Source organism: Fundulus heteroclitus, chromosome 6 (genome assembly GCF_011125445.2).
Source record: "Fundulus heteroclitus isolate FHET01 chromosome 6, MU-UCD_Fhet_4.1, whole genome shotgun sequence".
Lineage (NCBI taxonomy): Eukaryota > Metazoa > Chordata > Actinopteri > Cyprinodontiformes > Fundulidae > Fundulus > Fundulus heteroclitus.
In genome coordinates this window covers 27,282,667-27,344,592 of record NC_046366.1, presented here as the reverse complement: position 1 = coordinate 27,344,592, position 61,926 = coordinate 27,282,667, and the positions used below count along the sequence as shown (strand labels likewise).

The window sequence follows — 61,926 nt, the reverse complement described above, 5'->3', positions numbered from 1 at the left end:
TGCAGTCGCAGCGGTAGATGCTTTTCCTCTTCTCTCATGCACGTGCACAACACTGGTGTCATTGCAACTTGTCGCCAGAGGGGTCAGACGTCTGCAAAAACTCTGGAACTTACGCTACACTCCTTTAACAGTTGCCGTAGTATTGCTATGTTTTTCTTAAAGGCGTCATCTTGACTCTTCCAAATATATATAGTTTTTGCTGCCATCTCCCAGTAGCTTAATGTTTGTTTTTTTTCTCTTTGGAACACTTTTTAAAGTAATTTTGTTCGTTAAAGGACGTTCATGTGAATTTTAGTCTGTTCGTGTCAAACACTGTAAATGACGACAGACGTGTTCCGGCAGCTTCCAGTTCATAATAAGCTTGAGCTTTGCTGGTTTCTTGGTTATTTTTTTAACTTTCTAACCAGTTTACGTCAAGGGTTACACGGTTGGAATTTGGACACAATCTTGTGTCCCAATAGAACAATGACCCCAAAGACACACCAAAAATAGTTTTTGAAGTCTGATATTGATTTACTGAATGTCCTCAGCAAAACCCCAATCTCAAGCTTACTGGAAATTACTGTGCCAATCTTAAAGGAGCAATAAGCGCAATTCATTATTTTAGATATAAAAAGAACTAAAAAAATGTTTTCTGAAGAACTAAATGTATCTTTTTAGATGGACTATGGTTAAACGTCATACACTATCTCTCTGTGTTATTCTCCAATCTCTTGTTTACATGGCCGCACATACGTTCACATGAACAGCTGCCCCCTCCCTGCCCATAAAATGCCACCGCCAGGCATAAAATGGCAGAGAGCACGCCCATCGGATCAAAAATTTCTCTTGCTAACAGCATTATAAAGTTATTAGTTATTTACTTCTTCACTAGACATGTTCCTCTGGAAGGTGATGCTGTACTGCTGTTTTTATCCTATGAGCAAATAAGCTCATAGGAGCCAATGGGTGAGCAGGGGAAGTGCTGGAGTGTAGATAGAGAGAGGCGTGGCTTGATACACATCTTGTTTTGATGTACACACAATGCTCAAGCTGCAACTAGTGGTGAAAAATCGCTTATTGCTCCTTTAAAAACTAGGTAAGTGTCAGCAAACCAACCATACAAACATTATGGAGGAGTATATAAAAAAAAAAAGTGAGCCTCGATCTTCATCTTGTGTGGATTAGGGAAAATCCAAGATAAATCCAAACCTGTGAAACCTGTTGGTATTTAAAAGTACTGATGCATTATATGCTGTGAATTCTGGCAAAAAATAAATAAATAAATACAAAGCTCCACAGGCTTGGTCCCATAGGAATGAAACAACATATGGAGGCACATATTTTTCTCCACGCTCTTTTTATTCAGCACGTCGTTCTAAAAACTGCACTAAATGCCCACCGGAGCTGCATTCTGCCTTGGGACCCATTCGAGGTTAGGTCCTCGATGCTCAGCTGGTCACTTTTCTTTGATTCCAAGTCTTAAAAGGTGTTGCACATGTCTTCGGTGCAGCACTTGACTTTTATGTAGGCGTTCATTTCGAGCAATTTGCAGTCAGAGAGAGCTATGCACCTCTGGAAACGGCCAACTAGGGAGAGAAACAAAAAATGAAGAATTGTTTTAGTATAAAAGGAGAACATTCGGCAGTTTAGCAGGTGACGTTTGATAGTTTCGTGTTTTTAACAACGGACAAAAAAAATGAACAAAGCAAAACATTTTTTCTTAATTTAACACCCCTGCTTCTTTGCACAACTGGACACATGTAGAAAATTCAAATAATCTAAAAGATCTTCTCTCTATAACTGCTTGGGTGCTGTTTACTATAAGCAGAAGTTCAAACTACTGGACTTTTTGCTGTTATTTTACTTTGAGAAACTCACATGGTTCTCGGGTGAACTTGGCCGCAATGCAAGCATTCTTATTTGGTGCGCAGGTCTCCACTGTGTTCTGACAGGTACCTCCGGCCCGTTGTGGGACGCAGCGACGACAGTCCAGCGTCTCGCCTGAAATCAGAAGATAATATTGGACACTTCAGGCAACTTTTTTTAGGTGTCTAATTATATATTGATGATGGGTTGTTTTTTTTCTTCCGAAATACATCCTGGGAACAAAACATTATGATTGTAGTAATATGAGGTAAGTTTAAATGAAACACATTTGCGGTGACCAACTAAACTTTCTCGCATATTGTTACAACCATACAACCACAGGTATTGTATGCAATAGACCTGGATTTTTTTCTGACAAAAATCTGAAAACTGTGGCGTGCATATACAGTTATCCCCCGACACAACACTTTGTAGACCCCCCTTTGGTGCAATTAAAGCTGCAAATCTTTTGGGGTATGTCTCTAGCATCTCTTCCACTCGAGACAGGGATATTTTTAAATGTTCTTCTTTGTAAAAAATAATCTTTTCATTTTCACATGGTGGATTGAAGTGTTTTGTCAGATTTTCAAAGCTTGGGAAGTTGTTTCATGACCTAAAAGCACTTTAAATCTCTTTACATATTTAACCCTAGCATGTCTAATGGGTTTCTTGGTCTTCATGATGCTGTTTATTCACTAATGTTTTTTTAACAACATTAGCCTTTGCAGAACAATGGTCCACATAGGCCGACTATTAATAAAAAGGTGGGTTATGGAGGCAACTGATTGAACCGAGTTCTTGTGTAGGGGTTTCAAAGTAAAGAAGGCAGATCAAATATGTATGCCTCACTTTTTAGAATTTCTTCTTTTTTTTTTGGTAAGAAAAATTAGAAAACTTATCATTTTCCTTCCACTTTCCAAATACGCACAACTTTTTTGTGTGTCTATCGCTTTAAATCCCAACAAAATTCATTGGTGTTTTTGTAAAAACATGAAGAACGTGGCAAAGTTCAAGGAGGGGAAATCCTTGTGCAAGGCCGTGTATGCTGATGTTGTAATTTATTGCAGATAGATAGGTCCTCCTGTTGCACCGCAGCAGAAGTTTGTGTTTGTCCAGTGGAGAATTAGTGACAGACTCACCAGCTATAAACAGCAGGGCGAGGGTTAAAGCCAGGACCAACAACTTCATTGTTCTGCTCTGCAACGACGCCTGTTCCAGACAAACAACACATAATATAAACAGCAATTCAAAATTACAGATTTGATGGCAAAATGATGACAATAACAACAATAATCAAGAAAAATCAAACAATATGACGAGTTGCTGTCAGAAGTGAGTAGATTGTTTCAGAAGTGAGTAGATTCCTGTTTCACACGGTTCAAAGTACTCCAAGTAATAAATTGATGTTTGAAAGCAGTTTTACATTCAGATTAAAATGCTTGTATTAATCCAAATTGATCCACATACCTCACTGGTTTGTCTGCCTCGGTTTCTGTCAACGACTGAGGTGCGTTCAGTGACCTTTCCTCTTTTTATACTTCTCCATACTTGGTCCTGCCATGGCAACGCCCCATTAGGCGCAGCATCTCTGTTAAGTCTGTGTGCTTAGCTCCTCACTGACCCTGGGTACACCGTGTCCAGGGTTTTCCAGATGCTTTACGCAAGAGCAGTCGGCTCCTGGTTCAGTGTGAGGTTGCCGCAGATAACAATGTGTGCATTCATCTCAGACGCAAATAAAGGTGTAATAAGATTAATGCGATGTATGTCAAAGGCACAACGTATTTGCTTTGGGTGGATTATGGCAGACCTAGAGGAGCTGGCTCACCATTAGAGGAAATATCACTGCATGCATGGGGTGCGCCTGTGTGAAAATGTGACAAGAGGCTCATGCTCAGGGGTTTAAGTGATAGCTTTACTAAATGCCAAACTTTGTTTTCACTTGCTAAACTAAAAAAAAAAAAAGTCAACCCAAGAGCAATTAGAGAATGTAAAATAATTTGGCAATATGCTGCAAAATCCATCTAAAATGGAGGAAAAAGAAAAGAAACTTAAAGCAGACCTGATAAACATCTGGTTGCTTCCTCCAAACCAGCAGGGGGCCCTCAAGAGAAGTAAAATTCACACAAGTCAATTTATAAATACGAACGTATATGTTTAGTAAGGTTAGTAAAATTAATGGAACTTGTGATCTTTGGTACTTAGATGTCATCAGTGGAGTCGTGCTCCAAAGAGTTCAAATATTTTCTTGTTCTTAACAGCGTAATCTACGAGAGCTTAGGAGTAAACTGCTAAAAACTGTAGTAACGTCGGGAAAAAATATAGGCCTAAAACCTAGATTATGTAGCAGAATTTCTAAAGAATAAGATACAAATTAGGGTCCATTCTGTGAATTATAAAGATTTGCCTCCCTTTCTCAACCACTATTGATTAACTTTAAATGACTGACTCCAAAAGATACAACAAAACCCGCTAAAATATGTGTTTTTGAACATGTTCACTTTACCGAAAGTAGTATCAAAATGTAAATAATGTGTCATGTCCTGGAAAGCTGTGCTCACTTTTATATAGTGGGTGTAGCCGATCTGCTGGCAGGCCTCCACACCTGAGCTTCATCTCCTCAGACTAGTGGCATTATGACAGGATCTGGCAGATGCCCCTTCCTGGTCTGATGGTCAGCTCTGTTTGTGGTAGCCTGTTTTCCAATGGATGCTCAGAACTCGTTCGGGAAACTTAAAGACAAACTTTCAGTACATACCTTGATGCCTGGTTTCCTCCACGGACTTCGTAGCCTCACCCCTGCCTGCCCACCAGCACAACCCCCAGACTGGAGCATACAAACCTGGAAAAACACAAACCACCCACCTTGCTCCATCATTCATTGCCAGCATCTCTCTCTTCTGTCGGCAAACCAAGAAATGAATAAGATTTCAACTCAATCATTCAACTCATACTGCATTTGCACCTACACTAACGCCTCTCTCTTTCTCCTCCTGGAGAAATTCCTGGCCCAATAACCTTCCCTCGGGATCCTCAGGAAAAAAAAAAAAACATTATTATTTGTCCAATAAACTTGCACAATCCATGAAATTATGACATGTAACTGAAAAAACAACACATTGGTTGTTCAATCAATGTTAACGACTGTGCAATGCTGCTAATGTTACTTTCTAGTTGTAAAGTCTAAATCATAAACATTTAGATGCTATCCAGCTGTGTGTGCGTGCGTGTGTGCGTCATTTTCAAGTTTTTGTTTCTTTTATATAAAAAAAAATCTATTCTGACAAACACAGCTGGGTAAAGAATGGATTTCCACTGAAGGTCCTCAAAAGTTGGATTTTAAAAAGCTGTTTCATCGTCACCAGAACAATTGCTTGATCAGCTAACAATTAATAAAAAACCTTGGGACGCGAGCAGACCGGTTTGACAGCAGCCTGTGCATTAGTAAACTAAAACATTCGAGTTTACTCGTTTACAGGCACAACAGGCTGCATCTGCGTCACGCAGCAAGGACGACAAGCTGCGACAACTAAAAAGTCCCAGGGACAACAAGTGGGTAAGGAAAAAGAAAAGCGCACTTAATAGCAAATCAACGCGTGCCTCTAACTGGAGGCTTTGCTTTTTCCCTGTATGCCTGCAATATATGTGGAGTAACATTCATGTCTGCATGTTCCTTTAAGGATGTGGGAGGCAGAGAGTGTCTGGACTAAAGGTTTATAGGTGGTTGCAGATGCAGTGGCGGAGAGCCCTCCAACAGGACCATAACCACTGATGACACAGCAAGTGGAAATGGGACTAAGGTTCAGCAAGCAATACACCAACCCCACAGTAAGCACACAATGCCGTCCCGCCAAACCAACCACTCCCCTCAGCTATAGCCGAATAAAGGGCCCCGACATCACAGCCAACAGACTCAGCGTCCACCTAGAAAGCCCGCATAGCCAAGAAACAACCCAAGCAGGAACCTGGACAGCCTGTTCCCTGCAGGAGTCTATTGCCTCTTTTCCATGTCGACACATCGGTTCGGTACAGGTCGGCTTGGTTCGGTTCTAAACGGGTGGTTGTCCATCACAACTGAGCACCAGGCCAATGTGGGCACGTGTCAGACACGTCTTTTATCGGCCGCCAAGCACAAAAATGTGTACCCCTCCGCGTTGTACCACGGTGCCAGACGATATTCCCGGTAGCTGCTTTGGCTGCTGTGTATTTTTTTTAAATATGGTGGGTCTGATTGTAGCGAATCAGCGACCGACAGTCTTCTGATGTTGCGTCTTCGGGCAGACTCACTGTGCTTGGGACCACATCGAAGCTGGTACTAAAAATAGTAACAGTTCCAACTGTAACTGATGGAAAAGCCGAAAAAGACCTGCAGCGAACCATCCAAGCCCCCACAAACACCCCCCCCCACACAATGGCCCCCTCCCCCTTCTGGACAGGTCATAAGTGGAACCTAAGAACCTAAGCCAGACCACGAGACGGCAGCCACAGCACCCCCTGAATTGACACAGACTGAAAGCACCCAAGTATGGCTCCCAACAACACACACATATAGCCCTACAACCTCCAAACCACACCAGACCTAACCCACAGAGAGAATGAATTCCTTCCAAGAGAGAGGATGCAGGTGAACACAGCAGCACAGAGTTGCCTAGTCAGGCCTGAGCTCAACCTCGACCATCACCCTCGCTCCCCGTACCCCTCGCCTTAACCCTGGTATAGTGTTTCATGTTGTGACTATGAGGCTTTATCCCAGATTTTTAACGGGTCAAGGTCTAAATTTATCCGGAATCCTCTGTGGATCGGTGGAAGAGAAACATCAACACAGAGGGATCCCCAGAAAACAGCCGGTGGGCTATCCGGTTTCAGGGGAGACGTTCAGGCTGCCAAATAAATAGAGCGAGGCTGCCTCGGGAGCAGTCGTTGTGCTGCTTGTCAGACGATGGTTTATTGTTAGTTATCCCTGGCCTCTCACCTCTGCTCCCCTGGGTTGTTTTCCTTTTTCCTGCCCCCCTCGTTTTGGTCGTGTCCCAAATATTACTCTGCAATCCCCCCCCCGACAAAGTCCCACATCACTCCCAAAGCCCAATCAAAGCAGAATCTCGCCCGGTCTATTGTTTTGCCCTCCTCTGGGGGCAAACTCCAATATCAGCAGTGACACATGTAAGAGAAACTGTCCATTTGGCAAAACGTCCAAAGCCCTCCATTGTTGTGCTTTTGTCGCGTCTGCCTCGCAATACCGGCGCTCTCTCCGTCCGCCGTATATATCTGAGAGTCCAAATTTTTCCCCCTCTTGAATTGTGTGAATAGTTTGGAGGACTTTTAACAGTGGAAATGTCTCAGTACTCAGGAAAGGTGAGTACCGCGACCACGATGCAGTCCACCTTTCCAAAACAAACCGCGATCGTCCTTGTCGATCGGCACGTCAAACACATGTTGTGCAAGACATAAAAAAAAAAAAAGACGGAAAAAGTTAAATGTTTGCAGAATGTTTACTTCCCTTGTTAAATGTGGTGAATACAGATTTTGCTCTACGAGGGCAAATGCTTCACGGGCAGGAAGCTGGAGCTCCGCAGCGACTGTGACAACTTTCAGGACCGCGGCTTCATGAACAGGGTCAACTCTGTCCGCGTGGAGAGCGGGGCCTTCGTCTGCTTTGACCACCCTGACTTCAAGGGCCAGCAGTACATTCTGGAGCACGGAGAGTACCCTGAATTCCAGCGCTGGAATGCTCACAACGATCACATGGGCTCCTGCCGGCCAATCCGGATGGTGAGTTTGTGTATGTGTGTGAAGGAGACCCCAGGGAAATATTCGGATGCTTACACCGGCATAAATGCTGCCTCTTTAATTGGACTTTTGTTTCACGCGGAAATCAAAGTCCAATTAAATAAGAGAATGTCACACATGAAAGATGCCAAAAAAAAAAAAAAAGAAAAACATTGATGGAAGGAGCTCAAGAGCACTCCAGCACTTCAGAACCGGAGTTTTTCATATCATCCTACACATCTATAGGTGCACATATAATGTAGGTTCTGTCACGAAACAGGCTCTGTAATTTGCAGAAAGAAAAAAGTCTAACCTTGCTGATGTATGACTCAGCGAGTGTGCACTTATGCCGGTTACCTCCCCAGCACGGAGAGCACTACAGACTGGAGCTGTTCGAGGGAGACAACTTTGCCGGCCAGTGTGTGGAGCTGTGTGACGACTGTCCGTTTCTGCAGGCGCGAGGTCTGACCAAGAACTGTGTCAACTCCATCAAGGTTTATGGAGACGGAGCGTATGTATCTTTGACCCTTTCTTCCCGCCATAAGTCACGCATTATGTTTCACTCCTATGTGTTTGCACTCATCTCTCTCTCTATATATATATATATATATATATATATATATATATATATATATATATATATACATATATATATCCCGTGACCCCATTAGGGATAAAGCGGTTTGGAAAATGGATGGATGGATGGATATGGATATATATATATATATATATATATATATATATATATATATATATATATATATATATATATATATATATATATGTATGTGTAATATATTTGAACTTCTTTTTCAAAAGTTACCTTTCAAAAGAGTTGTTTTCACAATTACTCAGAGAAATGTGCTCTGAGTGAAAACTATAAAATGTTGTAAGCAAATTTCTGTTGATTCAATATCACTGCTGTCCAGAATTTAAACGCTTTCATGAAACTAACATGACCCTGTTCCTCTTGGCTCTTTGCTCTCAGCTCCTTAGGTCCTGTATTTACAAAATGTAAATACAGATACAATACAATGCAATGCAATGATTCCCCCCCCCTCCTTTTAGTGTGACTTTTGGTAATATGAAAATGAATCCCTTTGGAGGATACACAAGTTGAAGCTTTCAAGCACTGGCCGAGACATTAATGACGCTCTCATTCAAATCCGAGAGGTTTAATGCGAACCATTTTGCATTTTTGATGCATTTTATTGTGCACCATAACTATACTACAAGTATTCCCACTAATAATTGAAGAAAACACCATTAGAAGATTTTTACTTTTCCTCTGCAACCTTACATCGTCTGAAAATGACCTGACTTGTGCTATATTTGGCAGAATTAAACATGTTAATTTGCTCTCCTTTACTCCCCGAACAGCTGGGTGTTGTATGAGGAGCCAAACTATCGCGGCCGCATGTACGTCGTGGAGAGGGGAAGCTTCTGCAGCCACAAGGAGTGGCAGGCAGAGAATCCCACTATCCAGTCTGTTCGCAGGGTGGCAAACTACTTCTAAAGCCAACCTCACAGGCAGAACAAGCAACCGCTGAGGAAGTAAACATGCCACGCTGTCAGGCCATGTCTGACCAACTCTGTGGAGCTGTGGAATAATAAAACAGGTGGAAAATGTTTAATGCTGTTGTTGTATCTTTGTCATGGGTTATTCGGAAGCTGAAATAAAACAGTAATCTCGCATCATTTTCACTCGTGCAATTTCTTTTCACCATTTGCCGTGCTCCTTTGCGCGCCGCCCATAGCAAACCGTAACATTTCATTGTGGAAAATGACTTTAGGCCTATGATTCAGGTAATTGCTTCCCATTATAAACCATAAGTAGAAAACCTTAAAGTGCCTGGCTATTCCTGATCCTAATGGATCCATTACCAAGTTATGTGAGATATTCCAAACAGCGCTGGACACAGATTAATAGAGCTATATGGATTTCAGTTTTTCAGAAAGACAATTAAAAAAAAAAAAAACAACATGCTCAATATACAGAAAGTAAAATGTCTCAATTAAAACATAAAGCCTTTTGACACCCACGCAGACAAACGTTTGGCAGTCACCAGGCAACAACAGGGAAATGTGCATTAACTCCACATGCAAGGCATAAATCAAAAGTGAAAGTGGGATATTGCCCAGGTCAACAGTGTCGGTGCACCCGCCCAGGGGAGCTCTGCTACCACCTAGTGTCATTTATCTATTTTAATGCTCCCCTCACCTCGGGGCTCTCGAAGGGGACTGACACAAACTCACAAACAGGTACACTGTGGCATGAAATTCCAAGCCAGAAAGCAAACCATAGGTTGCAACCCAACAATTTTCTGTACAGGTTGTATGTTTTTTTTAACTGTATTATGAAACAAAAAGTTCTGGTACTCTGCAAATTTTTTTCAGTTTTATTATTATTAATAATAATAATAATAAGGTTAAGCAAAGATGTCAAGCTTTGGTTACAAAAAGCAGATGTGACGCTTTTTCTTCGGGTTCTTGCTTGTGCAGTTATGGATTTGACCAATCAATACAGCCATAATCAAGAACTTAGAATATGTGTTCAGATGAGGCTTATTTGCCAGATTTTAAGTACCTTTTAATGAAAACAAACCGTTAAGCAGGTATTAAACAGACTTTTCATTAAGCCCACATTTCTGTATTCTACTAAAATATTATAATCATGATTGTTGAGTTTCTAATGCCTATCATCATAATTGACATAAATAAAGACTTGAAAACCTTATTATTTGTGTTAGTAATCTATATGATGTGTATAATTTTGTGAATAGAGTTACTGAAATAAATAAACTTTTCAATAAAAGTCTAATTTATTAAATGTGGCTATTTCTGTGATGTGCATTACACCATGAAACCTAAGAGCACTATAGCAGCTGTAAAGCACAATGCTGTTGCATCATGACATGGAGCTGTTTAGCTGACAGCGGGGCATTGGAAGAACTGGATGGAATAATTAAGAGAGAGGGTTACCCAAACCACCAAAAATTCACCTTAAAACTAGTTTTGGAAAGCAGAACACAGACCAACAAAAAGCTTCTCGAATGAGCCGGACATCAGTCCTAATGAAAGCTTGTGGAACGTGTTTAGATGCAAAGTCTATGTCATCAAACCAACCAATTTAAATAAGCTCAGAAACTTCTGATAAGATGATGAGTAAAATATACATTCAAAATCCTACCAGACCTTTGTTTAATGCCACAACAAGCAAACCACGGATATGCATCTTGTTAAAGGACATTTAATCAAATATAAATTAAGGTTGGATGTTTAGATTTGGGCCCGTGACAACACATTGGAGCACATGTCTTAGTCGTGTTTTCATCAGCATTTTACCAGCATTTTGATGTATCGTATTATAAAGGTTGATGGAAACAGCAAAATTTGAAATAAAGTCCTCAGTTTCCCAAAATGGTTTTTAAGCTCAGTTGAGGTGTTTTTTGGAAAAAGAGTTAATGTGCAAAACGGGAGATAGAAACACATTTGTGAAGTTCTGATGTAGCGAACATTTACTTCAGATGACTGATCACTGTCAGTAGCTGTGTTTCCATCCAGTTCTCAAGAGAACTTTGAGCAAACTTTTAAAATGTTGCAAAAAAGAAATAGCGCATCAGACGTGTTTCCACTTAATGGTTTGTTGCAAATGAACCAGGCGACGCAAAGCATAATGTGGTCATACCACTGTAATAAACAGGAAGTAGAGGTTGCTAAGTAGCACGGACAAAGATCAGTAATGGAGCGAGACTTTGATGAATGTGCTCATTTATTTATTTTTTTCATGGATGACACTAAGAAATGCTCGAGTCTATTTGTTGGTATATTTTTACCTGTTGTTGCTATCAGCTCAGTTTTCTAGCGCTATGGGGATATCAGCGAGGACGCTTGCAGCAGAAACAGCTGATCAGTCTAGTGAGGTAAATGTGTGCTACGTCAGAACTGATTCGACAAATGTGTTTACATCTCCATGTCACTCCCCGATCTGTACCGGTAGCACGATCCGTACCATCAGCTCCTGTGCACATGCGCAAACAGAATGCGGAAATGAAAGCCCTTTCCGACAAAATACTACAGTTCACTTTATAACAACTGACATTATTTTGTGCGAAAAACATATTGTATTAGAAAATTGTTTATTAAACTCGTTGAGTGAGCTGTAAAGTATTAAGGCTGTCAATGAGCCCTATGGTGGACCCATCACAGACAGAGAAGACCTTGTTGTTACGGCAGCTACATCGTTTGTTTCTTGCAAAAACATAGCTGCAGGTAACGAAAGACTGCAACGGATCCATTATGTGATCAACACTGTTGATGTGCCTAGTAAAGTACGGAGAAAATTAAATATTCAAATAAACTTAAGTTTTTGCTCTGTGTAATGTGATCATTGCACATGCTCAGAGCAGTCAAAGCGACAATTGAAATGCGATTAAAAATTTTTTTTTCTGTATTTTTGTTATTCCCTTTAAAACATGCAACATTCACATAGTTACAACGAAATACAACAAGAAAAATTCCATCCGAAATCAGATTAAAAGACAAAAAGCCAGAAAACGAAAAATTGCGTCCCCAGAGGTTATTCTGTTTGCACATGAGCAAAAGAGTTGAGGGTACGGATCGTGTTTCCGGTACAGATTGGGTAGGGACACTCCTCTTTAGCTCATTTACTGTTTTTTTGAAAAAGTCAAAAACTACCTCAAGCGAGCGCAAAAACGAAATTCTACAAAATTTGAATTAATTCTAATTTTCCGTTTCCATCAACCTTTTCTAATGCGATACTTCAAAATGCACATAAAAATAAAAAAAACTTTGATGCAAATGTGACTACTGTCCATATCTTCCCCGATATCCCCACAGAACTTTATTGCTTTCTCAATGTCTCCGGACTGCTAGCAACATTGGCAATGCTACTCGACATGACAGAACAATTACAACTTGTCCGATCGCAACACATTCCTGAAAACCTCTCTCCTTTGTTTAGATGTGCGGTCCATGCTAGTTTGCAACCTCTACTTCCTGTTTATTACAGCCATGCGTAACGTCAACAACGCCTTGCGTAGCCTGGTTAATTTGCTCCGAACCAGTACATGGAAAGACGCCCAGTTCGCATTTTCTTTTTAGCAACATTTTGGAAATTTGCTCAGAAGTCACATGACAACTGGATGGAAGCGTGGCTTATGACTGGCTGTGAAAATAAACAATGCAAAACTCTATTGGCACAGATGATGGTGAATGTGAAGTGTGATGCCTCCCCATGTCATGTTGCCCTGGGCAGTGGGCCACGTCTACGGTGACTGAGGATAACACTTAAAGATTATTTCATTGGTTTCATACAGATAATAAAAAAAAAATTCTAAATAAAATGTAAATATCCATGAATTACCTGCCCTCGTAAAGGGACCAGATAGTAAAGACACGTGGCCGTTTTTGCAAACCCAACATTTTGTGTAGTTTTAATTAGTCAAACAGCAGTGGGCCGCAACGCTGAAAAGATGCCCTTGTTAGGTCCCAGCTGTGCCTCTTTATCACAGCGACCTAACATGGACGGCCCGGTGCCATATTGGCATGAGCTAACACACAGCGGGCCGACATCTCAGAATCTGCTGAGTGACAACTCCCTTACAAGGAAAAAGCCTTTCAGCTCTCTGCCTGCCAGCTCCGAGGGACATCAAAGCAGCATCAGTCTCCGACCCCCGGCTCACCTCAATATTCAAACATGGAGCATTGCTGTGCAGCCGAGGCACTTTGATCCCAAGCACCTTCAAGGACACTGTGTTCAAATAGGCACACAACTTACGGTTATCTTGACTAAATGGGGTAAATATGCATAGCCTGGTGACTGTAAATAAATCCATGATGTAGGAAATCTACTCATAAAGGTAGAGTAAGTGCGGGGAGTTTACTGCCTCAGATTGTCTCACTTTAAAGTTACCACCGTGGTCCACAACATAATGGTGTTATGTTGCTATTAGCTGAAAATAAGAAACGTTCCCAAAACCAAAAAAAAAAAAAAAAAAAAATAGATTTACTGCTACATCTAGATGCTAATGAAAAATTCTGATATTCTTGATGCCTAATAGTCCTATGCATCTATCAATGGTGCTACAGAAAACATTTTTTTTTAAAAGGTATTCACTTAGTACCTTGACTAGCTAGTATCCTGCTTCCAAAGCTCACAGCAGGCACACAGAACCTTTTGCTTCTGCAGACTCAGATGCAGACTTTTAAAAAAAAAAAAAAATTTTATCTTCGTCGGGCAGAGGGATTCCTTTGCTCATACGGTTTCACCGAGCAGTACCGCTAATTTCATTGAGGCTACAGATATTTATACGTGGCTGAAGCTCTCATTTAAACCCCTTTTCGACTTATAACTCCCATGTACACTGCAAAAACTGATCTAAAAATAAGTAAAAAGTTCTTAAAATTTGTGCATTTGTCCTTGATTTTAGCAGGTAAATAAGATTATCTGCCAATGGAATGAGTATTTTGACCCCTTAAAATAAGATAATTAGACATCCTGCACTTGAAATAAGATGATTGAGATGCATTGTTCCTATTTTAAGTGCAAAATTCTTATTCCATTGGCAAATCATCTTATTTACCTGCTCAAATCAAGGACAAATATTTTAAGAACATTTTACTTATTTCTAGTTCGATTTTTGCAGTGTAAGTAAAAAACAAAAACAAAAAACCTCATGCAGAAATTAGAAATGCCAGGAAAGCGCAAACTGACATTCAGGCAGCTGAATTCGCTTTAGGATGAAGGAGCTTATTTGATCCTGTTTTTAGTCGGGACGCTGCGGTAACACCATCAACCTGTCGGATGAGGCCGTGTTGTTACTCGTTTGAGGTTAACGCGAAGCGACAGCTGTGATACAATAGCTGCTATTACCGCGCAGCGCACGTGTTCTGTTTCTGTTGTTAAACATGCGAGCTGTACATGGCTGTGCAGAGACAACGGGACACATTCTGGATAGCACCACGGGCAAAGCTGAGTTCATCGTCATGAAAGAAAAACACCACTTGTTGAATCAAAGTCCAACCAGAATTACTACACCCTAATGCAGCAGCAGCATCCTCCTCATGCCTGATGGAGGATAATATTAAAACATAAGGGTTGCATCCTTACGATGAAGGTGGCCTTCCAAATTACGATGTGCGAAGCTGAATGTTAAGACGATAGAGGCATTAACACTCCTTGCACTTTATTTTTGCATGCTGTCGTGTTACTCCACCTAATTTCAATGCATTTTACTGTTTTGTTTTTTTTTTTAGACAAACCAACACAAAGTTGATCATAGTGTAAACCAGAAGCAAAAGGATACACAGTCTTCTAATTGGCTGTGTGTTTAAGGTTGCCGTGCTTCTGGAGGGTAAACCGTCATCTGGGTCTCAAGTCTTTTGATTTAATCCCTGCAACATTTAGATGTGTCCTCGCTCCACCACAGCCTATTCGAATGGATAAAAATAATTTCTCGGCATCTCACCTAACTCTGCAGAGGCCGACTAATGAGCCATTTCATTGCGTTCGGGTCCACCGAAGAAGGTCACCATCTAAAAATGAGAAGACACCAGCCCTTGAGACTGACTATGGACACCTCTGCTCAAGGCTGAAGGCTTTTCGACTGGTCAGTACGACTAGAAAGGCAACATTTATCACCACACATTTTCATATCAGCTCTGAAGCCCAGATTTGTTAACCTGACCTTAGCCAGATGGATGTCGCTCCGCCTAGCTTCACTCACATCCATCTGGGACCTCTCCCATAGAGAGTGATTTCTCCAACCAATTTTGTTGTCCAGCCAATCAGGACGCAGGGCTGGCGTTTCATAGATGTGACGTAGTGGAGAAGCGACCGTGACGTGAGACTGTTTTGATTCAGACAACAATAGCGGCTCACATCGAGGAAGCAAGCGTTAACATTGATGCTGCTATTTCTTCCGTGTTGTCCAATCTACCTAATATTGTTTCATTAAAAGAACATCAGAGAACGGCTCTGAAGGCTTTTGTTGGTGGAAACCATGTTTTCGCCCTTCTCCCGACCGGATTTGGCAAGTTTTGTTTTCCGGGTTGCGCCCGTGGCGGAGCGGTTAGCGTGAACCATGTTAGGAGGCCTTTAGTCCTCAACGTGGTCGGCCCGGAATCGACTCCGACCCGCGGCGCTTTGCCGCCTGTCTTCCCCCCTCTTCCTGTCAGCTCACTGTCAATAAAACGCGTGCCACTAGAGCCGCAAACACATAAACACTGCGTCGCTCTCACAGTGTCACAGGTTAGCTTCGTGTGAGTGGTTTAAATAGCACGTCGATAAAAATGACAAACAAGTGGCTTATCCAATCATATGCAATGATTTTTGATAAGGCCCAGCCTTCTGAAACGCCATTCCTATGGATCTGTTCCAGATGGATGAGTGGAGCTAGGCGGAGCAAAAATACATCTGGCTAGGGCCAGGTTACAGATTTGTAGTGTATGACTAATAATTTTGCCTCTAATTTTGCCCTTAGCCCTTGATAGCTTTCGTTCGGGTGGATGGACAGGCATGTCTTACCAGAGTTAAAATCAAAGACAGAATTTGAAATCAGAAATAGTTTTATTAATATCCATAGGGAAATCCAGCTTGCCATCAAAGTTCCAGAAATAAGAAGAAATATGTCTAAAGGTCCAAAGCAAAATCTACTAAAATTAAACAAAAATTAACAATAGACTAAAATAGGACAAACATATACATCAATAGCAATTTAGGGTATTTTTTATATACATCCAATTTGGCTCTAAATAAAGCATACATAGTGAAATAGTGTTTCACAGAGCATTTATAAGGTGGCGTTATACAGCTTGACTGTCAGAGATAGGACTGACTTCCTGTGTCTCTCAGTTGCGCAGCGTGGACATATGAGCCATTAGTAGAGGACAGTCTATGTCAGGATCCCCAGGGGTGTGATTACTTTTGTTAGCTCTCTGGGAATCCTGCAGTCTGTTTATGTGCACTTCTGCATTGTTCACCCCTAGATCCTCGTTTTTGTCACCTGTTTAGCTTTCTGTTTGTATCAGTGTTAAATCTCATTTTAGTGGTTCTCTTAGATCTGCTCCTCCTTAAGCTTAGTTAGGTTTTTGCCCTCAGATCTGGCCATTCTCATACTTCCCCTTTTAGAGTCAGTCCTCCCTCTGCTTCTGCCAGTTCTCTGCCCACCTTTCCCTCCACTGATTATATCTTACTCGTGTCACCTGTCTGTAATCAGCGCCACCTGTCACTGCTACGTTTCCCTTCCTATATTTATATTGTTAGCCCAGTCATTACCAATTGTCAGGTCCTCCCTCTTCATCCCTAAAACAACCCAGTTCTGCTTTCATCCGCTATGTTCCTGATTCCGGTCATCTGTGTTATTTTTTTTGTAAGCCTTCTTTAATTAAATAATCATGCGCTTACCGTAGCTCTTGTCTGTGTTCTGGTCCAACCACAACCTTGACCGTCTAAGATTGTCTGGGCAGTGGCGTCCTCCTCGGCACCACTGTCAAAGAGTCCAGTTCCCCACCTACAACATGGCTGGCCTTCCTAATGATCTTATTGACTCTGTTCCTCTCCACTGTCGCTTCATGCATGCTCAGTATGAGGGATTGCTGCAAAGCCATCAACAACGCAGACGACTCTCCCTGTGGCTCTACGCTCTTTCAGGAGGAGTGAATGCTGCTTGTCAAGACTTGATAAAATCTGCTGGGTTTCCTTAGATAGGAAACTTTTTGACCAATCTGTCTGATTTGATTGAATTTGACTTTGTAAGGTGCCTTGAGATGACGTGTGTTGTGTATTTGCGTTATATAAATAACATTTAATTGAACTGAAAAATTTAATCGTTAGTGTCCTTTACCCTCAAGCCCTAGCAAACAGTTTACCATTGTTCTGGACTCTTTCCACTCTTAGATAATGGACTGAACAGTGCTCTGTGGGATGTTCAAAATTTAGGATATTGCTTGCATGGGAAATGCTGGAGATAGGCACCAGCACCCCGTGAACCCCATGAGGGATTAAGTGGGTCAGAAAATGGATGGATGGATAGTTAGCATGGGATTTTATTTAGGGGTATCACCATTAAGAGTGTTGAACACTAATGCACTCTAAGCTTGTCCCACTTTTTTTTGTTTTTGAACATTTTCTGAACAAGTATCATATTTCTATCTCTTCATAGACATACAAAATCCCAACAAACAAATTGAAGTTTTTGGTTATAAAGTGACGAAACAAAATATGTAGGAACATTTTGCAATACATTCTAATTCCTTGTGGGGGACGTATGCATGATGATGAGACATCTTCATAATCATTCTTGGACTCCTGTTATGTTTGCTTCACTCATAAATATGAAATTATGGCACATTCTATATAAATATTATCAACATGGATCAATCTTAATACTGAACCATTAACTTATTCAAGGTAGGTTTAAATGAACTGCCATTGTCAGACAGATCACTTTGGAGGAATTTCAGGTAAAGCTTTTTGTCCATGTATTGCAGCTCTCATTCTTAATATTAATATTCTAGATTGTAACTTTGCTCAACTGAATAATTTGCATTAGTTTTTGGTTTTAGTCTAAAATCTTTATTTGGGTTTCAGTCGTCATCCCAGTTTGTTGAAATGAATGGTGCCTTGTTGATATTTTTCACATTTTAAGTGTGATCAACGATGATATCATATTATATTATATTATATTATACCTTAGATATTATTTCTTACCAGTATTTTTATGACATACTTTTTTTCCTGCTTGCTTGATTTTTTTGTTCTGGGAATGTCACACCCTGGTGATTAAGGCCATCAGACCTTTAATGAGGAATCATGTGCTTTCTCCTCCAGCTGTCCTGAAAACACAACATCTATCTTTACAAGGTTTCGCTCGTGACCTCGATCGAGTTACAGGGTCAATACGTGATAGCCTAATGAGGAAATGCTTTGTCTTGAGTTACACTCAACAGAACTAGTTTAAAGCTGATTACCTATGACTAACCCTATTCTGAGGCCATTTGCTGCATGAACCGACTGAGTGTCACTCTAATGCCATTAGTCTAGACCTCGCAGAGAAGAAGTGTGAGCAACACCCTAGTGGCATTTTAACAATGTCCTCCTTGATTTTCTATGATGATGGGTTTTATTTTTAACACAAAGGAACTTCGTTTTTTAAAACATGTCTTGAATGTCAGGCTGCGAATTACATTTTGCGACCCTTTATTATCACAGGGTGCAACGTTGATAGAAATTCAGCTCGATTGTTTGCTCTAATAGAGTTGAGGATTTCTCTGTAAATGGTGGATAATAAGCCAAGGTATTCAATTAGTCTGTAAACTTTAACTTTACTCTTACAGAGAAATATTTTTGAAGCTGTTTTTTTTTTTTTGTCTCTCGGGAAGGAGACAATTGCTAATCCGGCTTTCAACATTTTGTTTATTTTTCTTATTTTATTAAACCTCTCTTTAACCTGATCAAATATCCCCTGGCCAAGAAAGACAGCAGCACTCCCCTTAGTGGACGAAAATGACAATAAAACCAGTAAAATATATAAAGTATATCATGTAAAGTCCCACTTCCTCTGTAGAGATGTGACACTGTGTAAGTGTAGAATGTGTTTTATATTTGTCATATTTCATGCCCGCATGAGGGTAAATATGTACGTTAATATGTGTATATGTTGTATATGTATTTGTATATGTGTTTGTGTATTTTCTTTTTCTTTCAATTATTTGTTGTGTTCTTTGTTTTGTTTTTAATGTATATATTTTTTCAGGACCCCAGGAAGAATAGCTGCAGCATAGCTGTAGCTAATGGGGATCCTTTCAATAATAATAATAATAAAAAAAAAAAAACTGGTGTCCAGTTATAGGCTTTAGAGTTGGTGATTCTTGGCTCATTACCGAACATCCTAATCCATTTCTTTTTTTTTTTTTATGTGAGGGTGACAGTTTGGGTTGGATGACTGATTTGTCCTGTTGGGTGCTTGATCACGACAAAGATAAAAAAAAATAAAAAATTAAAAATAGAACAGATGAAAACTGCTTTTGGATCGAATGAGACAGATTGATATTCAACTTTTAGAATAATCTTTCCAAATGCTCTGTCATCAGCTTTTCTAGACTTTCGGGCTCTGCTCAAAGGCCACATCCCTTGCAGGAAACTAAACATTTTAAATGAACTCCACCATTTCTGGTAAGGACATGTTCAAACACGGAGCCAGAGTTACGCCATAAGCATGTAATGTAAATTGTAATGTAATCTTTTGCCGCTATCTTGCCGCTATCTTGGCCAGGACTCCCTTGAAAAAGAGATTGTTAATCTCAATGGGACTTTTCCTGGTTAAATAAAGGAATAATAATAAAAAAATAAAAAATAAAATGTTAATGGCTACAAAAAAAGTGTTTTGGTTGTCATGTGAATTGACAAGTGGACATTCAACCAAATAATAGAGAGGGTGAACAAAATATCTGAGTCCATATGTATATTTTTGACCCTGTGTGGACAGAAAATAAATGCATATGTGCACCCTGGTCCTATTTTAAATGATTTTGATACCATTGTTATTATGATCATTACATTCATGCCCATGATGAGCATCCTGGTAGCGCAATAACACAGATTGTTTTGAACTGTTTTATACAGAAAGGGATTATTTTGAACAAAAGAGCAACAAGCATGAGGTAGAATGATGTGCAAATTAAAAAAAAAAAAAGACAACATTAGCATCAGCAACCAGAAAATGAACAACAGAGGAAGATTAGAACCAGCAATGATTAATGAGCAGTTATTACCCATGGTAAATAAGATTGGATTGTTTGAGGCTGTCACATTAATCAGTGGAAATTGACAGACTATAAAATAATATGAATATTTGTAGCCTGGGAACACTATTGCCACACAGTTTTTTTTGTGTGTTAAAATAAGAAAACCATTTCCAACGTTGTAGTAAGAGCCACAATATAGTTCTGTTTTACCTTTTTTATGTGTCATAAATGTAATGTCTACCACTGTGTAGAGGTGAAATGGGAAAATGGAACGAATGCATTTTAATTAGCATTTATTGTATCATGTTACTCCAAACTGGGGCAGCTATTTATAGCTATGCCACTTATGCATAAAAGATCATTCAGACAGGAAAGAAACTCAAGATTTATCCTAATCTACGACCTGTGACATATTTATTGGAATGAAATAACAAAAAGCTGTAAATTTAGAGTATGCCTTGAAATAGTGTTTTTTTTTTTTAGAATCTGAGTTAAACTATGTTGGATATTTGATTACACTTTAGCCAAAATAGGCTACTACATCTGACATATTAGAATAGATCAGGGCTGGTAGTCACTTTGCTTGTTACTGGGAGGGTGTCTGTTATGCAGTTGTTTTTTTTATGGAAAACACATAAAAAACTTTGAATTAAAGAGGCATTTTATCATTTTCATGGATAAGAATAAATATTTCCTGCTGCTTTTGTATTGCATTAAATGCTAATACAACATTAGCAGCTTTAACATCAAAAACTGAAGGCAATAGCTCTGATTCTAATCAGTTTTTCACAAAAAAGCTAAAGTCATACAGTAGGTAGCTAAAAATGTTTGTCAAAAACTCAGATATGGATGATTGCCATGTGCAAACATATTGGAATGCAATCTGTTTTCTGTTATTCTTGTGGGCTTTTTTAAAGTGTAGAGCATTAAATTACTGTACATTTCTCAATATCAGGGGCCATACATAGAATCCCAATGATTTACATAAATGATCACTTTTTGAAATTGGTGCTTTATATGCAGGGTGCAACTCTGTATCCAATTCTGGATTGATTCGCTATGCAGGGAAAAATTGAAAAGTTGTTGTTAAAGACATTATCCTATCCAGGGAAATTTTTATTTCTACATCAAACAAATGACAGTAAAAACACTGCCAGGATAAAGCATGGAGTTCCCCAGCAGGATTTCATATATATATATATATATATATATATATATATATATATATATATATATATATATATATTTATATATATTTTTTTTTTTTTTTTTTTTTTTAAACAGCAATGAGGCAATAGCCTGCTTCATGTGTATTTGCATAGATGACATCACAAGAGGCACAAGATCTGAGGGGGATAGGTGGCTTTGGTGAAAACTGTGGCGGATGAGTGACCTTTGATCAGTTTTGGGCATAAATCCTGTAGCATTTAAGGCCCATTCGAGGAAAAAAAAAAAGTTTACGGGCGTTTGAAATAGTTGGTATACAGGAAGAAAATGGTGGTAGCAAGGGTTATGTCAGTATGAATAAAGGGCTTCATTTCTTAGGGTTTGTGTCAACTGGCCGAGATGGAGATAAGGACAAAAAATATGGATATACTATATAATACATAATTAAAATAAATCCAAATTATGTTCAAAGTTTTAACATTTTAATGGCTATCTCCAGACCACATGAATAACAAACTAATAAAAGGATTAAACCCATATCTATTTAAGTCAGTAAATGAGTATAAAGTAGCTTGTAAAGCAGTATGAAGGAACCAAATAGGGACACAGATTAGTCAACGGGCAAATTGGAGCGGCTCCTTTGCCGTGCCTCTTATGATGTAGTCAATACAAATGATCACAATGAAGAAATGGCAAGTTTTTTTTTTCTTCATAGTATTACCTTTATAACAGTGGATTTTACCAGGTCCTGGTGTGGTGTGGACCTCATTGCGGAGCTGTGTTGTTATTTCTCGGTGTAGAACACCACATGGTGGCTTTAAACAAATAAAACATTTTATTTTGCTCAGATAGCGACATCAGTGGGTGTAGAATTGGGTAGGCCTACCGACTTTTTATCTAATTTGGATGGATTTACCCCCCCCCCCCCCCCCCCCCCTAAAAAAAAAAAAAAAAAAAAAAAAAAAAAAGTATTTCTAATTGAAACGACTAACATTGTGTCATTGGTCGTTAACTACTTTTAATTATTTTAATTGTTGTAAATTCCGATGTTTTGCTAATTTATTTTAATCCTTTAGTTCAGCCCTTTTTGTGGTTATTTATTAAGATGGTTGGTTTGGATTGGTTTGATTTACTTAAAAATGTTTTGGGACAGCAGTTTAAAAAAAATAATAAAAAAAGACAACAAGCCGTGATCTACCTTAAATACTGATAAAAAATAAATAAAGCATTTAATTAAAAACTCTAAAAAGAACAAGGAATATCCCCACGCTGTTAAGCACACATCCCCTATCGCTAACCGGTATAAACACACCTCTGCGTGCCCGGAGCTACTATTCAGTCCGAGTGTGTAGAAAAATGTGATAATCCAAGACAGGATGTGGGAATAAAGTCATAATCTGAGGAGACTTTTGAACCATCGGGTGTCGCGTTAAGGTCACACCGTGGCTGCCTGAGTTTCCCCCCTTTGTGTTTACACATCCGGGTTTTCCCTGTTTGCAGCCCATTCCCCATTTAGAAGCCATTTTGGACACAGATCAGTAACATGCATGTAAACCCCCGACCGACCTCCCCGACGCAGCGGTGCTACTATTCCGGCGAATAATCCCCAGAAAACAGCGTCGAGACGTCGACTGGGACGCTTCAGCCGCTTCGTGGAGCCGTTTTCCGATGCGAAATGCGGCGCCTTTTCGCGGACTAACACCCCGGCGGCCAGTTATTCGCTCCTTTTCTTTGCAACATTGTTGCAGCGTCGCGGCTATTGATACGCGCTGTGGTGGCGGCGGCGGCGGCGGCGGAGGAGGAGGTGGCGGCGGTGGTTAGGCTGCTGGAGGGACCGGAGAGGCCTGTGGTCGGTTTAATCGTGGACTGATGTTTTTGGCCAAGCCGAGTTTTAATGTTCGCGACAGAAAGAGGACGAAATCTCTGTCCTGTGTTTAAAGCGGAACATGTCTTTTTCATGGCTCACTTGCTCACTTCTTCTGGGAACTTTGTGCGCAGGTAAGCAGCTGTTATTTTTCTTTTTGTTGCTGTTGTTGTTGTTTGTGAATGTGCAACGCTTTTGTCGAAAAGAAGAAGAATGAAAAAAAGACAATTTTCTGAAATTTCGACCCTACATTTAAAGTTTACTGGCAGCGCTGTTCAGCCGGGATTTAAATCTCTTTAGCCATAATCTTCTCTGACCGCTATACTGAATTTCCCTCTTGAAATGTTTTTGGGTTGTTGGTTTTTTTTTTTACCCAGAATGTGCATCCTTTTATTCCCCGTACTAAAGCCTTTGAAATATACTTGTGATTCGACAGTTCTTTGTTTAGAAGTTGATCAAATGTCCAAATTTAAAACTGTTGCTCGCCTTCCCCAACGGTGGCAGGAATAGAAGGCAGCAGCTGCATCAACATCCTGAAACCTTATACACTGTAGAAACGAATTTCGGTGTGTATTAAATTTTACCCACTAAAAACATTGTTTATTTTAATCAAGCGTTTTAATTTGAAAATTCTTGCATTGTAAATGTTTTAAGTTGGTAATATGGCCCGCAATTAAAAAAGAATTTGCCATTTTGAGCCTCCATGTTGCCTTCTTTGCCCCCTACTTTCATTTTATCACCATGAATAAATAATTTTTTATAATTTTCTTTAACCATTTATTTGACTTGGTGGCTGAGTATTTTCGTGAAATGTTAAAATGTCACGATTTAGTCTAATTGCATTTTCTTAAAGGAGCTTTAAGTGATACTGACACCTTGTGGCTCAAATCGGTACAACAGGTTTCCAGTCACAACAATCTAATATGCCGTTTTTAAACGGTGTTGCTGCTGTTGTGGATTTTTACTTACCCAGGACAGGTCTATGATGTTGTATTCTGTTCCAGTTCTGGTCTGCTTCTCTTACTGGCTTCCATGTCAGACTGTTGCTCTTTTGCCAAGATAAAATACCAGGAAGTAAACAAAGGCTACACTCTTAACCAAAGTAGTTCCAGACCGTACCTTTTAGGTTTGAAAGGAGGAATACATGACTAAGACATTGTTGATGGAGAGGACCGATTGTTTATAGGGAGTGTTACTTCCATCCCAGGTGACAAATGAGAATGATTTAAGTTGATTTTACAGTGAATATCTTACTCATAGCTCCTTTTAAAGACACCGAACTTTGTGAAGTGCCTTGAGACGACCTGTGTTGTGAATTTTTCACAATACGCGTGAATTGGCATATATTGTGAATAATATAAATTGATAGACGGGTCAGGGTAGAACAGAATTGCATAGAGCAGACTGCTGTGTTTCATACCCAAAAAACTTGGGTCCAAAAGGACGTGGCAAAATTACCAAAACAGAGTTTGTATGAAACAACTAAAACTACAAATGATATGAAATAGTGATGGGACAAAATGCGGTACATTGAAATTTAACTGAAGAATGTGATGCAGGTAGTGCCCGACGTGGCTATTCAAAGCGTAATGCTGCCTTTCATTCACCTCGGAACTCGAAACTGGCTAGTCGGAGATTACGTCTACCCCGTTTACACTACCCCTTTTTAACCGAGCCGAGACTAGTCCGAGCTCGGTAACCGAGATAACTATCGAGTGTAAGTGGAACGCAAACTGAACTGAACCGAGCCAGACACAACCGGACCGCGCTAAAAACAGCCCAGTTCCATGTGTGGGTTCGGCTCTGTTTTTTTCTGGCACGGTTCTCTAATAACAAAGAGCGCATGAGCAGACTGACATTTCTGACATTAATAAAAATACTAGCTTCCTTACCGTGACACACGATTTCCAGTGATGATTCTGCTTAGCAACGTGAGATGAACCTCAGCGTCTGTCGTTGTTTCCTGCGTCTGTAAATCCTTATTAGACGTTCGTTTGTCTTATCCATCTCCCAAAAGATCTCGACTCTGTCAAGTAAGTTCATCAAAAGTTGCCTTCTTCGCCTAACTCGCCGCAAACAAAGAAATATCACCAAACATAACTTCCTGAATGTTACGGGCGCTGCCATTTTTATTTGCTTGATTTCCTCCTTCAATCCCACAGAGTAGTAGTACCGCAGATCGTCACTAGGAGGCGAGGAAACCAAGGAACCGAGATAGCGTGATGTGTAGATGGTCGTCAGAACCAAGCTCAACTTGGTAACCTGATCCAAGCTCGGCATGGATCGGTTTAACAAGGGTAGTGTAGATGGGGCTATCATCTCCGCCAGTTTCCGTCTTGTAGGAGAAAAACATGGACGCTCGCACAATAGCCATTATTAAATGTACAGATGAGGCCTAATTGAGACTGAGAATGTGTTTTAAAGTCACACCTTATTGCAGAATAATTTTTTTAAGCCGACCTGAACTGTTCAACGAAACATGAAATGTTAAACAATGATAGGTAGCGATACCAATGACAATATCAGTGTTCTCTGCAGTGTTTTGCACCACTGAAAAGTAGTACGTGTACAACGGACCAATTGTTACATAAATCACAGAGGAGTGCTAAAAAATAGTCAAAGTATGAGGATTTACTCAATGTTGCTGTGAGTAGCAGCCATCAAGTCGTGTATGATCTTATTGCACTGACTTTCCGGCTCCTAATTCTGACTTTAGGGGCCGCTTCAGTTGAATAATTTGGTGACAGTGTTTTGGAAATTATCCTTCCAAAATTGGTTACCTATAATTCAAGTTGATTTTAGGTTTCCTTCAATAATTTGAACCCTGTGGGCTTTTATTCTGAAGGTACATCCTTTTTTTCCCCTGTACTACTTCCTGAAAGACCTGGCAGTGAGTTATCAGGCTGCATCTGAAAAGGTCTAATTGGTAAGGACGCTTTAGCCAAAGCGGACGTGCGTCAGCTGTCGCCGTGATAAGTGCTGTCCGGATAGTGGAGCCAGTAAGGAGGAGATATGAAAAGGAGCTTGTATGCTTCCTATCATAGTTCCTTTTGCATAGGGAGCTCGCAATGTTCCTTATTGGCGCAACTGAGCCATAAGGAAACCCACAATCCTTTGCATGACATGACATATAAGCACAGCCCACTTCACGGAAATGACCGAAATTGTTCGGCGAGATGAGTTTGCCCTCTAGGTAGTCAATTTTCGGAAGGCTGTTGGCCCGGATTTGAATAGGATCATCCGTGTGTGTTTCTGTCGTGTAACCACGTCGCCGTGGAAGGCTGTCTGAAATCAACACAGCAGTTCGAAGCTCCTTTCCTGCCCACAATAAAGTTCTTGCTGTTGACCTTATGAAAGGCCAAGCAACAGCAGCTAGGAGCTATAATTAGAACATTTCGAATGGAGCCTCAGATTTCCACAACTGGCCGCCATGTTGGTGGCTACCTGTGTTATAGTGCCATTCCCTTCTTTCATTGGTTGCGGGTGGTGTGTGGCAGCGAATGGTAAGGCTGACATTTTTATAGGGCTTGCATTATGAACAAATGTGTAACCTCATAAACCCTGATGGTTGGCATCGTTTTTGTGAGCAAGAATTTAATCATTTTTTGCTCAGCTAAAGCTAGTTTAGCCACCGTGCTAATGCCAAAGCCTGACTCGGTAGCAAACTGAGTTTCTTCACCCTGAGCTGTTGTCCTGGTTGTCTGAGAAAAGCTTTCCGTGCCACCTTGTTAGTAGCTCTGTTAAAGATATTAGAAAATTCTGGTATTCTGGAATAGCTTACGTCCCTCAGTTTACTCTGAAGTCCTGTAAAACACTGTTATCCAAAGTCACAAAACAATTAATTTAATACATTTTATGTTGCAACAAAATGTTATACAAGCAATCGTTAAATGTTCTGCCTCTGTTATGGTCATAATAATTGCCATTCAACTGACTTGTACTCTTTACTCTGGAATATATTTTCGTAATTAAAAACGGTGACAGTACTACAACTTGAAGCAAAAACAAACAAACAAAATGCAAACATTAATGTTAACTTCGAACAAAGTATTTGCAAACCTAATTTTTGAGACGTCTAACGCAGACAAGGTGTTTTCAGTTCAGCAACAAGCCTTGGTAGTGTTAATAGTATAAAGTAAATTAATAAAGAAATAATATTAAATGAGAAGCTTTGTTTTTGTAGATGGCTGTCCGTATATTGGGGAAAACATGCTAGTTGCTGTAATATAATTAGAGACTTAATTCATACCAGGGTTTCCCGAGAAAATGGAGTGTAGGTGTCGTGGGAGGTGTGCGCGTACCCGCACAGCGTGAACGTACTGTGCGTTGAGCTAACAGCAGCTAGCGCGCTAGCTTATTCAGACCAGGAGGTTTACTCCCGGACGGGGACTTTACCGACCGTTCTATGTCGCTCTCAAACATCGAGACATTTCAAATAAACAAACTTTGCTTAGCCTGGCGGGCAGCCAGGGTTACAATACGGTGGGGGAACACCTGCGTACTTCAGGTTTTACTCCCCGTTCTCAAATCAGTTCTTACTTTCTGCCTTTTCAACACGAGGGTCCGAACTAGATGAGCATCATGACTGGCTGTCACGCAGGAGCAAGAATGCAAATCGCAAATCCCTTTTTTAACTGTTAAATCTAACGGTTTGTTTTGTGAGTGCAGTTTTCCCTCTCCAGCGTGCACTTTCTGTTGTGCCCAAAGCACCGGGCAAGAACCTGTCAGCATCATTTATGCATTCATTTATTTTTGGTACATCCGCGGTATTTGATCTGCGCAGACAGCAGCCGATTTAAGGCACAAATATTTTTGGATCAGAGGTTACCGTTACACACCCTTGGAAGCGCATGAAACCGAGCATGGGCGATTTAGTTGTTGTCTTTTTTTTTTTTTTTTCCTCCCTCACTATTGTTTGGCGGGTTTATGTAGGCGTTTTTGCAAAACACATCTGTAATTCCTGCCCCTGATGTGACTACACTACTCTCCCTCTACTTAAACTCAACAAATATCATTTTATAGTCAATAATATCTGCTGTTTTTTTTTCTCCCCCTCTTCCTCCAACAGAACTAGGAGCTGTCTTTGAGATTTAAATATCTCTGCAGCTTATACCTTTGTGGCTTATAGATCAGAGCATGGAGAGTAGGTAGGCTATATACAGTAAGCTGCTTCTCCACAATTCATGTTTGCAGCGTAAAAGCCAAGTAAAGTGACAGAGGGGGGTGGGGGGATTTGGGCGGAGGGGGGGTTGTAGTAAAAGTCCTCTCGGATCACGTGACCACAGATATCAGAAATGCCATCTCGGCTCAGCGGAGCATTGAGCATCACTGCTTTTAGGAGAGTGTGAGTGAATGCGTCTGCTCGCCTCTTAATACCTTCTCCTCTGTCCCTTCTGTGTGATGAGCATGATGTTCGCTCATTTCACGTGTCCCCTGTATGATATAATAAAGTCTATTGTGTGCTGCCGGACAGCTAAATGTGTGAATGTGTGTGCGCGTGTGTGTAATGGGTTGGTGGGGGTGAGGTTGGGGGATGGGCGCAGGCTCCTATAGGCAGGGATTTAAAGATACAGGCTCTATTTTTTCTCTCCCCCCCCCCCTCCTCTGAACAAAGATTGAGCCTGAATGTCCCAGCTACATTCTGACTGACCCCGCGCTGCGCTGCGTGTCGTCTGCTTCTTTCCTCGGCGTGTGGAGCGTGTGCCCGACACCAAAGCCTATAAGGGCATTAACCGAAGCTTTCCATTGTTGGAGCTCGGAGGTCGCCGGCTCTGGTTCCGTTTCACACGAGGCGAAAAAAAAGCGTTTACAGAACACGTTATGTGCCCGTGGGAAAAAAATGCGTTTGCGCTTTTTTCCGCGCAGTGCCTTCGCAAAAGTATTCACGCCCCCCTCGGACCTTTCCGCGAGTTCAGCGCGTTTCATTGGGAGTTTGCGTGACAGACCGGCACAAAGCAGTGCATAGCCGGGAAGGGGTAGTGCAATTTGTGGCATGCGTTATGTATTCAGGCCCTTAGCTCTGACACCCCTAAATAAATAGAGCTGTTCCGTGAAGGGCCCAGAGGTTTGCCAGAGAACGTGTCAACAAAAGGGCACCGTGAAGAGGCCGAGCCACACGGCAGCCAGGTCGAGGAGAACACTATATTTATATAGCGCCAATTCATTAAACTTGTCATCTCAAGGCACTTTACAAAGTCAAATTCAATCATATTATACAGATTGGGTCAGTTTATACAGATTATACAAAGGTTGGGATTGTGTCGTAAAGAAAATATCTAAATCTTTTGAACCAGAGAATTTCTAATCGTTTGATTAGCTGTTATATTCTAAGTTGGAGGCATTCATGTTCTGCATATCCGTGGTAAATTTGGCTGGTTGGATGGGTTCTTCTTACTGCTTTTAATGCCCATACCAGATGTGCGAGTTTGAAAAGCTCCTGAATCGTTGTGTCGGCGTCATGTGATTGTAATGAACAACCGTCAAATTTTAGCTGAATCAATACCGTTATTGCTTTTTCAGCGACGCTATCGGCAGTAAAATACAGTGGTACCTTGACTCACGACCCCCAACTTTTAAATTGGGGTTCAAATTTTCAAAGTTCCAAATTTTAGCACTTTTTTTTTTTTTTACATAAGTCATCAAACAATAATTTTAGTTTTTTTTTGCTACGATCGTAAAGCAAACATTTGTCTTGCGAGCCAGCTTCAGCCATCCCACCACTAGAGGGCGTCACGGTTGGACGCCACAGCAAAGCAGCGGCAGACGCAGCAGTACGCGAAAGTTTTTCAGGACATGGGCTACGCAGAGGAGGCAGTAATCTTTGCAACAGCGATATAAAGAAAATGTTGGCAAACTGGGAAGAAACTTTTAGGCTTTATTCAGAAGAACCCCCTGTCAGAGAAAGTTGCAACTGCAAAGGCGCAATTTTGACGACAATAGCCAAACTTGTGTCAGACACCCTGGGAGGGAATATGAAACGGATTAAATCGGGCAGGTTGTCATTGAAAACAAAACTCCTGTAGATAAAGATGGCGGAAAGGACAAAAATCAGTGAACAAGATTCAGCTATTCAGTTCAGACCTCCATCAGGATCTCCAGGAGTCTGGTCTAGCAAAGTTGCAGCACGTTGTGCTGTACTTAATAAAGCCCGTTTATTTCACTACATTCTGTTTTATTGTGAATTGATACAATAACATGTTACTTTTTTCTTATTCAAAACCATGTCAAAAAGGTAATCTCACTTTCTTGATGTGGGTAGCTGGTAGATGCGTCCACCAAAAGACTTCTTCAAATGATTAACTCAGGCGTCTGTATGCGGACGGATGCCTCGTTTAGAAACTGTTGAAAGGTTTTGTGTCCTTTTCTGTTTACCTTGCAATAACATACAGCTAAATGTGGCTTGTTAAATCCCAGTATAAGACATTGATGTGTATATATGACAAAGTATGCAGAGTAGGAGTACTGTAGTAGTAGTAGTAGTAGTAGTAGTAGTAGTAGTAGTAGTAGTAAGGCACTGTATGTCGGTTTCTATGCAACAGCAGGCAGCTCATTGTTTTATAGCTAATTAAATTTGATAATTTCTCTAAGCATTTAGCTTTTTTTCTCCTCTGGATAGATCATTTAGTCAATGGGATTACGCCGAGCCAGTATTCAGCAACAATTTCCTAGCCCAGAGGAACTCCTTTTTTTTTTTTTTTTTAACCACTGAGAGCTCCCAAGCTGGCTATATGCCAGAGAGATGATAGTCTCTGCTCCAAGATGTTTCGCCCGTAGCGCAGAGCGAATCCTGTGCCGTTTGTCTGAGCTTCCCCTCCCCGGGCGGGGGGGGGGGTTTGACGTCCTCACAATGCAACGCTGACCGCGGCCTTCTGTCCACATCAGGGTACAGCCTCGGAGAGGTGGAGACCCGGGAATGCGTGTACTACAACGACAACTGGCGAACGGAGAGGACCAACCAGAGCGGCTTTGAGCGCTGCGAGGGGGAGAAGGACAAGCGGCTGCACTGCTACGCCTCCTGGCTCAACTCCTCAGGGACCATCAAGCTGGTGAAGAAAGGCTGCTGGCTGGATGACTTCAACTGCTACGACAGGTCAGGCTAACAGCGTTCGCCTTTTTTTTAAATTGTCGGGGGGGGCGTCCCGGGGCGGTGAACGCTGAGGGGCAGCAGAACTGGCAACGTCAGAATGCTCATCTGGGCTGACGGGCGTTAGTCTAACGCTCATCCTGAAAGATCAAGAACATGCGTCAATAATCTGATAATGAGAAATATGGATTTGTATTCAGCCAGCTATCGCCTCTCGTATGTGAGAAGTGAAATTCACCTGTCTTCAAGGTTGATGTGGAAAAGATTTATTGTATTTTTGGCGTTTTGAGAATGCTTTGTTTTTTTTTACTTATTTTATAAATTCATAAAGATTTAGTGGCTCAAAACACAAGAGATTTTCTCGATATTAAAAACTCATTTAAATAATTATTGCTCTTTAACGGGACTAGTAGGAAGCGTAGAATAAGTGAGATTTGCTTCATTTGTTTTGACCCGTCCATACAGAATACACACACCATGCACACCGTGTCCCGTACTGGCAAAAAGAAACACGACACAAGTACACAGATCTGTATTCAGCGCAGGCAAAATCTGTCCCAAGTCATACAACTCCTATTTATTCATTACATGCTGCATCTGATCATAACCGGAAGTCAAATTGGCCCCAAAAGGAGCGGCAAGGAGACGAACATCTCCCTCCTTCTGTCTTTGAATTGTCTGACTTGCCCTAACAACAAGGAGGGCTGCTTTGTGTCCACTAAAATCACGCGAGATTTAAGGGATTTTAAGTCACAATTTATGCTAAATCTTTGTGGTTCGGATACACGAGCTTCTGTGTATCTGGACAAAACCCCGGTTCAATGCGTTGAACATGAACCAGGTTACATCAAGAAGCCTCTAGTAAGAACTAAGGTCTCGGCCCGTATGAATTTCTCCCACTCTGATGACTTTAGTATTCATACCACGCTTTCACAGTATTGTTATTAACACAATAGCATACTCTGATTGTTTTTTGTTTTCAAAAGGAAAAGCAACGGTTACTCCTATTGCTTAGAAGTTGGTATGATTGTTAGTAGAGATTCCCATAAAGTTCATTATTTTGATGGCGATCATAGCTTGTCAACTCTAGTTTCCTTAATATGAACTTTTTTATCCTGGAATTTTTTTTTTACTTCAAACAATCATCTTTCTTGTAAGTATGGAAGGAAATCAGCATCCTTCTTTCAGCCAGCTGACAGGTAGTGCCCAGCAAAAGGTGGAAGAGGGGCACTGCTTTGCTCCTGTGTCCTCTCCGGTGTCTCATTTAAATGTCTTTTAAAAGAAGGAACACTATAGGTGGAAAAACTTGAGCAGTTTTGAAACTGGGCCAGTTTAAAACCTGGTCATACCCACATATGCGTTATACCAGTAACTAGTCCTTGCCTAATCTAACTGGTCTAGTTATAACATCTGAAACCGTCTTGTTTTATTTTTCTGGTTGGTTGAGGATTGCAAGTTGGACAACCGAAGCAAATAAAGAGCAGCGAAGTATGTGGAATATTTGATGGCAGCAGGATTTATTGTTGCATTCAAAGCTTCGGTTTCGCCTCGTAAGTGAAATCCTTGAACCCTTGGTTTTGAATAACGAGAAAGAGGCTGAGCAACAACAAAAAAAAAAAAAAAACGCCGTCCCTGGCAGAAAGCCAGAACCTTTTTATAGCGGGACTCTCCTATCAGATGCTTTTCTGATGAAATGAAGATAAATCCGCTTGAGCGAGTGTGTTTGTGTTGTTGCCGCGCGGCCTTACAATTTGTTCGTTTTTATGTGGCACGTCTTGGACGCTGTTGGTGTAAGAGAGAGACAAAACAGAAGATGTGATTTAAACAGGGTGCTTGCGCAAGTCTTGAAAGTCTTAATAAGTATGGAATTTTGAAACACTGTTTTCCAGACCTTGAAAAGTCTTGAATTTTGTGTGAAAGTCTTAATAAAGTATGGGAAAAAAAATGTGTGGTAGAATTTTACAGTATGCTCAAAGGCATTGTGAAACGAGAAATAGGAAGGTAGGCTATACAACTATAATTTTACTAACTGGTCACGTACTGTATTAGCCTAATGGAATCAAACACTTGTTTGATGTGAAATTCATGTACTTGTGATTTTCATGTTTTGAAACGTTTTCATCAGTAAAAGCATAATTTACTGTGAATAATGCATTTGTTCATTGAATACTAGCCTATAAAAATTAACATTTCTATTAAACAGTTTGTACAATCTCAACCAATGTAGTAGGCAGTAGGCACACAAGTATACAAGTACATAAAGTTAAGGTCTTGGGGAAAAAAATATCAGTTTTAAAAAAGTCTGTAAAAAGTCTGGAATTTTAATTTGGAAAAAGAGCAAGCACCCTGTTTAAAGCGATGTTGGGGGGGGGGGGTGACATTAAATTAAGGCTTAATTTATCTCAACTTGTGTTTTTAAAAAGAACCTCTGAGGGTAGTTGTAATCTACTTATTGATAAACCGAAAGAGGCCTTTAGTTTAGCACCCATAGGAAGCTCTGAAAGGGACGCCAACTTTTAACCCCGTTAGCGTCTATTGGTCAGCCAATTGGGCCGTTCACATGTGGTGTTTGTAAGTCAGCTGCCATCTTGTCTGTTATTCCCCCCAGGTACACAAAGTAGTGCCACAACAACAGTTTGAAAGTGGTCCAGGCTTCTTTAAGGCCTTTCAAACATAACGGTGAGAACAAAACAGGGAAAGTCTTTAAAACAAGAGGGCTGAACATAAATGCATCAGGCTTCATGTCCTTCCTACCCGGGCTCGTCGTCGTCGTCGTAGGTTCCTCACATGCTGGCGGCAGCTGAGCGGTCCTTTAACCAGACAGGATCCCCTTTACACAAGTGATGCTGTGACGTTGTGCTGTTTAGTTTTTTACCATGCCCCTAAATTACGAGGCAGAAACCTAAACTTGCGTTTTGTTTTTCAGTGGGTCCCAGCGCACAGAAGCGAAAGCTGCACTCCCGTTCAAGCCGGAGCTCGACCTTATGCAACGCGAAACCGTATTTATTTTTGGTCTCCTGTCGTGCGTTTCAGGCAAGAGTGTGTCTCTATGGAGGAAAACCCTCAGGTGTTCTTCTGCTGCTGCGAGGGCAACTACTGCAACGAGCGGTTCACTCACCTCCCCGACTTGATTGGCAGCAGGAGCCGAGGTGAGTGGCGGCGAACTCCCCCCCCCCCCCCCCCCCCCCAATTTCCCCGTAACCTTTAAGTGACAAAAATGACATATTAATGGTTCCACTAAAGTCAGCTGATGTTAAAGGTAGGATTTTAGGAATAAAATCTTTTTTTTTTTTAAACTGGCTTTCTTTGAAGGGATGCTTGTAAAGCTGCAGGTTATGTTGCCTCCAGTCTGAAACCGCTCTGTTTGTCCTTTCCAGTGAAAATTCGGCCTCCGCCCCGCGTGCCATCCATGCTGAATGTGCTGGTGTACTCTCTGCTGCCGCTCTGCGTGCTGTCCTTGGCCCTGGTTCTGGCGCTGTGGATGTACCGCCACCGCAAGCCTCCTTACGGCCACGTCGATCTGAGCGAGGTGAGGTGGAGGGCCGCTTTTTTTCTTCTTTCTCCTTTTGAACAGTGATGCATAGAAAACGGTTGAAAATATTAAACGTATTGCATAACTTCCTGTAGGGCTCACTTTTTTTCTTAAATTTGATATTTTTTTGATGGATCTAGTTGACTGTGAACCCGTTTGCCCTTCTTATCAGGATCCTGGACCAGTCCCTCCATCCCCGCTGGTGGGTCTGAAACCACTGCAGCTGCTGGAGATAAAAGCTAGGGGGCGCTTTGGCTGTGTGTGGAAGGCTCAGTTAATGAGCGAATACGTTGCTGTAAAGGTCTTCCCAGTCCAGGTGAATTTGAAAGCCAAAATGCTAATGATCTTGACTCTCCGTCGCCGCTGTAGCGAGTCGTAAGCCTTCAGGCACCGGAGTCAGCGACTGTCTCTGAGCGTGCATGTTTGTTTTCGCAGGATAAGCAGTCGTGGCAGAACGAGAGGGACATCTTCCTGACGCCGGGGATGAGACACGAAAACATCTTGCGGTACATCGGCGCAGAGAAGCACGGAGCCAACCTGGAGACGGAGCTGTGGCTCATTACGGAGTTTCATGAGAGGGTGAGAACACCTCTGCCTACCTGTGTGCAGGAGATAAATACGTGCCGCTGCTCACGGAGAGCTGCTGGATAGTTTGATTTCTCAAGCATCCAAACTTCCTGGTGATGATTTTCATGCATGCTGTGGATTTCATCAGTGTAAGAGAAATTTAAATCAAAATGTTCTGTTATTTATGGCCTTTTTTTTGCATTTTTTTCTAAAAATATTAAATTGTTTATGTCAAGGTCTTGAATCTAATTTTGTTTACTTGAAAGGCTTCTGAAATGGGAAACTTTAAGGTTGCAATGTCCACTTGTAAAATTTGCACTTATCACCTTTTTGGTTAATTCCTGTTTCTAATTATATTATGAGTTTGCCTTTTATTTACCTGGCAAATGGACTACAGGCGCGTGCCAGTGACTAGAATATCATCAAAATGTAATATTTTATTAATTTGATTCAAAAAGCGAAGATCTTGATTTGTTCAGATTCTTTACACATATCATGATATATGCCAAGCATTTGTTTATCGTGATGGCTGTGGGTCACGGCTAATGGGGAAAAAAACTGTTAATCAGAGATTAGAATATTAGATGAATCAAAAAAAGTAAAATGTTCTGTTATTTTAAGAGAAAGTCATCTCCAGAAAGCCAACCAAGATCATCAGTAAAGAATCTTTACCGATGATCTTTACCAAAGAATCGCCTTCATGAAACCCTGCGTTGTTGCAGTAATTAATGTTAAAGGAGCCCCCACCCAGTGTTTACTGCACATTCTGTACCGTACCGGGGCAAACTTTAAACAGGCTGACACTTCTGAATTCAAAATTCACTTTTTTTCTGGTTTATGTGATACTCAAATTCTTGGATTTTGATTGGCAATAATCCACAATTAGCTAAATTAACTGAGGCAAATGCTTCATCTCTATCACCTCGGAATGAATCTATATAAAAGTTTCACTTTTCCAGACGGATGAACTTTCTGAGGCTGCTCTAATTGCTGCGGATGCACCTTGTGTAGTTGCTTTTTCTTCCTCGGTTGAGCAGTTGAGCTCCTTTTTGTGGCGGCAGCATGTTAGAAGCAGATTAAAAATCCTTGTGGGGGTGTTTCTGCCTGTCCTTTAACCTTTTGTCCGTTTTGTGCGTGAGCAGGGCTCGCTGACGGACCACCTGAAGGGCAACACTGTGACCTGGACTGAGCTGTGTCACATAGCAGAGACCATGGCCCGTGGCTTGGCCTACCTCCATGAAGACATTCCCAGCTACAAGGGGGAGGGGCCCAAACCTACCATTGCACATAGGTGAGGAAGAGGAAAGGTTTGCTGGAAAATAAATAAGATGACCTCAGCAGTTTAAGTTTCTTTTTCAGATGCTCATCATTCTTAGTGTGCTCTCTTATGTAATATATTGTGCTTTTCATTTTAATCTTTATCGAATGGTAGGATTTCATGGCCTGGATTTTAAGATTTTGATAACCCATCTGCTTTTCTTACTCCAGATAGCGCAAATGTGTTGTTTAGCTTTGACTTTTTTGACATTTACACATTCAATTCAATTCAATTTTATTTATATAGCGCCAATTCATGAAACATGTCATCTCAAGGCACTTTACAAAGTCAAAATCAATCAGATTATACAGATTGGTCAAACACTTCCTATATAAGGAAACCAGTTGATTGCATCAAAGTCCCAACAAGCAGCATTCACTCCTGGAGAAGCGTAGAGCCACAGGGAGAGTCGTCTGCATTGTCCATGGCTTTGCAGCAATCCCTCATACTGAGCAAGCATGAAGCGACAGTGGGAAGAAAAACTCCCCATTAACGGGATGGAAAAACCTCCGGCAGAACCGGGCTCAGTATGAGCGGTCATCTGCCTCGACCGACTGGGGTTACAGAAGACAGAGCAGAGACACAACAAGACAGACAAAAAGCACAGAAGCACACATTGATCCAGTAATCTGTTCTACATTAGATGGCAGTAGCCGGTGATCTGTCTTCTCTGGATGATGTCTCAGCTAACAGAACATCAGACCAGATGTACCTAATATGAAGAAAAAAAGAGAGAGAGCAAAAAGTTAAAAGCAGAAATGACAAGCAGTGCAGATATGTTTAAATATTCCAAAGGATGTAGATTTAAATGCCGTTACACGGAGTTATGTTACCCACCCTTTTCCAGTCACTGGAGATCAGGTGCACTTCTCAATTTAAGCGCAGCATACGTCTTATTGTAGTCTGTTCGGCGAGCAGGTCTTTAGCTACGTGGAAGAAGTATTTTTAATCCAGCTGGTTGTTAGGTTGAGGCCCTAATTGTAGCCTATTATGATCTGAAGTCAAGCAGCAAAACGCATCAGTGCACCACAGATATCGGCCTTGGTCCACAACCTTGAGTAAAAATACATCCATTTTCCAGCAACAGCGTGCTCATGCAAAAAGGTGAAACGAGAATTTGGAATGTGGCCTTTTTATTTATAAAGGAAAAGCAAGAATTATTGAAACTGCTGCTAAAAAAAAATTTGCTACAAAATCTGAAATGTAAATATCTGCTCAGTGGAGTTTGCTCTTGTTCTGCACGTTGGTGTATCAGAGTCAAAGTGTCAGACGAGTCCAAATATATAGGATGAATAATGTTTTTGTTGTTTGTTTTCTTTGTGAGGAATGGCTACCTTTAAAAATTGCTTTCAAAGTAATTGTTTTTTTTAAAACTCATTTTTTTTTTTAATGTTTTGAATTTTTACATCTGCCTCACTAAGCTGAGAAAGTTAATGACTAAGGGGAAACTTTTGGGAGAAGCTCTATCCTAGCCATGCTGTAGCCATACTCACCATCTTAATTTTGTATTTATTGTCACGTTAGACCTGAAACTGTTTTCAGAAAGAACGATGGGTGGAGCTGCTTTAGTTTCCACACCATTACTGCCTGTTTAGTCTGTCAGCAGATTTACCAGATAAACACCAGGAATGGTCTTTCTTGTAAGAAAGAGGCAAGTGTAGGAGTCGTTGCGGCAGCTGAGCAGCAGCTCACCCTGGTCACTGCGTCACTTTCTCCGTCTCCTTAAAACGACTATAAACCGTAGGACCTGCGTGTCAGAGTTCAGCTGCTCTGAAACAGTAGGTCAGGGGTGTCCAGAGCGAAGCCCGAGCAGCATCATACCTTTCTGTGGCCCCCGACCACAGTTCAACAGTGGAACAAACCTGGAAAATGTTTGGTACAACACAAACTATTTTTATTAGCTATATTTTTTTAAACTACAACAATCCTGCAACTTTTGACTCTCTGGCAGACACCCATTCCTTAAACGTGGCTAAATATGGCGAGGGTTTTCCAACAAAGGTCTCATTGTTTCTCAAAAGTGTTTTCAGACCGAAATTTAAAATACAAAAACAATCAACCCATAAAGTTAAGACAAAAAAATGAATAAGGCAAGCGCCTGAGACCCCTTCTTCAGACCAACAATTATTAGTTTAATTAGAATATCGGCTGTTTATTTTATTGCTGATTAGGTAAAAAGAAGATGATTTAAAAATAAAAATTGTATATTTAATAGAAAAACACCATTATGGACCATGTTTAATTTCAACTTGCCTATTATTTTGGCCCTTGACGGTAAATGTTTACACCCCACTGCTGTTAGAGCTTCTGGTCCATTATTGTGCCTGTTGAACATCGTATTACAAGAGCACGTCTTTATCCCTAACCAAATGCTTAAGAAAATCAGGATAAACCCTTAAGATAAGATAGACTTTATTGATCTCACAGTGGAGAAATTCACAAGATTATACTCGCTGGTTGGTGTCTCACTATCCAACTGCAAAGGACAGCTGTACACATCTGGCAGACCATAAGTCCAAAAATAGAACGTTTGTTTGGCACATGGTGTTATTAAGAAATGCTGTGTTTGAGAAAAAAAACTATATAAATTCCTTTAAAAAAAAAATCTCTTTTATATATATATATATATATATATATATATATATATATATATATATATATATATATATATATATATATATATATATATATATATATATATATATATATATATACATATATTCATTCATTCATTCATTCATTCATTCATTCATTCACACACACTATCTCTCTTGGGCACAAATCTTGCGCTGATTTGTTTGACATAAATCAACGCCCTGCTCTGGTTGACATGTTTCGGGACGCATCCCCTCTCGATCTCCGACGGTTCCCGTTTGATTTATTTCTGATCAGACGTCCCCCCCCCCCCCCCTCCCCTTTTTCAGGTTGTGCTTGGATGATTTGTTTCTCTCTGAAAGCATCTGCATTAAATTATGTGACTGCTGTGACCAAACGCCTCCATTTAAAAAAAGGCATTTTAATGACCGCCGTAAAATAAATCCTCCAGGGACTTCAAGAGTAAGAATGTGCTACTGCGCGATGATTTAACTGCAGTCATCGGGGACTTTGGGCTCGCAGTGCGGTTCGAGCCAGGAAAGCCTCCTGGAGATACTCATGGCCAGGTAGGAAGAACTTTTCATTATTATCGTGAATTTATGGAACGGAATGCTTTGCCGAAGTGTTTATACGCTTAAAACCACAAACTGCAGTGTATTTTATTGCAATCTCATGTAATTCAATTTTGAGTGGGAATTATTGAAATTCCGCAAGTTAATGCAGAATAGGAACATAGTTAGACTCCAAATGCTGGAGTATTATTTCTAAATGGCTTTCAAGTGTTTTTTTCTGAATGAAGGCTCTCATGCAGGCTGTTTTGAAAGGCTTCTTCTGAGAGGCGTGTTTTCGTGGAGTCGAAAATTGCTGTTTATTTTCAGGTCGGTACGAGGCGTTACATGGCCCCGGAGGTGCTGGAGGGAGCCATTAACTTCCAGCGAGACTCCTTCCTTAGGATTGACATGTACGCGATGGGTTTGGTGCTGTGGGAGCTGGTGACCCGCTGCTCAGAGACGGACGGTAAGCCAAACAGTGCAGGAATGTTACTTCACCTACGGGTGAAAGGTCACTTTGCTTCAGGCGGTCCGGGTAAACAAAAGGATTTTTTTTTATTTTTGATTTTTGTGGTGTGGAACCATCCAATCAGGGTCTAAGATTCAACCTAAGACGTGTTTATTCGTTTCTTACTCTGAATATGTGAGTTATAAAGACTTCTCTGCTCACATGGTTGTTTCTTGTGTTTCTCCTCAGGTACAGTTGGCGACTACATGCTGCCGTTTGAGGATGAAATAGGTCAGCATCCTTCCCTGGAGGATCTGCAGGATGTGGTCGTGCACAAGAAGATGCGTCCAGCCATCAAGGACTGCTGGCTCAAACATCCGGTGAGTAATCATGAGAGAATGCCCGCTGCATTTCCAGCTCCGGTACCAGGATGCACTGCATCCGTATTTCCAGTAAACTTTTAACACTTATCGGAACTCGTTAAGTTTTTTTCCGTTTCATCAAATTTCTAATATCTTCCAAGGATTAGTGGTATAACAGAAATTTCCCAATGCTAAGATGTCACAGTAATGCTTGTCAAGCAGCTTGGGGGGAGGCCCTGTGCTGCTTGAGGGGGAGTTTTGGGGGGCTGCGTCCTGCCATGGTTACTGGCAGGGGTGGAGCTAGATGGGGGGGCAAGGGGGGCAATGGACCCCCCCTGAAATCTGATTGGCCCCCTAGGTGCCCCACCAGATGATTGGCATGTCCTCCTGTACAGTAGTTGGCGCTATGTAACACAAATGGTTGCAATCTAACCAACTAGAGGAGGAACTTTACACTACATAAAAGCTAATTAGAGAATAAATGAAGTATCAATCAAAAACTGAAGAAAGGATTGCAGAGAAGATGAGACGTGGAGGAACAGAAAAGATTTGAGCACATCAGACCTGATTATAACTATACTTTATACGTTTTAAAATGCAAAAGTATAATGCAGGGAGTTTTGACAACGGTGGGGAGGATGGAAGGTAGAACTCGTTATATTGGTATGTCTGAAATGTATGCATGTGAAGAAGGATTTAGGCTAGAATTTTAAAAGATTAAATAAAAGATCAACATAATAGGCACATTGTAAATAATCTTATAGAGCAAACAGAAATTAACATAAAAAAGATTACTAGAATTTGATTTTTCCAGTAGGTGTATATACATATATATTGAGGGAAATTTGTTTGGATCACATATCTATTTTGATACAATATTGGTTTAATTTTTTTATATTTTGTTTTGAGCACACATTTTGATTGAAATTACTTTTTGTTTGATTCAATAATGAAAAGATTTTTTTCCCTCTATACATACACATTTGAGATACAAAACCATCAGGAACCACACTCCAGCCTGAAGGTGGCAGTAAGGCAGACCTCCAGCTTTTTGACAACCTCTAAGAACTAGAGGAAGAGGAGACAAACAATGGAGTCTAAAAGGAAATCAGGATTATAATAAAGCATTGTTCTGGTGTTTACAAAGTAATATAGTAGGTGAGGACTATAGCTACACTCATATGGCGTTATGCACCACTAATGTTATTTTTATATTCACAGATATTCACAGGTAGGCCTATAAACAGACCTTCAACTTCTTTTTTTTTTTTTTGCTCCCTCTTCGAGGTTCTCTAAGTACTAAACTTGACTGAGTGGAACTGTCTGCATGTTGGCTCACCTCACTTCAAGCAGAGACTCTTTTTGTTTGCTGTAAATCTGATTTAATGGTCTATGGTCGGGGATTATTTTTATTTCTTTTTTCCCTCCTAAAGGGAATAAGGGGAAACATATTTAGCTGATGTCATACTTTGTTTTAAAGGGGTACCTGTCATGGTGGAGTTGGTCGTTTTCCTAATTGGATCTGGGTTGATCAAGTCTGGATTTAATAAAGCTAATCACACGATTAAGACGCCGTCTTGAGATTTCCTTGTTCCTTGTTTCCCTGTCCTGCGTTAAGGACTCCTACTTCGCAATCAAGGAGCAACATACGTTTGAGCTACTTTCTGTGTTGATATCTAGGATAGCTAGGATAAGTCTGCACCACCTTCAAATCTTGTTTGAAGGCTACATTTTGGAGATGCTGCAGAAGAATAAAATAGAATTTTAGGTTTACTAGTAGCTAACCATTAGCTGCTACTGACTTTAAAGTTGTTTTAGTTATCTTTTTACGGGGATAGTGATCATTTGTTTGAAGTGTTTGTTAGAATGTTACGAGCATCTAATATTTTACCTGCGACAGGCAACATTTTGGGCCATTTTAACCTGGTGTAATTCTGATCAGCTGTTACTTAGGGCTGAAACTAACGGGTCGTCTGACAGTTTTTTTTTTGGTTGCGGTAATTGGAGCCGATTCAGATCCTTTTGACTTCAAGGTGACAGCTCGTAAGATGCTTATTTTTGAGGCATGAAATGTTTTTTTTTTTCCCCCGGATGAAGCTAATAAGAAACGTTCAACGTCTCTGTCTTGGATTCCAGGGTCTGGGTCAGATGTGCGAGACCATCGAGGAATGCTGGGACCACGACGCCGAGGCGCGACTGTCAGCCGGCTGCGTGGAGGAGCGCATCTGCCAGATCGCCAGGACGATAGGCAGCACTACCTCAGACAGCCCCGCCTCCATTGTGACGTCTCTCATCAACGAGGCCCTACCTCCCAAAGAGTCCAGTACCTGAACGGGTGACACCTTGGCTCACCCGAGCTCCTGACTTTTTGTTTGTTTTTGTTTTTTGGCATTTTTTCAAACCCAAACTCAGCGGATCTTCGTTAATATTTAACAACCCAACCCCAGATCCCCTCCCTGTCATCCCTTAGCAACTTACCTGCAGCTGCTATTTTATCTCAATACTGGTATTTTGTTTCTGTTGAGTGTTACTAACACATCCATCTGCTGTAGTGGAAGTAGTAATAAGCTATGCGATGGGCACATCCGATACCACCCCCGTGTGTCAAACCTTAAATGTCATCGTTACCTCATGTATTTCTTTCATGTTTTAGTCTTTTTTATTTTTTTTATTTTTTTTTATTACCTCATGAGTTGCTGTCTTCGTCGTAGTTTCCCCGTCGGTGGCCAAATTCTGAAAAAAAAAAAAACAAAAAACAAAAAAACCCTTTGCTCCAAACCTCAGACGACACGCTGCACACCTCGGAGGAAACATTTTGAGACTGTTAAACGAAAATATATTCATCTTCCTCAGGGGTCGAAGCTTCTCGATTTATACATTTTGAGAGTGCTCCCTTCTTTCCGACCTGTGAATTCTTCAGAATGAGATGGAGGAGGGGAAAGAGGAACGGCACACTGCTTTTTTGTTTTTTCTTTCTTTCTTCTTCTTATACAGGAAGGGAGCAAATTCCGAACTGAGCAGTCACATTGTACGTTTTGGACTTTCTGCGGATTTCGGACAGATGTCTTGTCCTTGGAACTACCTCTCAGGTATCCTCCAGCAGGCTCCTTTGGAACATTTCTTATAAGTTGAGAGGCGAGCTATCCGGCTAGCTAACATGAACGTATTCCTGGATTTCTTTTCTTTTTTTTTTTTTCCTTTTTAATTGTTAAAATTCAGAGTTACTCCTTTGCCAGTGCCAGGGGCATTGACGGATGCTGTCTGGAGTTGCAATGTTACATTCTTAATTTTATCCGGATGCATTTTATTTTATTTTTTTTTTTGTGCGAGTGTGAGAATCGGAATGATTTGAGACGGAGCGTGTGTTTTTAAAGTAAGAGCGACAAACAGGTATTTGAGGGTTTATCCTTGTGATTGTCATGCATTTCTTTTTTTTTCTTTTTTTTTTTAAATCATTGGTTACTAGACTCAGTCGGACACGGGTCCACAGATACCTCAGTCACTGTATGTCATGCAAGGAGAGCTCAAATTGGTTGCCTTTGTCTCAAATGCAATGCCATAGTTGTACCATAATATGAATACCATACATTGAATGTCCGTTATGCTGCTGTGACTATTCCAGGATACTCAAGGATTTGTAGATGTACATGTATCGTTTGTTAATGTAACACTAACTATCCATGATAATATGTGAGGCTAATAATCCTGTTTTTGTGTAGGGGGGGGTTAAGTTTTGTGTTTTATTTTCATTTTTTTTTCTTCTTTTGACTGGGTAAGCCTTCAGCTGCTTACTCTCCAGACTGACCTCAGATATTCTGACAAGTACCTCAGGCTTTTTCTACATGTATATCAAGTTGTGTTAATGTATTTTATTGTGTTTTAGTAGTTGAAAGGATTTATTGCAGGTGGGGTGGCCTCTGTCTTTTTTGGATTTTATTTTTCCATTTTTGATAGAACCTGACCACTTTTCACAATGTATATGCCCTTACAAATGTAAAAAAAAAAAAAAACAAGAGAGGCAGATTCCTGTAAATACGCTTGTACACACAGACGCCTAATACGTGAATATTTTTTTTCGGGGGGGTTTAACATTTATACACAGGGGCATCTTAAGAAATGATTGTGTCTTGGCAGATTCATTCATTTTTAAAAGTGAAGCTCATATGGAGTATTAGACACACAGTTTTTTTCTGTTAGTTTTGTTTGTACCTTACAGCTGATGAAGACAAAATTCAGTTTCTCAGGAATTAAGAATATAACATAAGACGGATATTGATTTTGAATAGACTATACTGTATTCACTTGACACTTGATCAGGACTCCTTTTGCACGAGTTACTGCATCAGTAATACCCGATAGATTTTCTATGAGATAATTGAAACAGTCTGTTAGATCCCTTTTCACTACATCTCTTTCTTCCACTCAACTTTCCATTATTAGGCTTTGATAAGAGCACTCTGACCACCCAGCTGCTTTTTGCAGTGGCGTTTTGTGGCTCGCCGTGTCAATGACAGTCTGTTGGGCATTTGCCAAGTCAGCAGGCTTCTCCATTACAGTGTTGGCCGGAACATGGCCCCATTTCTCTATTAAAAACCCTTTTTACTGTCTTATATAATCATATTTTTGGAGAAACCGCTAATGTCACTCTCCACAAGCAACGAGCCTCAAAAGGTAATTTCTCAAGAAGCTGGCTGTTCAGTGATGCATCCTGGGATTTTAGTGGAAAGTTGAGTGGAAGGAAAACATTTTCTTACTACCTTTGTTAAGAATACTTTTTTTTTAATTAATTGTTTTTGTAATTTTTCAACTTTTTTGAGAAACAAAATTCAAGGTTTTCATTAGCTGTAAGCTGATCAAAATTAACAGAAATGAACAACCAAATTAACTCGCTGTGTTAATTGTTTATTGTTTAAAGTTCTGAATTGCAATACTAAAGTGCATAAAGTTTTTGATCATGTTCCAGTTTTTTTTTTAAGACGCACCTGTAAAGGATCAGGGCTTTTGCAGTTCTCATTTCAGTTACAGGAAGGGATTTATTGACACTACACCTACCGATCCATTTAAGTTATCTAGCCCTGTGTTTTTTTTTTTTGCTTATTTCAAGAGAAGTGTTACTGATATTAGTGGTTTTATGATATTGACTCATCTTATTTAGAAGTTGTGAGGGTGGCACTGGCATTTAAAAATAAAATAGTGTGTATATCATCGAGGAAAAGAAAAACGAACAAATGTTTTTTATGGTTTGGTGTGGCGGCTTTTGTGATTGGCCACTTGTTTGAACAGTATTGCCTCAATATTAACCTGCTGATGTGACGTTCTGACCTGTTTATAGTGATAGTTTAGCCACATTGGACAACACACAGGTTCATCTGTTGTGCTTTTGATTAGTGGTGTGGAAAGATAGTGATTTCTTTAACAGTGGTCTGTAGCTCTCGCTGATGTGCAGTTTTGGTAAACAGGACTTCTGGGGTGGAAAAATAACCACGTCGACACTGAACAATGTTTCTCGGGTGTTTATGGGGGGAAACCATCATTGTGTTTGTAGCCACACGACTGACTGATGCAGCGCCGTCGGGTTTCACGCTGACACAGTGCCCATGTGCACGGTCCAAGGGTCCAGCAATATTTACTATACAGCAATAGTCATCACACTCAGCTATGACTTACCAGTTATCTTCTGCAGATCACCGCAGAACAGCTCCTCACACCTGGATCATCCTATGACGGCCTCCTTTGGATGGGAGGGGCGGGGGGGAGTGGGAAGAGGAAAAAAAAAAAAAACGGAACAAACCCCGGGGGTTAAACTTTAGTACGCAAGCTGAACGTGGCCCAGGTGCTTTTTCTTCCGAATCGTGCCAGGCAAACAACACGTCATGTGGTAAAATCTGCCGTGACCAGTTGTTACCTCCAAATGCTGTCTTACACCCAGCTCTTCTGAACCGAAAAAAAATAAAAACCATGTTACCTCATGCAGTATCTTTAGTAACACTATCACGGAGTCAGTCTCATCTTCAACAACAACAACGACGACAACAGAAAAAAAAAAAAAGTATATTGAAAACACCAAGTATTGTGTATATATTTACTTGCTAAATGTAAAGGGTTTCTTCCTTTTCATGTGTGGATCCTGTGAAAGCAAAAATCATATTTTCTTTTTATTTGCAGTCAGAATATTTTTGTTTTCGTTTTTTTTCTTATAGTGTGAACGAATGTTGGAACTCTGTGACCTTCCCTGTTTATGTGAACTGTGTATGTGGGCGCGCATGTGTGTGGTTGTTGGTTGGGTTTCTTTAAATCAGTATGAATGGAAACTATCTGTGCATTAAAATGCTTAGAACTATAAACTAGATGAGAATACATTCATCTTTTTGTATATGAAAATAAAGATAAATCCTGATGAAACATTTTAGTTGAATGTTTTTCTTTTTTTTTCTCCCATAATGGTTAAATTATATGTATGATTGCATAACTACATGCATTTCTGACACACCTCAGTAAAACTAAGATCTATGGGTGCACATGTACACTAGATGGCAGCAGGGGTGTCAGTAGTAATGGTTCTTCACTTTTGTCTGGGGCAATATTTTCAGGAATGTTTTTTTTTTTCAGCTTCAAGCCCATAAGCATGGAAAGTAGCCATTAGAAGTATCTTGCAGGATTGCTACGAATCATGCTACATTTCAATTTCATGTTACTGTTCCAGTAACATGTCTGTTCCAGACTTAAGTTTCTCCTTTCTGTAGTATAAATTAGTACAAATTCAAAAGTTCACCATGAATATTTGGGTAAGCTTTAAGTATGGAGCCTCCAAAAGCTGAAGATGGATGGATCAAAAAATTGGACATTTGGGTAAAATGGATAACTGACAAACATGACTTATGAACAGAATGGATGGGTGGATGAAAAGATTAATGAACAAATTGATAGTGAGCTAGCAGCTGATAGACTGATAGGTAAATAATGTACAAACGGATGAATAAATGGATGGATCTGATGGAATACGGATGTATGTTGACTTTGAATCTTTGTTTTATTGAAATGATTCTCTATTTTTGTACATAAATTGGCTTTTTTTCTGTAAATTGCCTCGAGACGATATTTGTTTTGTGTGTGTGTGTGTGTATATATATATATATATATATATATATATATATATATATATATATATATATATATATATATATATATATAAATGAAATTAACAAATGGGTAGATGGATGGATCATTCAAACCGGGAGATAAGGAATACTGTCAGCAGTTACTAACAGCAGTTACTATTCTGTTTCCCTCCCTACTTATCCAGAGCTAGAAAAAAATCCTAACTTTTACAAGCTGTGTAGATTATTTGAACAAAAAACAAAAAAAAAACAAAAAAAAAAAAAACGAGCATACATTGATTTGAACGCAATGGGCTGCGTCCATTGTTTTTACGTAACATAGGCCTACACTGGTTACAACGTTACAAGCCCACCGTATGTCACATTCACAGCTCATTCGTACAATTCAGTGTCAGACTTTGTTGTACTTCACATGAGCCTATAAATGGGACTCATAAATAGAAAATCTTAGTATCCTCTAAACTATGACTCCTTTCAGGTTGTCCTTAAAAATATATTGTTTTAATTCAAGGCAGTCTGGAAATAAGTCGTGTTCTATTCGACCGTAAATTTAAAAACGTCCGTAGGCACTTGAAGGCACCAACAGAGGCGTCCACTGAGAGGACCCAACCAATGAGAACGCGTCTCGCCCGTCACGTGACAACCAGCCTGGTAAACTACGATTGACTTGAGAGTTGCCGAGAGTCTGCTAGTTGTCGGCGTACAGTTAGTTTTTCACGAGCAACGTTCTGCCTTTATGAGGATTTATTTCTGCCTTACGGAATGTTCCGCCACTTTCAGTACTACTAAGAAGATTCGAGGCATTACTTCGGTGCTTTTCGTCTGGTTACTAATGGTTCGAAACTGCCAAGCAGGTGAGTTTTTAAAAAAAAGCAGTTTTGACTGTGCCAGCAAAGCAGTTTCTGAGCCGTTCGGGCTGTTTTCCCTGGGACAGGCAAGCATCACTTTAAAAGAGAAAACCCGAAATATTATTCCGTGGAGATAAGGTGTGGTTGCTAAGTAGATTAATTTACCTGCTTTCTGGTCATTTCAATCGGTAATACACTGTTTTTGTAAAAAAAAAAAAAAAAAGAAAAAAGGAAAAGAAGAACAGAATATACGTAAATGTAACGTTAGTTTTGGCAGCTTATTACAATACATCTTCAAACGGTTTGATTTACTAAATAAAACTACGTAGGAACTGTTGTAACACCGAAGGAACCAAACAAAAACATAAAGAGCAAAAAAAAAAGTTGCATAGCTTATTAATAAAGTAGAATTTGCATAGACCTAAGTGTTATATTAACTGTTTTTCTACGCATTTGTGTAAAGTATTTAAAGCTGAAGTTGTGCTCTGAATTAAATAGTTTGAAGTGTAAAAAAAATTATTAAAAAAAATCCATTTATATAAAAACACACACAGGGCCGGTCCGAGGTTTTATGGGGCCTGAGGTGGAATTGAATTCGGGTGCCCCCTTTGCGGCGCTTTAATGTTAGCACAATAAATCTCTCCATTAGTCCAGATATCTGCTTTCCACGGTGTTCGCCTTCCGGTCTGAGAACCGTAAATCTTTAATCTCTTCACTCTTTCGAGTCTGCTAACGTTATACAATAAAATATCACGTTAAACAGGTATTTAACAATACTTGGATTTCTTCTTTGATCTGCCTCGCTTCAAAAAGTTCTGTTATTAATTTGCACAGCTTTTATTCTGGTATTGCATTCTGTTCCGTTAATAAGATTTTTATGATTCGTATTGCCCAAGCAGAATTAAAGTTCTCACAAATCACAAACTGTGATTTAAAAGAAAACTTTATCACAGTATAGTGTAGGGCTGGGTATCATCTAGGATGAGCCGATTCGATACGATTCTCGATACACAGCTCACGATACGATACGATTCTCGATACATAGCTCAGCTTGATTTGATTCCAATATCGATATTTATTACTTTGAATTAATGCTCAGTGATTCAATCACCAAAATCAGCCAAATATTATGTGTATGTTCTATTTATTGATCACAGACATATTAACAGGAAAATAAAGTGCATTTGCTTCAATGCATTTAACGTGTCACAGAAACCAAAAATGTGCCCAAACATCTGATTTTAGGGACAAAGGAGCTTCTAAAATCCTGTCGGCCATTCCACAAATTCGTCTCACTTGCTCTCCTTCGCTGTGAACTGTAATGGTTGCGCTGTAATAACGCCCCCTAGAGGTTGGGAGGTATATTGATATTGAAAGCCAGAATATCGATATTAAATCGTTTTTAAAAATATCGATATTAATCTTTATATCGATTTTTATGCACAGCCCTAGTATAGTGATTCATTTCTAGGTGTTTTTAGAGCTGAATGAAGGTAGTCCAGTATCTTGGCCCTTGTTCACTGGGGTTCTCAATTTGTTAGAAAACAGAAATGACAGGATATTCTTTCAGTAACCATTTTTAGGGCTTGTCTAAACAAAAAAATAAATATCGTCAACGGGACACACTAACTTGCTGACACAGAAGGGAAAAACACATTGACAGTGGATGAGGTTGAGTGGCTTATATGGGCGTAAAATACTTTATTCTGTGGTATTTATTGCAATAACGATAACAGTGACGGTAAATGTTTTAAAATAAAAATCCACTACAGTCTTTTTGCCAATGGATTGTATGGCTGTGACTGCAGTCAACACAGAATAAGGAACACAACAATGCTCCTCTAAAAACATAACAAACACAAACAAAAACACCCAGAACCAGCAATTTTATCCCAGTTGCAAATAACAAACAAATAACTGCATTTATATAACATTTTTAAAATATGTTGATTATTACTACTGCTCCTAATGGAAGTCCCCGCAATACTTTTAGCTTTTGGGTTTTGTAAACATCATGTAGATCTTATGACGATTAAAAAAAAAAAATTCAAATCACGATAACGCTAAACGGTACAGTGATTGGCCGTCCTTAGTGACACGTGAATCCATATATTATTTATTATTTATTTTTTATTTAACCTGCCCTGGAGGTGTGTGGCCTCTGACTATCGATCCTTGATGCGGGGGCTCCGTGATCACATCCTCATCACTCGCTGTGTGAGTATGTGAGAAGAACAATTCGTGTCAGGATGACTCGTCGGAGGACAGCCTAAATTATGCACCTCATGGTGGTGTTTCCGCCGCGCTTAAAATCAAGGAAGTGGCCCTGCTCAGAGAGCGGCGTGCAGGTTATTGCACCAGCGCCGCCTTTGAAGGAGAGCTCTGCTTTGCACAGAAAAGCACACATCTCGCTTGGAGAGAACGGAAACCGTGATGTCCCCACAACTTCCTGCCCGGCGCTGCATATGCGTGTTATACGTTGTGCCTAAATGTTGTTGTTTTTTTTCGAGACGATGTCATCAGCGGCCTTTCCCAGAACGCCGGCCCTGCACGGCAGACACGGTGGGGGGCAGCGTCATGCTGCGGGCTAGATTTTCTTCGGCAGGGACGTCCAACGTGGTTGGATATGCTGCGACGATGGATGAAGCTAAACACTGAACAGGGCTGAAGCTGTTAGAGGATTTGAGCCTGAGAGCGGGGTATCTGCTTCCGGCGGTACTGTGACATTAAACCTGCAGCTCCAGCTACAGTTTGGTAGTTCACAGCAAATCAGACCCGACCTGCTGCAAAGAAATAGCAAAACATCTCCAGTTGTCTACTTGTGCAAAGCTAGTAGAGGCATAGCTGCACAAGCAGAGCTGGAATTGTAGCAGAAACAATGAAAAGCGCCCCCCCCCCCCATTTATTTTACAATTCTGTCCTACTCTCAGTCACCTGTTGAGATTTATTCACTGCAAATACAGACTAAACTCAACTAAAAATAAGTTAAAATTTTCTTGAAATTATTGAATTTGAACTTTATTTGAGCATGTAAATAAGATAATCTGCCATTGAAATAAGATTTTTGCACTTAAAATAGGAAAAACTCTTCTCCATCAACTTATTTCAAGTGCATTATATCTAATTATCTTATTTTAGGGGTAACATTACTCTTTCCATTGGCAGATAATCTTCTTTACCTGCTCAAATCAAGGACAAATACACTCATTTCAAGAAAATCTTACTTATTTTTAGTTTTGTTTTTGCAGCGTCTGCAAGCGTTTAAATCTGACACACGCTGTAAAAATGATTCGCTTGTTTGCACCGAATTATGAAAGCTGTCAAATAAAGGACTTTTTTAATGGATTTGTAGAATTTCAAATGCAATATCAGGCAATTCTTGAAGTGGCAAGTTCCAAAAAAATGTCCAAACGAATGTATATGTCTAATGATTCTTGACGCACTTGACCACAAATGGGAAGTTGTGGACATCTTTACTGGCTCCCGGCTGTTCTGGGCCCCCAAGCCGACGCCTACCAACTTACTTCTGACCCAGGCCGGCCTCGAATAAACGCGAACGCGCTCTCAGTTGTGTCGGCTCCCTTTTTCACCACTGCGCTCTGTCTTTCAGCCGCCCAGGGACGAGGGCAGCGTGCCGAGTTCAGGGGCTAGCCGGCCGACCGTCCCACCTGTGAGGGGTTGCTGGCTTCCCTGGGTGCTGGGATGCTACGGAAGAGCAGCAGCAGCAGCAGCACCAGCAGTATCGGCGCATTCCCCGGGACCAAGCATGTCCTGGAGCCTCCACGGCGTGCCTCCCAGCCCAAAGAACCCCTGTCGCCCAGATTTACCAAGACTTTGACGATGGGCCGCAGCACCAGGCCCCCCAACCCGCTGAGCAACATGGGGCTCTCTGCCCGCCTCATGGGGGCCCCGGGTGTGGACGCTGACTACGTTTTGCAGCTGGTGAATGACGTGAGGTGGTTTGCCGATGTGCTTTTGAGCCTAAAGGAGGCTTTCAAACAGAAAGGTGAGCTTTGATGGACTTGGAACATGGTGGGCTTGTTTTTTTTTGTTTTTTTTTAGCTGCCTGCTTTGGTTCTGGATGGGATTTCTTGGGTGATCATGTAACAGTGTGAGATTCTCATGGTAGGAAAGCCTGGTGTGACACGATCTAAACGCTTAGAACAGAAAAGCACCGTGTCCTAAGGGTAGGGAAATAACAGACATATTCGTATGAAAAGCGGCTCAAATGCTCATGTTGGTGCTTCCCTGATTTAAACATTTTAAATCAACTTATCTGAAGCCTGGAGGCAGTGATCGTCATCTGCACTGCAAAAACGGATCTAAAAATAAGTAAAATATTATTAAAGTTAGTGTATATACCCTGGATTTGAGCAGGTAAATAAGATTATCTGCCAATGGAATGAGTATTTTGACCCCTAAAATAAGATAATTAGACATCCTGCACTTGAAATAAGACGACGGAGATGAGTTGTTCTTATTTTAAGTGCAAAAATCTTGTTCCATTGGCAGATCATCTTATTTACCTGCTCAAATCAAGGACAGATACCCTCATTTGGAGAAGATTTGACTTGTTTCTAGTTCAGTTTTTGCAGTGTGGGCTTTCGATAATCGTTCAGCAGCGCAAGAAATCACAAATCCTCCCTCATGGTGGTGGCATTTGACATATAGATTGTGCTTTGGTAATCCTAGCCGGCCTAAAGAAAACGAGAAAGCTTTGTTCCGCTGTGACGTCAGACAGCGAGACGTTATAACTTATAATGTTATGATATCCGGTTTCAGCTGTAAGTGCAAGTATTGACAGGTGACCATGTCGGCTTTGTTTTGGCCGGCTGGCCCCCCGGAGGAAACCTGAATCCCGGCGTTTTCCCACGGAGCCGCCGCTCTCCACGCAGAGAGCCGGGTTTGTCCAAATCACGGGCAGCACAGCGAACCGGTCGGCTCCTCTGCTTTGCTTTGGTGCCTCCAGATAAAAAAAAAAAAAAAAAAAGCCACGTCCATGGCTCTGTGTGGCCCTCAGACAAAACTGAACACTGTTTCACCACTAACTCACCGAGCGGCTCTCCACGCCGTCCTCTGCTCCACTCACCCACGCATTAATGCACGCACAACGAAAAAAAAGAGCTAGACAGTAGATCGGAGACAGGTAAGGCACTTTCTCTTTGTTTCTCTGCTCGTCGATTGACTTTTTTGTTTGCAGACTCATACAAACATTCCTCCCACACACACACACACACACACACACGAACATTATGGCACACAGTCGTATAAACACTGCCAGTGGGAGGCTGTTAGTCCTCTCTGCACAGAGGAAGCAACTGCTTTCTTTCACTATGAGTCAGTCTGCACGTCTATATGTCGCAATTTAAAACGGTTGGAGAAAAAAAAAAAAAAAAGAGAAGGTTTATTGGCTCCAAAGCAACATTTGCAGATTAACTTTTTTTTATGTTCCTCTAATTACAATTTCCGCCACTAATCTGCAAGGAGCGTAGCCTGTGAAACACGCGTGCAGGGCTCTACTGTACGTCTGGCAGCGGGAGGGAGTTGTTTAGTCATTCCTCTCGCTGGAGGAGGGAGGCCTCGGCGGGAGAGCCTTGGCTTCCGTCGTGTCGAGTGTTACTCTGAGCCGTCACGAAAACATTTGGGGTATTTGCCTATCAGTTAACAAGAACCCCCCCCCTCTGTTCCGCAGGTGGGTGAAATCACGCCACATGACCCCAAGCTGTCTTCAGATTGGGGCTTTTCCTTAACATGTGTTTAAAGTTTTAGGCCTTTTTATTTTTTTATGAAAGGAAATTATTGGTTAACCATTGTGAGTAATAATTTTCTGCTATTTCCGCTGGAGTGTATCAAAACAAAAAAACGGGCGAAGTTCATTGCAGGAAATCCGTTTTTATTTTTATTTTATTTTTTATCAGTAATTAAAAGATATCGGTAAAGCACTATTAATCCTGCCACCAGGAAGCCAATTATCTGACGCAAAATCTGATTTAGAGACGGATAAGTGTGCAGATGAAGCGTTCAGCCGAAGAGCTACACGCTCCTAGCTCTCTTGAATTTCCCGAAGTCACACGCATCACGTAGCTAGTCTGGCCGCTGCTTCCTGCTAATGAGGACATTCTAAAACGCTTAACGTGAAAAAGCTTAACGTGGCTTAAGGTAGGAAAACAACGAGGAATCATCACCAAATTTCGCATGGCCATATCTTGTCACGAAGACTGAAGCCTGTCAAAAAAAAAAAAAACCGAAATCCAACGATTATAGAAGATATCTCACATTAACGTTTTCTTTTTCATTGGCGCCTATTGCGAGAAAAAGGCTTAACGTGGTTTAATGTACTTAAACAATGCTCAGTGATCACCAAATTTCTCTTATATATTGCTTATCATAACCACTTAAAACTATCAAAAAATCGAACCCAAAGTCCAATTATTATGGACGTTATATGATATTAAGTATTTCATAGGCATAGAGGCTGGCTATATGAAAGCAGAAACGCTTAATGTTAGATAACGTCCATAATAATTGGACTTTAGGTTTGACATTTTGACAGTTTTATGTGCTTATTAGGAGAAATATGAAAGAGAAATTTGGTGATCATTGATCGTTGATTAGGTACATTAAACCACGTTAAGCCTTTTTCTCGCCATAGGCGCCAATGAAGAAGAAAACGTTAATGTGAGATATCTTCTATAATCGTTGGATTTCGGTTTATTTATTTTTTTGACAGGCTTAAGTCTTCATTACAAGATATGGCCATGCGAAATTTGGTGATGATTGCTCGTTGTTTTCCTACCTTAAGCCATGTTAAGCTTTTTCACATTAAGCTTTTTCACGTTAAGCGTTTTAGAATGTCCTTTCCCGCCCAAACAGGGAGGTTGTCTTGTGTTATCACAAAGCTGTGGAGAACCGTGACGTTTTCTGTTATCGAGGCTTTGGCCGCTCCTCAATAAGCTGGCCTATTACCGGCACCACGCTGGGGGTCTGCCAATCCCCATATCTCCCAGGATGTCGTCCATCTTCACTCGTTGCGTCCGCGTGTTTTCATTCCGTAGCACCTGGAGGACATGTGGCTTTTGTCTGGGCGTCCGGAAGGTTTCAGAGTCTGGACAGAGCAGCAGTGGAGGGTCTGTTTTAAATCGCCACGTCTACAGCTGAGGTGTAAAAAAATAAATAAAAATGAGACGAAGGGCAGACGCTGTGAAAGGACTCGGCTAATATCAGTTATTTATTACCTGTTATGTAGCTTTAACTTTTAGCTCCTAAATTATTTTAATTCATTTGATTGAATATAAACTATGCACAGACCTTTAAACGTTCTTTCCTAGAAGTAAATGATAAAAAAACTCAGAGTTTTGGGCCTTATAAACACCAACCAAACAATTCACAGGGAGGTTCTTTGCAGCAGAGCTGAGTTGCATGCAGCCCTCAATCTGACTCTGCCAGAGCTTGTGTTGTGATTAGCCGCACGTCTCGTATGATGTTTGCTTCAGGTATCAAACCACCTTACAGCACCAGCACCACCCCCCCTCCCGCTGCGGTTAAAGACGGTTGCAGAAACAAGGTAGAGAGGAACGTGGTGAGGTTAGGTAAACAGATGACGTCACAGCTGCTCGCTTATTATTTTCTTGCTTCGAATGGTTTGTCACTGGAGCACTGTGCGAAACCACCGCTGTTTTCAGACGCTGCGGGATTTTTATTCCAGGTTTTTCGACCCCGTTCCTCACTTTTCTCTCCGTTTCTGAAAAGAAAAACGGGAAAGTTTTGCTTGGAAGATGCTTGTTTTGTCATCTACGGGAGGAACAGCCAAGAGGCAACAGGGAGAGGAGTCAGGCTTCGGCTGGTGGAAAACTACAGGGACGTTCATGGTTAACTATAAGCTCGTCTTAACTGGACGCACGCCACTGACAACCGCAGCTTTGCACTTGAGGTTTTCCTCAAGTTGTTTTCTCAACTTTGAGATCTGATTGTGATGCTGGCTTCGCCTCGCTTATGTAACCGTCCCCTCAGGTCACCCTGTGACCTGTTGCCCAAAGGCTCTGAAAGAATGAAACCCAAGAGAAAAAAAAAACTGATGCCTAATTAGTTTTGACTGAGAAATTCAATGTGTGAATATCTCAAATGCTACATTTGTGCTGCTGTTGTCGCAAAATATGCCTTACATTTTGCTAAATTAGAGCCACATTACTGGTATTTTATATGATAAACCAACATTCATATTTGTAACTCTAGTGAAAAGGATACTTGGGCATTTGTATCTAACTCGTCTTTACTCTGATACTCCTCAATAGAATCCAGTGCAATCAAGTCCCTCCACAATTCACGTAATTAGCAGAAAAAACCTGCCAATGTTGTTGTTTTATTCTCAGTATGTTGTTCTGTGAAGGCTTTAGGGGCCCTTTACAGGACATCGGTGGACAAGCAGCATCATGAAGACAAAGGAACACGGCAGACAGATTAGGAACGAAGTTGCGGAGAGGTCAGCCTAGGTTTAGCGCAATCAGAGTTATCTCAACGTGTGAATGTCTCGGTTTGTTCAGTTCCACATCTGAAAATGGAGAGTAGGACAGCTGCAGACCTACAGAGATACGTCCATCCGCCTAAGCTGGCGAGCCGGACACGGAGATCATCTACGGGAGGAACAGCCAAGAGTGCCACCGTAACTCCAGATTAGCTGCAGAGATCCTCTAGCCTCGTGAGACCATCCTGATCTCGCGAGCTTTCAAGGTTTTACTCGCAGATCAGTCTGGCTACTTTCCGTTAAAGAAAATTTGGAGCAGTTCACCAAACGAACGTCCAATCAGCGTTGGCTTTGAGGCGGGTTGAGGTGTGACGCAACGAGAAGCGCGACAGTTCAGTCTAAAGAACATGGCGGCTTCGGCCGATGAAACTAGCGTTAGCGTGGCTATCGAGCAAGTTTTATCGGAATTACAGAGTATTTCTTCACTGAAAGAAGAGCAAAACACTGCTCTGGAGGCTTTTCTCAGAGGAAAAGATGTTTTTGCTCTTCTCCCGACTAGTTTCGGCAAGAGCTTGGTGGTTGTGTTTTCGTCGTCGCTGTTAGTACGTCATATGCTTTGTTGATCTGATTGGTTTATTTGGCCCGTCTATCACCAACATAGGCCAATCAGCTAACCAGTATTTTCGCCCCTTCCCAAAATTACTTCAATGGAAGGTTTCCAGATGGATATGCGGAGCAAATCCATCTGGCGGAGTCAGGTTAGAGATCCTCAGCTCAGGTGGACAAATGGGCCGACGGTACAACTATTGGCCGCGCACTTTAGAAAAACTGGCAAGATGGCCGCTGCGGAGAGAAAGCCAGAGGGAGTCCCGTTTAAAGTTTCTCTCAAGCCTTGCAGGGCACACAGTGGACATCTGATGGGACGAGAACAAATGGAACATTTTGGGCCATTTTGTACCTGTGGGGGAAAGACTTTACATTGCACGTGACCCTCAACATACCCTCACTGAAAGGACGGATGTGTTTTATTGTGACAAGCTGTTCAGAGGTGCTATGGAGTTGGTGTTGGTGTTTGTCTACAAACTGGCGGTTACATCTATGTACATAAGAAATAAAAAAGATGGGTCAATTAATTGGAAAGAAAAAAGAAATTCCTACGTTTATTAGCTTTTCTGATTTCAAAATCGGTGGGGTAGCTATCCAGTAAGATCCGCACGCATAAACCTTACACATAGTTACCCATTACTGAAAATTGTGATGATGATTTGACTGAGATCGATGCGCTAATCTCTGTGAGCGTCAGCACCTCAACCACTGAAAGCAAACGTCGGGTTTGTAGCGTCAAGGGAAGCTAGAGCCCGTCCACCAATGCCGCTTTAAATAGAACATCCCACCAAAGGTTGCAGCCCAGAAATATCGCACACGATTATGTTGCAACAACGGTCGCGCGGTTCAAATAAAATCCCATTTGAAGCTTGTTGTTTATAATTTAACGTCATGTAAAGAAGTTCAAGGGGTATAATTAGTTCTGCCAGGCGCTGTGAATCACACACTCTGATTAATGAACCGTTGCCTCTCGCCTTTCCATAACGCTGTGACTAATTAACCTTGATCTCTTGATTTCTATTGAAAAATGCAGAGTAACGTAACTTCATCTTGCTTCTAGTTTTTCACCTCACCATGTTTAACGAATGCAATTCTTATAAACGACTGACGTTAAACGTTTTTATTGGAGTTCATTTCAGCCTAAAAGTATTTAAAGAGGTTGTAAGTCCCACGTTGTCTAGCTTAACGAGAATTTAAAAGCCATGAAGCGAGAGCGGCGCGGTGCTGTAGGGCTCGCCTCAAGAAAGGGACCGGAAAGGTAAAAGGCCAAGAATTCTTCATTCACAGGTTTTCCCCGGAGTTCGCATTCATTTCAATGAGACGGCTCTGTCAATGGCTTACATCGGCCTGAAAAAAAAAAAAAAAAGAGAGTTGTCTACAACCAGCAGAACCGCCGTCCCTTTCTCCTCACCCCTGCTCTCCCGCATGCTCTGCATACCTCCATAAACAAACGTTCGCCTGTAGCCTTCAACGGGCTAATTGTAGGTACGAGCCACATTCGCAACGAAATAAATAGTTTCAGAATCAGACGTTCAACATGTAGCTTTTACTTTGTTAAAGTAGGTGGGGAGGGGAAACAAGACAAACACCTGCAGGGCTTCAAATGTGACTGGAGTGGAAGCAAGACTCAGAAAGCTCTGGAGAAAAACCAACTAGTCTGCAAAGACTCGCCCATTAAGCAGCCTGTCCTGCTGACGGTTTTGCTATTTTGTTTTTATTCTATGCTGGTGCCCTCCAAAAAAAAAAAAAATAGTAGCAGTAAACGTAGTCCCAAAATGTAACTTTTTTTTTCCTGTTCCTACCAGAATTTGTGCAAGATTTCCAAGAAGCGTTGTGGTTCGCCCTCTATAGAGCCCCAAAAAAACGGTAGGAATGTGTTTTGAGGAATGTGCGGCGTACATTATGGGCGGCCTATAGACCAAGCGCTGCTGCTGAGCGCGCAGACTTCTCAGCTCTCAACAGCTCCTCTTCACAACAGAACAGCCACCAGAACCCGCCTTGCATAATACTACTTTTACATTTGCTTGAGAGAGACATTGGTTTAGCTCTTTTAGTCTTTGGACGCCAAGGTTGTTGCACTACCACCGACGAAGCTGCAGTGGAGGGCAGAGCAAACATTTCGCTGCAGGGCTGCGAGTCATGAAGCTGGAAGTTTACAGTACCGTGTGTGCGGCGTTCAGGGAAGATTGGAGCTCAGCGCTGCGTAAGAAGAGGTGTCAGATGTCTCGGGCTCGAGGAACGCATCGAGCTGACTCGCAGTTGAAAAACGCGTCATTGTTCAGCTGTGGGCGCCGTGGTGACGCGCTGATGGGATTTAGCCCAACTCCAGCGAAACCGTGTTGTTCCCACTGGGTTAGGGTCCAACATTAGAGCATACGATGAACATATTTAAATGCTTTTTATTTTATTTTATTGGGAGTTAAAGTAGCCTGTTAGGACATTAGTTTTATTTGAAGACTCGCTTTTCCCTCCTACCTGCTTAAAAATCGAATTATCTGTCAGTTTGTTACTGCTAACAAAATGAGAATTAAAAAGATTTGCCCCTCTTAAGCTTTTTTATGTACTTCCACAGGAGTGTTAGCCTTTATTTTCTGCCACTCAGTCAATGTATTAGTGCAGCATTTTAAGCAGTTGACTTTATAGAGCCATAATGAAGTCAGACAATTTTTTAGATGACTGGCTCTGGTCATCGGCGGGTTAAATACTGAAATTGCTTTTTGTCTCCTATTCTTTAAATACTTCAAAAGAAGAACCTCCTCCATTTGCCGCCCAAGTTCAGACTTTGATGCACTTTTTTTTTTCTTTTTTTTTAGTTCAACAAAACATGTAATTAATTGAAATTTTGATTATCATGTTGTAATTTTTTTCTTGCTGGGTTCAGAAATGCTATCGCTATCAAAGCCGGTAGCACCTTTTTTTAGGCTTAAGACAAGAAAACCCCCACTGCTTTAAAACTAAATATTTCCTGTTGTATCTTATCAGTCATATCTTCTTACAGAACGTCTGCCTGATCCTCCAGAATGGAGCACTGGCAGGTATGAGCTTCAATCACAAGAAAAGCTCAAATCTAGCACATTTTAGCTCAATGGCTAACAGCGCTTATCAGATAGATGGGAGAGATTTGTTGGGGGGAGTAACTTTCCTGTGATGTTGAAGGATGTTTTTTGTGCAAGCTTGTGGTGAGGGTGTGTTCCCCCGGTCTTTAATTTAAGGTTATAGACGCTGGGTGTTTGTGTAGGACATTGGTCATGGACCGGGCGGTACTGGGTGCCGGAGCTGAGCTGCTCGTGAAAGATGTTAGATGCAGCTACAAGGAAGACGAATGCCTAAAAGGACCCGTGGCTGTTTCCATGTAAAGGAACCCTGCTTTATAATATCGTTCCTTGATCCAAGAGAGAGTGTATTTATCAAGGTTTGCCTTAAAAAAAAAGATTTTAAAGTGAGCGTCAAACATTCCAGCCTTTGTGTTTTTCTTACGGCAAACTATTTATCGGACAAAGCAGAAGTCGTGTTTCTTTTCAAGTGGAGCAATCCGGATGGTCCTCCATGGAAAAATCTGGAAAGTTTTCCAGTAGTTTCTAAAGTGTTGAAGATGCTGGCTGATCTGTCGCTTGTTGCCGGAGGTTTCACCAGCTTTTCAGGTTAATTAAAGGCTACAAGTAGTGATTGCTAATGACTGGGAGCCACCAAGCCTCCATGTAGACTAAGATAAAACGCTGATGGCTTTGAAGGTTTTATTTTTTGCCAGGGATTACTAGTGCTCGGCGGTCTAAAAACCACGCATCATATGTCAACCTTACACTGTCATATCCAGTAAATTAGAACATTATTGAAAAGTTCATTTCTTTCATTTACTCAATTCACTAAGTGAAACACATAATACAGATTAATTACACACACTTTGACCTTTTCATGCCTTTATTTCATTTAATCATGATGATTTTTCTCTTTACATCCAATGAAAACGGGACATTTAATTTCTTAGTGTTGCATCAGACTAATAAAGACAATTTTAATACCCTAATGT

The 61,926-nt window shown here is 40.9% G+C and overlaps 4 protein-coding genes across 5 annotated transcripts in view; 3 read left to right on the top strand and 1 right to left on the bottom strand.

Annotated features, from left to right (window-relative positions):
• Positions 1-1,328: 1,328 nt before the first annotated feature.
• On the bottom strand, positions 1,329-3,431 carry ly97.3 (lymphocyte antigen 97, tandem duplicate 3). Its single transcript, XM_021320904.2, has 4 exons — positions 3,316-3,431; positions 2,988-3,057; positions 1,861-1,983; positions 1,329-1,568 (listed from the first exon to the last, which is right to left on the bottom strand). The coding sequence occupies exons 2-4, from the start codon at positions 3,034-3,036 to the stop codon at positions 1,462-1,464; spliced, it is 279 nt and encodes a 92-aa protein (XP_021176579.2). The 5' UTR covers positions 3,037-3,057; positions 3,316-3,431; the 3' UTR covers positions 1,329-1,461.
• Positions 3,432-7,087: 3,656 nt separating this feature from the next.
• LOC105932227 (gamma-crystallin N-A) lies at positions 7,088-9,309 on the top strand. The gene is made up of 4 exons (XM_012871284.3): positions 7,088-7,197; positions 7,366-7,614; positions 7,977-8,122; positions 8,992-9,309. Exons 1-4 carry the CDS (start codon positions 7,177-7,179, stop codon positions 9,125-9,127), a joined length of 552 nt encoding a protein of 183 aa, XP_012726738.1. The 5' UTR covers positions 7,088-7,176; the 3' UTR covers positions 9,128-9,309.
• A 14,183-nt stretch (positions 9,310-23,492) lies between these two features.
• On the top strand, positions 23,493-44,876 carry LOC105932267 (activin receptor type-2B). The gene is made up of 11 exons (XM_012871346.3): positions 23,493-23,544; positions 31,292-31,499; positions 34,527-34,642; positions 34,871-35,022; positions 35,198-35,341; positions 35,461-35,604; positions 36,735-36,883; positions 39,957-40,071; positions 40,384-40,522; positions 40,754-40,884; positions 43,003-44,876. Exons 1-11 carry the CDS (start codon positions 23,493-23,495, stop codon positions 43,195-43,197), a joined length of 1,545 nt encoding a protein of 514 aa, XP_012726800.1. The 3' UTR covers positions 43,198-44,876.
• Positions 44,877-48,658: 3,782 nt separating this feature from the next.
• Positions 48,659-61,926, top strand: part of LOC105932258 (rho GTPase-activating protein 29) — a 41,873-nt gene continuing 28,605 nt past the window's right edge. The window contains exons 1-2 of one of the 2 annotated variants that reach the window (XM_021320888.2): positions 48,659-48,838; positions 52,443-52,838. In XM_021320888.2, coding sequence (XP_021176563.2) covers positions 52,535-52,838 — 304 coding nt within the window. In that variant the 5' untranslated portion in view covers positions 48,659-48,838; positions 52,443-52,534. Of the gene's footprint in view, positions 48,839-52,442; positions 52,839-61,926 lie in introns of those variants that run through there. The other variant, XM_021320889.2, reaches the window with a different exon arrangement.

What these genes read in the sequence shown, in the direction of transcription:
- ly97.3 (XM_021320904.2), bottom strand. Translation starts at nt 3,036, where the DNA reads ATGAAGTTGTTGGTCCTGGCTTTAACCCTCGCCCTGCTGTTTATAGCT. An exon ending in CGCCCTGCTGTTTATAGCTG is followed by an intron (nt 1,984 to 2,987) that starts GTGAGTCTGTCA and finishes TTCTGATTTCAG; the next exon opens with GCGAGACGCTGGACTGTCGT. An exon ending in CAAGTTCACCCGAGAACCAT is followed by an intron (nt 1,569 to 1,860) that starts GTGAGTTTCTCA and finishes TTCTCTCCCTAG; the next exon opens with TTGGCCGTTTCCAGAGGTGC.
- LOC105932227 (XM_012871284.3), top strand. Translation starts at nt 7,177, where the DNA reads ATGTCTCAGTACTCAGGAAAG. An exon ending in TGTCTCAGTACTCAGGAAAG is followed by an intron (nt 7,198 to 7,365) that starts GTGAGTACCGCG and finishes TGGTGAATACAG; the next exon opens with ATTTTGCTCTACGAGGGCAA. An exon ending in AAGGTTTATGGAGACGGAGC is followed by an intron (nt 8,123 to 8,991) that starts GTATGTATCTTT and finishes CTCCCCGAACAG; the next exon opens with CTGGGTGTTGTATGAGGAGC.
- LOC105932267 (XM_012871346.3), top strand. Translation starts at nt 23,493, where the DNA reads ATGTCTTTTTCATGGCTCACTTGCTCACTTCTTCTGGGAACTTTGTGC. An exon ending in AAACCTACCATTGCACATAG is followed by an intron (nt 36,884 to 39,956) that starts GTGAGGAAGAGG and finishes TAAATCCTCCAG; the next exon opens with GGACTTCAAGAGTAAGAATG. An exon ending in CCGCTGCTCAGAGACGGACG is followed by an intron (nt 40,523 to 40,753) that starts GTAAGCCAAACA and finishes GTTTCTCCTCAG; the next exon opens with GTACAGTTGGCGACTACATG.